This window comes from Oreochromis aureus, linkage group 4, assembly GCF_013358895.1.
Source record: "Oreochromis aureus strain Israel breed Guangdong linkage group 4, ZZ_aureus, whole genome shotgun sequence".
In the NCBI taxonomy this organism is placed as follows: Eukaryota; Metazoa; Chordata; class Actinopteri; order Cichliformes; family Cichlidae; genus Oreochromis; species Oreochromis aureus.
The window spans coordinates 33,676,839-33,747,385 of NC_052945.1; the positions used below are offsets into that span (position 1 = coordinate 33,676,839).

Here is a 70,547-nt window from a genome sequence, read left to right on the forward strand (position 1 = left end):
TCTACTATTAATAATACAAGAAATAGCAATGCAATTATATAAAATTGCGAGATTTGAGGTTGTCTTCCAGCTAGTGCAGTGGACAAACAAACTGGTGTTTAAAGGGTAAAAAATTTAAAAAGTAATAATTATTTTATATTTATGAAAAGAACTGAAGTTACTTAAAAGCTTTATGCAGAAAAAATGGCAAGTAAAACATGAAAATAATAAAAACTACAGACCTAATCTGTTGGTGGCCACTTTTGGCCACGAACAAACTGAAAGGATAGTGATTTTGAACAAGCCCAGATTAAAGAGGTTACTTTATTAAAGAAAAAACACAAAAGCAGTGTGACTCTGCAATCTGCCATCTATAGATATAGACATAAATACACTATCTATAAACAGCAAAAAACAATGCCTCATCTGCCTAATCACAATAAATTACCTAGCCTGAAGTGCAAGCGTCATGGGTCCATTTGATACATCTTGCACATGCAGATGACTCAGCGGATCCCCTTTTATCCTTCATGTAGTTAGAAGAGTATCAGCATGCCAAATAACCCATTAACCATTAAGACAAGAAATGAGTTTCCATGCTTCTAACTGTATTTGCATTCATATATGTACAGTGCGGTGAAAAACAATTTACTTGCTGGCTAAATTACAATAATTGTAAAAAAGAAGAATGGACCAGGATTCCTCCACAGCGATCTGAAAGACCCACTGAAAGTTAAAGAAAGAAAGAAAAAGAAAATATTTAAAGTGGGATAACGTAACAAGGTATAATAGAAACTACAATCTGTAAAAAGAAGGATGAGGGCGCATTCAAATTCATTCATGAAAGAAAATAAGTACCATATTGTATTATAATATATACTATATTATCGTACATATGTTGATGTGTCCAATAATGTACATCTGTTTGACTTACACTATTTCAGTCAGACCTTTAATGCCCACTTGTGCCATATATCAGAAGGAAACCATAGAAGAGCAATGGCATGCTAAACGCATCAATTCTGACAATAAAGAGAGCAAAATTAATTATTAATTAGTCATAAAACTGAGTCAGAAGCTGTCATTCTATCTTTTTTTTGGTCTTTCTCTTGTTTTGTATATATTCCTCTTGACTCTATATATCTTTTTCTGTTTCCTATTTATTCTTTATGCATTTAGTATTCATATTTTTTACTCATGCACAGTTGGCCTGAAGCACCCATAATTTCGTTGTACAATGACCATAAAGGGCTTTTCTATTCTATTCTAAAATGCATCTCTATCGCTATCGTTTCTACACATGTGGTACAATGGATATTAATAATTATTCTTAACTGGTAATCAGACGTGTCAGATGTATTAAGTAAATTGGCGAATCTAAATGGGCTGCAGGTGTGAAAGTGAATGGCTCTCTGTCGCTCTATGTCAGCCAGACCAGGATACTCAATATGGTGAAAACATTTTTCGGTCGAATTCCTGCTAATATTTCATCCATACTAATATTTTTTTGATTGCATGCACTTTTATTCCATCTATTTTCAAGCTGCACCTTCACCAAGGATCAATCAAATAAGAGTAGTCACGATCACGCTGGATCTTACTGATGCTGTTGTAAAGGATTTACCCCTTTCATCGACTAAATAAATAAATAAATAATCAAAAAACAACAATGCAATACATGCAGATACATTTTTCATGACTTATTTAAATACATTTTTACTCTTCAAGCCATTAAATATTATTACTATGAAGTAATACATCAAATTGGTCTACGATCAAATACTACGATTAAACACTGGTAAAGTCAAGAAAAGACAACCTTCATTTCAAAAGTATTATTCAGTTTTATTTCAAGATATCAATAATAATTCAATTTCTGCCAAAATAATTCTGATAATAACATAAAAACATAAAATTTTTTCTTTGTACCTTGAATTTAAGGCTTTCGTCTGATTTCTTGTGCCCTGCGATGAGTTGCAGGCGTGTGCGGCAGCCAGCCAATAATATCATCGGAAAATAAACCCATAACGAACCATTGGCTCGGTGAGTTTAACCACGTGCCAACTGACGTCACCTGCTTTCTACAAATAATCTTCCAGACCAAGCCCACACAAATGAAGTCCTTTAGAGTGCTTATTAATATTCATTATGTTAGACACTTTTAAACTCTGATTAGCCCGGAGAGCAAATAAATACGACATCCACAGGGATGAACTAATTGAAAATAAAAATAAAAGTACAAGAATATATAGTGGCTAAGCAGACCATCTGAAACCAGGACAAATATAGTTTTATTATCACTCTTGCAGACAAAGAAAGCAACATTCATATGTAAAAAAATAATTAGTTTCTCTTTGGCCATATTTCTCTTCATCAAACATGTAACGTCTTTTAAAATCTTTAATTATTATCACAACAGTAATAGACAATATTCTTTGTAACTCTGGCCACAGGATCCTGTGCACTTTATTTACTTTTATCTTTTTTAAGCTCCTGTTGGTTCTAAAATTCATTCACATGTGCAGACTTTCATTAAATTAGATTTCCTGCAGCTGTACCACAGTGCCTTCTTAGTGTCATAAAGCGTAACTGTATTTCCTTTTGGGCTTCAAAGAAGCATTATGAGTGTAACGAGTCAGTTGAAAATCAATACAACAAACTTTTAGTATTACCTTCTGTATTCTTGTAGTGTTGTAATAGAAATTAATTTGGCTTTGTAATATTGTTGATACACACAGTCACACATACACACGAAGTGAAAGGGGGGAAAAAAAAGCACAACTCCTCAAAGAAACCCAAGAGCCACAATCAGTTCTGTGGGACTGAGAACGGACAATGTTGTTCCACCAATTTCTTGCACGTCTTTTGATAATTCAGGTACTGGATAGCTGCCTGGATATTACTTATGATAACAAAACAAGAAATGTCATTTGGCTTGGTAAATGACACTTCTACGTATATATGGGCTATGTTTACTGCCAAATGAATTAAATACTTGTCAAACACAATAGAAAAAAAATGTCGTCACAAAAACACACCTAAGGCAGCCTATTGGCCATCACTTCAGTAACATCCATCCCTTCAGTTTGGCCTTGTAAAAATAGCTTTGGGACTGAAAACATTCTTTTTGGAGAATCAGATTTGTTTTCAGTCATTTCAGTATAGACCATTTGATCTGCTCCTTGGCTGACTGCAAAACCTGGAAAAGTAAAAAAAAAAAAAAAGAAATTATATAATAACAAAACATGAATGACAACTGCTTTGTAAACCAACAGAAAATGCAGCCTTTTTATGCACATATATCGTTAATGTGTTTATTCTAACTTCTGATAGGCTTGGTTTAGGCATCAGAAATAGTTCGTTTTAGGAAAAGACTGGGGTTTAGACTATAGTGACTTAGTTATAACACTGCTCATTCTATTGCTCTCATATATGTGTCACAGCACTCAGGCTGCAGGGTGCTTTGTGTGTTTCATGCAGTATATAATGACTGACTGAACAGCAGTTTTTGAAACCTTAAAACACTCCAGTATTACCCTTTACATTACAATATAAATTTTAAAAAAGTGTCTTACCGTAGAATACAAGTCTGTTTAGTAAACGGTAGAGTGGTTCTAATGCTTTACATAACTGTAAACTTCTGCACAGTAAAGCATGGTGCTACAGTACGTCTGTTTAAACACTAGAGGGCAGGCTGAGCTTATACTCACAACCATGTGATGTCTTGCCACCATGTTAAAGCGCAACAAAATCATAATACAAAGTGCATCTTCGTTCTACTGCCACTAAATAAATACAGTGGGTTTATGTTTTCAAAATCTATATGTTTCAATAGCTTGTTCTTTACTGGTTTATCTTTGAACTGTTTTCAGTCCTTAGAAGAGGTTAAATTACAGCAGTGCGTTCGTCACACTGCCCAGCAGGTGGCGCACTAAGATCAATTTTAAAGGCCCTTGATTCAGTATGGTGTATAAAGTCAGCCTCATGTGCAGCGTGTCTATTGTGTTGATCACGTAAAAACGTTAGTTCTGGGTAATATGAAACAATAAACTTCATAGTCTCGAGGTACCGAGGCACGGGATACTGTATGTGTTTAGTCAGTAGCATTGCATTGGTCAAGACCTACAAGCTGTCAAATTTATATCATCATGCACAGGCAGCATAATTAAAAACTAATGGAAATGAGATGAGAATGTAAACCAAGGGATGAACGTTCATAGGATATAATCTTTTCAAAAATTATTTTAATTTGACTAAATGGTGGAAAACACGAGTGGACATGAAATAATAATAATGCGTGACATAAATAATAAACGTGCATGCCAAATATCCTTGGGCAAAAAACTAACCGCAAGTTGCTCTCCGATGCATCCATCGGCACATGAATGTGTGTGAATGTCAGATATAAAGCACTTCAGTAGAAAAAGCATTAAAATGCTTGTATGAATGGGTGAATGAGGCAAGTTGTAGAAAAGCACTATATAAGAACCAGTTCATTTACCATGTGACTAAAACTTTGGAAATATCTGAAGTCAGACATTGTCTGTTATAGCTCAAAACATAATTGTAATAATAATAATAATAGCTATCCTCCTTTCCTTCATTGTGGTGTGTCAGGTATAGAGCATTAGCTTTTTTGTGGTTGACATTATTAAATGCCTTTATGTCCTTCCAGTGCCTCTAAAACATCTCAAACCCACTGAGGGATTGACTTTACAAGACCCTTGATCACACCTGTATGACCCTAAAACGATAAAGATCCCTCAAAATTTGGTATGTTGTGAGAACAGGAGACCCCACAGGACTTGTTCTGTCAGAGAGGTTTTGTCATCAGATGATGGATCAGATGGATGATAAAGCTCTCTAATCTAACCATATTAAAGTCCTTATCAAAAGTATACTTCACATGTGGTTAAACCGAAAATTTAAATGAGGGGTGACCTGGACTTTGTTTGTAGGCAACTAAAATGACTGTTGTAGTCATAAGCAACAGCAGGCAAACAAGGCATTTTCTGTGTAGAATGGAATAATCTGTAAAAAAAAAAAAAAAAAAGGATGTACAACGCACTTCAATATCCAGGTGAGTGGATTTAAAACACCACTATAGAATACATTTGATTACAGTAGATGCTTTTCTGAAAAATGTTGAAACTAAGCCATCCACAATGACAGTGGAATCATGTTTGTGCTTGTCCTGCTAGATCTCAGTGCAATGTTTAATAGTGTTAACCACAATATTTTACTGCAGATTTGGGAATACACAGTTGGTATTAAAGGAACTGCATTGCAGTAGTTTGAATAATACCTCTCTAATTTACATGTAAAACCTGGTAGTGATTCATATACAGCACTTTTCAGCTCTACCTGAGTTTCCATCCCACTTTCACCAAGTCCTTGGACACGGGGTCGTGGCAATATTGCATCTACTCATTTTGCCTTACAATTAAAACTGCCTTGAAAAGACTGTTGTTGCAAATTTGTGCTATATAAATAAAACTGAACTGAATTGAACTGCATTTGTGTATGCATGTGATGCCTTCATGTTTGTGTGTATAGCTTTGGCAGTGATATTCACAGTCCGTTTGCGTGTGTATTACCTGAGCCACGCTTTGTTCAGTTAATGGGTTCTCATCCGCCTGTAATCCAAATGACATGAAAAAAGTCAAATACTTAATACACACAAACACACACACACACACACACACTAACATTCAGTGCAAAAACAGCACCCTGCAAGCACTATTAGAGCCGTGGAACAAAGAATAGCACACTATAACCCAGTGACATTCAAACAGTGCTAGTTAACAGTTCAATCAGTCACAATTCATAGTGGTGCTTGTAGCCATGCTTGTGGTGTAGCTTCAGGGTAAGCACCGTCTGTTTTGTAGGCAATCATTCACTTTAATTATCTGATGCACACAGTTCCCTGAGAATAACTTCTTTTGACTTGGATGATGTCTTCAGTGTTACTCTAGCGCCACCAGCAGGTCATAGTTATCAAGTATAGAAAAATGACATGTTAGTCCACATGCTCTCCCACCATGCATTTACCTTTTCTGTTTTGCCCATTCCTCCTCCATCCCTTCACTGAGTCTTACTCCTTCTCATCCATTCATTCTTTCTCTCTCACTCACTCTTTCTCTCTCTCCACTTCACTATCTTTCGCATTGGCCTTCTTCCTCTCTCACCCTCGGTCTGTCTGTCTGTCTACAGCAGCTGGCTCCTGTCTGTTTGTGCCTCTACGTTACCGGTGATGTAATCAAAGAGGACGAAGCCATAGGCTGGCTCTGACATTAGCTGATACCAATCAGAAGAAGAGAGAGAGGGAGAAGGACAGGAAGAAAAGTAAAACAGGGAAGAGAAGGCAAGAAGCAAGTCAAAAAAGCTAAAGGGAGCTACAGCAAATCTTGATGTAGCCGTTCTAATCAGACCAAACACCTGCATTGATTTGTATTTCCAGTGGTTTATATTGATACGATAGGTTTTGGGGAATAACTGACAGAAATCTTACCCTGTAATTGACCTTCTGTAGGACCTGCTGTGGATCACTCTCCAGAATCACCCTGGAAACAGGAAAAAACAACCAATAAGGGCAGAGTTCTGTATAAGCAGGACTGGGATTGCTTATGGGATCATGGCATTTTACATACTAAACATTTTTTTAGTTTAATAATAGAAATACCTATCATCATTTTGCCTATAAATATCAGGCAAAATGATCAAAAGGGACTCATATTGACTATTGTAGTTGGATAAACTTTTTTTTTCTCTCACCCCCCATCAATGATTTCATCCACAACAAGAAACACTCCTTCCATGTTTTCCAATAAACACCTCCGCTCCACATTTTTCCTGCAGCATAAATAAAAAAATTATACTCGTCATTAGACACGTTACTTTGGATCCCATATGATCATCATAATTTTAAGTTAAAGTTTTTATTGCTCTAACCTAAGTAACTTAAAGTATTCACACTTCTGGCTTTTTAAAAAACCCATTGTTGCTTTATTTTATTTTTTTTGCCTCACAATAGCTTAATCTCTCTTAAGTCTTAGTTACTCACACACTGCATTACTATTGCATCAGTTCCCATAGTAACCATACCCAGCACAGTTTGAGTAATATTGCAATAAACAGTGAGGGACTCTGATATGAGCTTTAACGGGTTAAAATGACAAAGGAGTACTATTTGTCATTTAGTTTAATTTATTTATTAAATATAATTATTGACATTTCACATTACTTATTATAACTCTTTGATGCTACTGAGGCTACATGGAGGACAAAAGCTCTAATTCAGGGGTGTCGAACTCCAGGCCTCAAGGGCCGGTGTCCTGCAGGTTTTAGAGCTCACCCTGGGCCAACACACCTGAATCAAATTATTAGTTCATTACCAGGCCTCTGGAGAACACCAAGACATGTTTAGGAGGTCATTTAGCCATTTAAATCAGCTGTGTTGGATCAAGGATACATCTAAAATCTGCAGGACACCGGCCCTTGAGGCCTGGAGTTCGACACCTGTGCTCTAATTCATTTGCATGAAGAAAAGTCTGAAAAAGAAGATTGTGAATTTCTCTATTTGGGCTCTGATTACCTCTGTATTGTTCTAAATATCATTACAATATCAATGAAACCACTCACTTATGCAGTTTTTTTTTTTTTTTCTAAACTCAGTAAGACGGTACCTGAGGATGTGACTGAGGGAGTCAAACAGGCAGTTAAGTACTGACATCAGCATGAGCTACCGAGAGAAAAAGAAAAGTCAGTATATGAGATACAAAGATATAAATCAATGCAAATTGATGTTAAAGCAGAATCAATTAGATTTCATGGCCCAAATAAGCTTCAACATATACCAGCTTAGTAAAGCATATAGGTCAGGGGTGTCAAACTCCAGGCCTCGAGGGCCGGTGTCCTGCAGGTTTTAGATATCAATCTGGGTCAGCGCACCTGAATCAAATGATTAGTTCATTACCAGGCTTCTGGAGAACTTCAAGACATGTTGAGGAGGTCATTTAGCCATTTAAATCAGCTGTGTTGGATCAAGGACACATCTAAAACCTGCAGGACACCGGCCATCGAGGCCTGGAGTTCGACGCCTGTGATATAGGTGAATATGCTGCTCATGAGAAGTATCCTTTTATTAATCATTATAGGTTTAAAACTTTTCAACCAAACTGTAACCCAAAATAATCTCCACACACCTGCAACATATAGAACAATCCCTGAAAATAGCTTTAAAAAAATCCATGTCCCACAGGCTATACAAATGAAAGAGACTGTAGCTAACTCAGTGTTTATGGTAAATGTTACTGCCCTGAAGCACCTCAATTTGAAGAGCAATTACTAGACTAATTAAGTAGATTTTAAGGAGTATCTTATTTTTCCTTGAAAATAATCTTTAGCATTTTACAATAGAATTCATTATTATATGAAGGTATCACCAAGTTTTCAATTCTAGTGTATAAACACACAAGTTTTTTCAGGGTTTTTTTCTGTCTTTACTCTTTTTTTGCATTGCACCAAAGAGTATTTATAGAAACATAAAGAGTAAGGCTACATTGTAGACAAAATATATTTATATCTTTGATTCTTGATGCTTTGCACACTATTGTTATTATTTTAACGGCTTAGTCATAATGAAGCAAAGTACCTGGATGAGTAGCTGTTTCCAAAAATGTAACTTTTATTGTACGGTAAAGACCCTACAATAATAGGAAAACAGAGATAATCTCAACAATCATATGACCCTCTATGAGTGAGTACTTTGGCGACAGTGGGGAGGAAAAATTCGAAGAAACTTCGAGCAGAACCAGGCTCAGGGAGCGGCGTCCATCTGCCACGACTGGTTGGAGTGAGAGAAGGACGACAGGACAAAGACATGCTGTGGAGCTCGTGATACGTTTTAGGTTTTTGAAATATTTTATAGTCTTCTAGAAATTTGGGCAATTGACTTCATTTGATTAACTTTAAGGAGTATTTTACTTCTACCACTGAATTATTAAAGTTCAAATAACCCCCAACAACATCCTACACAGAGCAAAGAAAACCCCAGCACTGTCTTTGCTCCTTATATTCCTAAAACCTTCATTCTTACTCTGGCTCAGTATCCACTGGACATGCTAACCTATTCAAGGTTTTTTGTTTTTTGCTTTTTTTTTTGCCTGTTTGCCTTAATGTCAGTGAAACATTAATCTGACTCTGAGAATGCCTCATAAGAAATGCAACCTTTCTATGACACCAGAGCAGGCAACTCAATTTAGAAACAACAAGTAGTTACCCTTCAAATGTCTTGTGTGCCTACAGTTGAAAATTCCATAAAAAATATTGATATGAGCCTAACTCTTGTTAAGAGGTTACTACTGTAACTTATGTGATTTGTGTAAAAAATAATATTGGATGAATTTTATTGTTTAAGAGCTGAGAAGAGACAAGAAACAGTCTGGTGACATGCAACACATAACATTCTGCCTTGAGAATACAAAGCAGAATAAAATAAAATTAAAAAAATAAAATAAAAGCACACTTATGTGAGTAAACATTTGAACAAAAATGACTGAGCTTTTTAAAAAAAATATGCAGATGAACTTGACGCAACATATTCAAAATGAATTTAAATTTTATTACTGCAGATGTACTTTATTGGCAGAGAAAACTTAATTCACCTCATTTTCCTGAGCACTTCCCACAACGTAGAAGAAAAGATCTATACTGCTCTTGTACACGATGGTCATCCCTTCCAGAAAAGCTATTTCATCTACATAGTGAATGAGACGTGACAGGGTTAGCATAAGCATGACTTTATTAATTTGGTTCTCTATAGAAATGTAAAATAAAGTTTATTCAGTGACACAATTGCCAAATATATAGTGACAGGCAAGCAAAGGGGTGAGAGGGAAAGAAAAGCAATTAGACAGAAACTTGATATAAAGAGAGGAAGGGGATGAGTCGGAGAAAAAAATGATACAAATGAATGTTGGGAGGTAGTGGAACTGGTAGATAAAACATAAAAGGGGAGAAGAAAGACAAGACAGAAGTGGAGAAAATAAGGAATGAAGATTAGGACAAAAGGAGAGATAATGGCAAAGTGTTAAAGAGGTCAAGGTAGAGACTCAGGTATCAGTTGTGTGAAACTTGGAATCCTAAAAAAAGCTTATGGTTAGGTTAGGTTTTTCATCCAAATGAATGAAAACCCAAAAGTTTTGCAAGGGTAATACCAGCTACAGCATTCTGCCACAAATAATGGTCTAGCATGGTTTGGTGGGTGGAAACCAGGCCAATGTAAGAAGTGATTTAGGTTACAAGTGACAAGAGTGTGTAACAGTCTGGACACTGGAGACGTCTGTGAACATTCAGCACAATACAAAGGGAGGGAGTGACGGGTGTGGGTGGGGGGGCATGCATCACACACCAGAACGGATCTACATAAAACAGAAGAGAGTGGAACTTACTGTCTGCTTTGTGTGTCTTGTTAAAAACATTCTTTTCAAAGGTTTTCTGCTCCTTCATGGAGGGGTAAAGCTCTGGGTCATAGTACTAAAACAGAAACCTTTATGAGTCATTCAGTTTACTTACATAGTGCGTTGCTAATAAACTCTAAACTTGATAGTTAAACTTTACCAGTTAGTATTTACTGTTACAAACAATGAAATCAACTCAGTCAAATCAAATGCAACCCTAACCCACACAAACATATATGTCGTTCAGCGGCATCCTTTGCACTCACTGATAGTTACTTTAATCAAGTGGAAGCTGAGAAATCTTTTCTCAGGTTATCTACTTCGGCCATAGCCACTTATTATTTCTGACTGTAGGTAGACGACTCAGCTGGTGATAATCAGGGCAGTCATTATTTGTGAATCAGTCATTGAAAACTCAGACTTTGTTTTGTTTGGAAATTTCCAAGCTAGTTGTATCTAAGGTAAGCTAACCGACTGGTTTCATATATACTCTATAGACATCGCTTGTCCTATTTTCTGTCTTCACTTTTCATTCACCCCCCACTCAGTCACAGCAGGTGACAGTCTCTCACTGATCCTGGTCCTGATTGAGGTCCCTTCGCTTTGAAGAAAGGACGTTCTTCTACCCTACTCTCACCAAGTGCTGCTCTTAATCATCAGGGGTCTCTCTCTAATATTGTACAGCAATAATTATTTGGAACAGTTCTGAAATAAACATTGCAGATATAGAAGACAACAATAAGGCTGATCAAGGCACATCTTAACAAATACATTAATGTGTTCCTCAAAATACTGTTTACATTTTCTACAAGAAAAAAAGTACAAAAAATTCACATACAGGGCTCTGAAGTAAATTCAAATTACCCTCAGTAGTAAATGGTTATTGCTTATTGTGCAATGTAAATTTCATGTTAAAGTCATATAAAACTTGTATGTCCCATAATATGACTTATTCATGAAAGTGCTCCCTTTCATATTTTTGTCATACAAAACAAAGTTTATATTAAAGCATTTCCATTTTTTCCCTTGTGTAAAGACCACACTGAACTCACCTTTGACAAAAGTCTGTTGCCATCATTGTCAAGAATAAAAACTGCTTTAACTGTGTAGAGGGACGGTTCCTGCAGCGATAAACAGAAAGAACATCGTAAATATTTTAGCTTCGCTGAGTCACCTTGGGGAAACATTTTGAACATAATGGCATAGCTACAGTCACGGCTGTTCCTCTCATACCTTGATAACACTTAAAAGAGCATTGCAGCAGCAGCCTCTTTTAAATACTCTCTCATCTACTTACACACACGGAAGCTGCCCAGTCCAACCAGTTTCTACACTTTACGCTGCAGTTTATTCAGTGTTTTAATCTTTGTTGTTTATCCTGGTTTGTATTACAGTTTTCCAGTTCTGGGAATGATCACATATTTCTATTTAATACATTTTCCATTCTCCTGCATCCAAATCTAGACAGCTATCTGTCCATGCCTGCGATGATTTTTCAGACCCGGGACAAAGTTCTGTTATGCACTGACTAGCACAGATTCACAGTCAGAGTGTATCACAGAACTTAGACCAAAGTCCAGTATTCCAGGCTCACATAACCAGAGTCCTAAAGCTGTAGATGGCTCAGTCTATCCTTTATTTGATCAAACGTGTTTCTTGCTATTTTGATGCTGACTGAACTTTAAGCGATGAGTAAACATACATGGACATACTCCAACATACTGTAGTTATAGCATATAGCATTTGTAAGTAAACACTACATAACCATATCTGTCATATTTAGGTGTGGATGCCCCATTGACAAGTACTGCAAGTCTTTGGTCATGTAACAAGGTCATTCTTAATACTATTTGTTACTCCTTTCTTTTCCTTTCTCCATACACCCTGGAAACAGGTGAAGATGCAGCAGAAATACCTACTATTAACTACATTCTGATTAGCATTCAATGTAAACTGCACGTGAGGTGTATGCCAACATTTGCAATTCACTGACAGCTGACTGAAGGAAAGCTAGCAGCTAGCTCAAGTCACAAGGCAAGGCCATAAAAAATAAAAAGTATTATTCACTACCAAGTGCAGAAGGATTTATTTTTCCAGGAAACCACAAACTCTTAAGTATAAAAAGAATAAAAGAATATCTTTGATCATGGAGTGTAGGTTATGTCAACCTATAGCCCAATACATATTATATTAAAAAATGTTACATCAAATAGTTTTCATTGGGTCTTTAGAACATGTTTTAGCCAGTAAAGATGCCACTGAATTATAAATTAGTTACTAGGAGACAAATGTACCACTGTCCAATTAAACAAATATGAGTTTCAGGCATGAGAACATTTTCTATATACTTATGTATCTGTTCTTAGTTAGTTTGCTAATGGCTACAAGCACGAGTACATTCAGCAGTCGCCTAGTTAGTTTTATTAAGTGCTCAAGGGTCCAGGTCCAATATGTCAGCCATTATTAAGTATTGTGCAATCTTTAGATAAACGGCAAACTTAGGATACATCTTAGCATGCTAAGTATTTCTCTGTTAATTTCGTTAACAGATATTGAGCTGAAGAATCATATTTTGGAAAGACGCTTGAATACTTAAACTTGTGGTGCAACCTGCCTCTGACCCTGTCTTTCATATCCACATTGCATAACATTATGACCACTGACTGGTGACATGAATAACACTGATCATCTCTTCATCATGGCACCTGTTCCACCAGAGGGTGGGAGCAAGTAAAAATGGGGAAAAAAGAAAAATGGGGAAGCAAAAGGATTTGTGCAAGTCTGGCAAGTCCCAAATTCTGGTGGCTAGATGACTGAGTCAGAGCATCTCCAATACTGCAGCTCTTTCTTGGATGTTCCCAGTCTGTAGTGTTCAATATGTATCAAAAGTGGTCCAAGGAAGGAACAGTGATGAACCAACATCATGGGTGACCAAGGCTCACTGATGCACATGGGGAATGAAGGCTGGTCTGTGTGGTCGGATTCAAGAGACAAGCTGTTGTAGCTCAAACTGCTGAAAAATGTAATGCACATTCCAATATATAGGCTTCAGAATACACAGTTGGAGCTTCATGGCCACAGAACAGTCAGGATGCCCATGCTGACCCCTATTCATCGTGGACAGTGGCAACAGAATTAGACCTTTGAGCGATGGATGAAGGTAGCTTGGTCTGACAAATCATTTAATTTTTTTTCACATCAAGTGGATGGCATGTATGTTACTTACCTGAAGAGTACCTGCAACCAAGATGCACTACGGGAAGAAGACAAGCTGGCAAAGGCAGTGTGATGCTTTGTTCAATGTTCTATTGGGTTCTGACATTCATGTGGATGTTACTTTGACAAATACTGTCTCCCTAAGTATCCGGTCTTTAAGTGATGACGTATGAACCCCGCTTCGGGGTCCAAACTACTCTGCGTTTAATAAGGCTGTTGTGTTTTTAACATTTTTTAATGCTTTGTATCCTGTTCTATTGAATCTGAACAAGCCACTAAAAAAGTCTGTGATCACTGTCAGCCTCTGTTTTTATTATCACTTTTCATTTTAAAGCTCAGTTCATTTTAAAGTTCATTTTAAAGCTCATTTTAAAGCTCAGTTTTTAAAACCTTATGTAACTACAGCATAGCCCATGCAGCAGTATATTAATGACTAACCTCATATTGTGTATGGATTATCTCAGTTGTTTTCCTGACTGAAGTTTGGTCCATTTACAGCATCTTGCCATGCGATTGCATGGCAGGAACACAATTTGCAAAATAAAGGATATTTTTAGCTGATGCTGTAATAAAGGAAATGCTAAATGTGGCTCATTTTAAAGTCAAACATTGATTTTAATAAAAAAAAAAAAAAAGAACTGTACTTTATCAATTATCTCTTTGCTGTTTGTTGATCTATTATGTTTCTTGATATATTGATTATAAATTTTGACCCCTGTGGCTGATACCTTTATTCTCCTCTTAATTGAATTGTTCTGGTACACTGATATAATGTTAGACTTTTGAAAATGTTTTGTGTCTCATCTACATCTTTTGGACTACTTACTGCCAACACAATGTCAGTCTCAGGTCTCTGAGATCAGTTTTGAGCTGCGCTTTGTGTGGAAGCACAGTTAGCATTAGAAAATAAACGAGCTTTAGTGATTTATCATTGTAACAGATTAGTCTCCTCTTGCTAACCTTGGCTAACATGTTGAGAAGATAACATGAGTTATTACTAACTCCTTTAGTACATTAACAAGCAAAGCTCTAATGATGATGGAGATGGAGAAGCAACAGCAGCTCTCACCATGTCTGGACCAGTAAATTGGACTAGATGACCAAGTACAGACTTAGCTGGCACTTTCAAATTAGCATCTATGTGAAATGAATTGGTTGACTGAATATTTCACTTGACTTTTTTTTTTATTAATATTTTTAATCCCCTGTGTAGATATTGACAATTAACCATGTCACACAGTTTTTTAAATGTGCAACTTACAGGTTTTTTTTCTGAAGGATCAGTTGTTTTAAATGACTCCACTTAATAACAGTGATCCAAAAGAAAAGAACCAGAAAAGGCCAGATTAAAAACAGATCATGTAAATGTAACTTTAACTTCACAGACATGCAATAGTAAATAGCTGGTGTAACCCTATTATTAAGATGCAAATGCATGAGAAAGGAGCAAGACAGAGACAAGCAGGAAGGGGGCAGAGATGAAACCAGGGAGGCAGGAAAAAGAAAGAATGAGTCTGAGAAAAATGCATAACCAAAAATCTCAACGGAAGTGAAAGAGCAAGATGGTGGGAAGAAACAACAGAAAATTAAAAGAATTACTCAGATCATTTCCATTAGCCAGATGTAAATCGAGTTATATAGCTGACATTGTAAGAATTATAAAGGTATGCTGATGATGCAGTTCTGAGTATTATTAGAATAATATACTTATATGACTTTATTTAGAATGTCAAGTTAGAATTGTAGTTACAGTTACATTTATCCAAAAGTATTTGGATAAATATCCATCAGTGCATGGATGGGGATGCAGTAGGCCAACATCTATACGAGTAACATTTGGGCAGTAACCAGTGGCATCTGTAGTATTTTAAAGAGTTGCATTTTTACATGAACTACCTTATACATAAGATACATTTTTTTATATTTGACTTTTGGTATTACTTTTCCATTGTTCACTTTTAGTTGTAAATCAGCCGGTTAATTGTAGAAGATTCTTACTTTAAACATCGACAACAATATAAACCATGATCTCTGAACATTTAGCCAGTGGGAAATGGTTGTAACACAACTAAAAACAGTACGCTGATATCAATAAACACATTATCCCTGCTTTCCATCCTATATATGAATGTATTCCTCTTATAAACAAGCAGCAATTTGGTGCTGTGGCTGTTCCAGCCAATTTAGAGCTGAAAGAAAAGAATGGAAAATGTGAATCTTTCACTTAAATTAAATTATTTTGTTGTAGTACACACTTTGATTACTTGAGTAGCAAAGCCACAATGTAAAAATACTCAACACTCACAGACTATTTACACAGAAAGCACTGGGTAGAAAAGTGTATATAGATAACTATATTGAAAGTAACAGCCCTTATATTATATGATATCCATTCATTATCAAGTAGATTTCTCCTATTATAGATATTTGAGTTGGCTCCAGGGATAATAAAGGATTTTGTATGTAAAAAATGCCAAAGTTCTAACAGTAACATGCAGTAAAATGCAAAGTTTCAAAAGTATCCTTAAAATACTTTAGTAAAATTACATAAGAAAGTTACTTTTTGCCTTCGCTGCTTATTGTTTAACAATATATAAGAAAGCAACACAATATGTAGGAGTATCACGAGTTTTGTATGCAAAATGATGCAATTTACGGTCATTTATAAGCAAAACTATGATAAGCAGGCTAAGATCATACTTTTAAGTGCTGAGAAAGAGTAAACCAAGAAGAAAGAATTAGGACAGATAGAGATATTTTGGAGAAGCACGGATGAGAGAGAAAGAGAAACTTACATACACAGAGCGAGAGAGAGAGAGAGAGAGAGAGTGAGAGAGGGACTGAATAAATGGTGCGCAGGGCAAAAGAGGAGCGAGAGAGAGAGAGAGAGAGAGAGAACAGTGGACGTGGCACCTGCTCTGGTCTACACGTCAGTCGACATATGCTCAACACACGCAGGCATTTAAATACGCAGACCGGCTTTAACCATACCGCTTGTTCCATTAAACACTACACTTTACACGCGTGATCCGTGCAGGAACCGAAGCTTTGCTTGATTACCGTGTAGCGCCATCCTGTTGCGCTCCACGCTGGACTCTGTGTGGATAAGTGTGTAACAGCTGTGGCTCAGCCGCTCCACGGTAATGGAATTCACTTAACAACGTAAGAAGTTGTCGCGCTGTCAGCACCATCAGCAATAATATTTGTACATATGACATACATGTAGAAAGAAAAAGTGTGACTTTAGCTTCGTGACAAACAGTGACCAGGCCTCCGTGTCCACAGTCAGCTCCAGTCCGAGTCCACTAGCATTAACTTAGAAATAAAAGCTGTTTCTGCTTTATGGACAATCTGCACCCAAGCAACCCTCCCTGCCTCCCTCCCGCCTGTCTACCACCCCCCTTCTTGCCGAACACCTTAACTGCTATAGTGCAACAAATGTCCCGCACACTGCTAAACAAAATATATAAACCGCCCAGCACATTAATATCCCATCCACCTGGAAATGAAAGGACACCGGTTCACGTTCTAGCTGGTAAAACGGCGGAGAGGCTCACCGGAGACGTGGAATCCATTGCTGCTGCTGCTGCCGTCGCTCCGCTCGCTCGGTGTGTTGACGTGGACAGCTCTGAGCTGTCACGCCGAGATCAGCGCTTTTATTTTTTCTTTCTCTTCTTTACGGAGACGCCCGGGCGCGCTCACGCGCTCGCAGCAACCAACCGGATAGAACCACAGGAGCGAGAGCCACCGGCGAAGCGCGGTCCCGACGCGTTGGTCGCACCCTCCTCCCACTTCTTCTCTATCCGAGCCTTTCACGATAAAAGTCGAGATGCTCTTAAGGAGTCTACTCTGGATAAGAGAAGTTCATGTGGCACATGTAGCCGGGGGCTGTCAAACACACCACCCCACACATGCTAGTTCGATCCACGGTCCACATCTACAGTAAAGTCATTCCTTTATCCAGTGTTTTACAGCAATACTTTTCCTAATCCTAGTGTGGTGATGTAACGAATATTCCACAGGGGGGACATTTGTGGAAAGTATTTTTAGATCTTAACAAGTTAAATGTGGAAACTATTCTTTGTGCATTTCTACTAGAAATATAATGACAGCTGACTTGTGAATTTGGAAAAACAAACAACGTATTTTTACATTGTAAGAAAATCAAAGTCAAGGCTTTACATGTTCCGCTTTCCTCGTAAAATGAGAAAGATCAGAAATAAATACACTGTAAACCTTTTATAGAGGTCATTAGTTATTCTTTTGTGTTTTATTAGAAAAACGTAGTCATTACTAAAATCAAATTATTTGTTTGAATGATTCAGCTGAAATGTGAAGTGCACTGATCATGTTAAGTGGGGGTAAGTGATTATATTAAATACTGTCAAATCTATAAGGTATAGATATATCATGCTATGTACCCAGATCTTACCTGCAGAGACATCTCAACCTTAGGGCCCTGCAGTGCATATAGCCATAGTCACTTCATCTGCATCCCACCAGTCTATACTGAGGCAAGGACTGCCTCACTGTTCACAAGCTCATGCCTTTGTAGTCACCACTGTGTTGTTGTCTCTTCTTTGATCCCCCATACCTTTGCAGATTTGGTCAAATAACCTCATGTAGGTTCTACATTTCTTTTTTTGTCAATGACATAAAAATGCAACAAGTGTTTGTTATTGTGGATTATGTAAGGACTGATTTTTATAGAAATCTGGTACTTTGTAACCTGCTGTATTTATCCATAAAAGTAGCTATTATGTCTAGTAGCTGTGCTAATGTTGCTATGAATACCTCTATTGCAGAGATTCGAGGATTCAGCCTCAAAATGCTCAAAATATGCATGATTTTCATTCCTGACACTTATCTGCACATTCAAGTAAAAATAAATACAGAGCATGAAGAATGAATATCCACACAGATTGTCAGCTGTCCTGATATTGGTTGCTTCTGTGCTTGCTTGGGGGTGGCAGTGTCACTGTGGACAAGATCTGGGTGCTGTCCAGTAAAGGAAATTTTCACTGGCAGAGAGCATGGTGGGGAATGTGACTGTATCTAACTGAAGATGGTGAAGCAGCAACCCTGGGGTGATGAAGGCAGACACATCATTTGAAGTAGTGGTCACACATTCTGCAGCCCTCCAGTGCAACCCCCAGGAGATCCTGAGACAGCTGCAGGGAGCTAAGCAGGATGGACGCAGGACCATAACAGGGTCGCAGAATACTCACAGCAGGATGTAAACTTAGCCCTAAATCGGTCACTGGTGACCTGGTAGATGTGAAGAGGTTAAGCAAGCTGTACAATTAACGGCACCACACAACATACTAAAATAAATAAATTGAAAGTCCAAATTTGACACTGGAAAAACAACCACATTTGATGAACATACAAAACAGAGGAAGAACAACCTGAAGAGCCATTTCAACAGTTATGTCTCAGGTTTTGCACACCACTTTGTCTGTTAAACTGACCATAATTAAGACTGGCTTTGAAGAATTACCAGCTTTTTTCATGATGACTTGCAGCACAATGCTTCCTTCAGAATGCCATGAAAAGAATAAAGATTATGCTCTCCTCCTCTGCATTTATCACTCTTTGTAAAGATATGAATTAGTCCAACCATGTCTTAAAATCAGTTCTGGTGTAGAGTGATCAGTATGTTTGAGGTATGTAAGCTTAATCACAACCACTGTTCTGGTGTTAGCATACTGTTTCATATCCACCTCCCACAGCGGTCTCACTTTGTAAATTTCATAGCTTGTGGTCAGTTTTTCAGCTGCCTCAGCCAGCAAATCTCACCATCAATATGCTGACAAAGGTCTCTCCTGGAAATTTAAAACAACAAAGAATAGAATATCTGTAAAATTGTTGTGGTTAATTTATACTGGATCAAATTTGGTTTGATCCAGTGGGACTATTTATTTGAAAAGGTTTGAAAGAATTAGATGCTGGTAGAGAGATGAAACACTAGTATTAAATTAATTGCAACAGCATTAATGGAAGAGAGAAAATTGTGTTATCAGATTAATGATGAGGCAGAACCATATTATTGTTGATATGTGGAACTATCTAAATCCTCTGTCCAAAAGGTATCATTCAAAGAAATCACAGGACGTATCCAGAGGTTTGTACCTTGAAGTCAAATAATTGTCACTTGTGAGTATTTTGAAGACAACACCTGGAGGGACAGAAACATTTTAGACTTTTATGGTACATTTATTTCATGAGTTCAGTTTTACAAATTAAGATTGAAAACATGAATAGGTAAACCCCAAACCATTCCCTTCTTCTGAATACTCAAAATTATTTTTTATAGTTTCAGTAACTATATAAAATTGAGAAAACAAAATAAAAAATATTAAATAGATTAAATCACAAAGCAACTATGAATTTATTATCAGCAAGCTACGTAACTTGCTGGTAATAATAAACATGTTTCACTACCGCCCAAGAGTCACTGTGACAACTTTATACACACATTCTATGGTGGGTGCCTTTAAAAAACAATTCTGTGCCACGCGTGGACTCTGTGTAATATAATCGATTTTACTGAATATAGTCTAAACTAGGTGCTAATTGATAAAAATGGTAAACGTGGCAATTTAACTAATGTAAAACATTTTAACCTCCAAAAATTTGCTCGACTTATTGTATACTGACTAAAAAACACAACGGGCCACAAGTGAGTGGTAATAAGAGGTATTAGTAAAGATATTTCTGTTTCCAAACTACTGCGTGGACGAGCGCGCATTCTCGCTATTCGGGAACGTGCAGCGTCCAGTTCGGCTCTGGAGCGTTCTTCCCCATTTCTTCCGTCCCCCGTTGCACTCTGGGAAATCTCGTGTATTTATCGCTTAGAAAAGATGGCAGGCGTGCAGCCGCCACCCCTCCGTAGTCTGGATGATTTCCTCCTGTGTGCGGTCCGGTTCGCCACGCCAGATGTGCGTAACTTGGACCGCTGGAATAACCGCATTATTAACAACCTGCTTTACTACCAGAGCAATTATTTCCTGTGCGTGCTTGGCTTCCTGCTCATAGTGGGGTAGGTATTCTGACGTGGTCAGCACCCCCCTCTCACATTCACCAGTCTCTCTCTCATTCTAGTAAACAGCGAAGTTTGTGAATTTTCAGGATTGTGCTGAACTCCTTTTAGTGACTTGCATTTCAGCAACAGCCAGAACGAACAGGCTCCATGATCATGACATCGTCTCTTGACCATAGAGTTTCACACATGAGAGCGAGAGACAGATTTGGAGTAATGAACATCTTAGTCAGATCTGCCAACCTCCATTTCTCTACGTGGGAATGGAAGAAGGCAGCTGATCTCAATGATCTGTTACAGCACGTTAAAGGGAATGCCACACAGTCCAAGAACTAACATATTTCCTTCCAGTTCTATCCTTAAACCCAAAATTTGAGGTTGTGAACCAGGAGTGTTGTAGAGTAGCACATTGGGAACAAACAACAAGTTTTAGAGACCAGACAGTGAGCTCATAGGAAGGATGAAAAGCGTATTAGAAATAAACATCAAACCAAACAACCTCAACATTGGTTCAAGTTTAATTACTTTAATTGTGGACAGACCTCCTGCCTCCATAAAGGTGCATTAGGAGATGGGTCTGCCCTGCAGCAATATGGCGACCACACTGAACCAGAAGATTCAAATGCAAGTTGTAACTTTAAAGACTGGAGCAAATGACTTGGAGGCATATCATCCAGTTTCAATTTGACTAATCAAGATCATCTTCTTATCTGACAAGTAGATAAGGCGATGAAAGAAGTTTGTGTTGCTGTTACCAAAGAATTCTCTTCTGGCACAATATGACATGCTGGTATGCACCACAATTTAGATTATTTACACTAAATGTGAGAACAGCACTGTTTGTGGTTTTTTTCCTCAAGAAACTCGAATTACTTTCTTTAGGACATTAAATGCACACACTGTTCATTTGCTGTAGATAGTTTTTCAGACCCATGTCTTCTACTTTTGTCCTGCACTTGTACATCACTGCTCACATCAAACACAATAAGTTGTTTATATTATAGTTCTTTATGTCCCTGCTGTTATTTGCATTTTTTTAAAACATTTTTATTAACTTAGTAACTGTACAGTGATTTTTTTCATTATGTTGTAAATTGTTATTTGAATCTGCACTGTCTGTCTGCCAGACACTTTGCTGCTGGAACACCATGAGACAATAAAGGATATTTATATTCTGTTCTATTCTGTTTTAAGTAAGCCACCATTTGGGTTTTGTTGAACTTTGAATTTAGTTTCCAACAGGATTGCTAACATATTCAATGGATTCATGTAGAGTTAATTTGGATATTACTCAGTGAACTATATTAAGTCTGTATTTGTCAATAACATAGAGAGTGACACATCAGGACAACGTTCATACAGTTAGTCCAAATAACAAAGGCAGACGACAGATCAGGGGTCTGTACCAGAAAGCAGGATCACTGACCAGTCTCTTATTCTGAGTGAATGAGGTTTAAGCAGCTGATTTCTCAGTGACTGCCAGAACCAACGGAGTATATCTCAGTAATACTTGTTTTTTTTCCTTATTAAGCATTAAGATGCTAGTCTCATTATGTAGATCCATTACTTACAGTTATTCCTCTCTCCTCTCAGGTATTTCCAGCCCTTCCAGCTTTTCACTGGCATGACAGTGGTCACCTTGTTGTTCGCCGGCTTTGTCTGGGCTGCAGAGAACCAAGCTCCTATTCGCCGTTTCCGTAGAAACCACCCAACAGTCTCTATGTTGGCCATTCTTGCAGCTAGCTACCTCTTCATATCAGTGCTGGGAGGAGTAGCTGTATTTCTGTTTGGGATAGCCTTCCCTATATTCAGTAAGACAGAAAAATACACACTAAATCGTACACTGCAAATTTGACCAGATTATGAAAACAAGGTTCGGCTGTTTTGGGAACCTGTGAAGCAGGCATTCTTTTCACAAGTGCATGGGCTTGGTTTTGGTAAATCAACATCTCTAAAGACTTTGTAATCCACTGCCATGTAATACATTGATTTGATTTATTAGCACTGGAGTTAACACTTGTGAGTTAGTCTGACCGATCAGTAAATTTGTCTTCATTGTTGTTTATCAAGTTGCTTTTTAAAAGACATTTCTGGAGTACCCAGGCATTAAAGTCCTGATGCATGATGACCAGCTCTACCTACTGAGCCACAGCTAGGTGGTAGAGCAGATAGCATCATAGCTGGCATAACAGCCCCATCTTTACTTCTGTATGTGGTGTTTGTCGGTCAGTCTTGGTGTTGCAATGTAAACAACATTGATGTTTTGACTCTATGTCTCTTGCTCATATTTAAATTGAGAGAAGTTAGACATATACTGAGTTTTTGTACCTGTGCTTTGATACAAAATAGGGTAAATGAGGAGTTGCAGGTGAGCATTCTGGATAAAAAAAAAGAGAGATGAGACATTAAAAGAACATGTTGTAAATGAACAGTTATTCATTATTGGGTTGTATAATTCTCTCATTGCATTAAAGGGAAGTAGTATGAAGTGAAAAGGCTTCTTGCAGCTTCACGTTTCTGTTGGAATCTCCTGAACCACTTATTGCTTTGTCCTTGGGTTTTCATAGCAATTATAACTCAGGCCATAGGTTTGTTTGTTAGGAAGTTAGTTTAACTTCAAGAATCAAACTTATGAAATTATGCTGTGGGTAGAGCCATCATATTTTTGGTTTGTCACTCTAGAAAAAGACTTAAAATTCTAGGCAGAACCACAAAGTTATCAACTTTTTTTATGCACTTTGAAAAAAAAAGCAGCTTGTTTGGGGAAAACGCAGATAAGGTTCAAACATAAATCAAAGCATGAAAAATTATAAATGTTATTATAAGATAAAGGCCTTTGTTATTAAGTAATGTGTTACAGATAAGAAAATAGCTGCCTGGTCATCCAAAGATAACATCATTGTTTTTTAGTGTCAATATGGACATCTGCTGAATTTGAGCAGAAGCTAGAAGAAGGAAAGCAAATAGTTTGCAGAACTTGTTGAGGACTTATTGTGTGTCTGGAGCCCGTTCTCACTCCCGAGGCGTAACATCCCGACGTTTTGTCACGTCCCGGGACGTTCCTGAGGAACGCGAAAGGTGACCTTCCACGTTGTTATGGTACGCGGCGGGTTCCAGCCCTATATTGCAGCCCTAAACCTAACCTTATCCCTAAGCCTAACCATAACCTTATTTGTAACCTTAACCATAACCTTATGCCTAACCATAACCTTATTCCTAACCTTAACCATAACCGTATCCCTACGCCTAAACCTAACCTTATCCCTAAACCTAACCATAACCTTATTCCTAACCTTAACCAGCACTTTAATCATGTGAAATAGTGTGTTCCCAAGCGATTTTAAGGGGAAAAGCGAAGATGTGTAGATTGAGTCCAAACGGTTCTCACGTGTCCGCAGTTTTCCGATGTCGTCACGTAGGAACGCGTTGGGTGGCCGAAAACGTAATATGTTGACGATTTGTCACCTAGCGTAAAATGTTATGCTTTGGGAGTGAGAACGTGTTGGTGTCTGAATGCAGTGTGTGTGGGTCTAGTTCAAACAAGAACCAGAAAAGTTCTCTGTTGGACAGAAAGTCTTGTCTCTCTTCTTTCCAGTGGTTCTCGTCCATGCATCGGTGAGGCTCCGCAGTCTGAAGAACAAGCTGGAAAACAAACTCGAAAGCATTGGTTTGAAGAGGACTCCAATGGGAATTCTTTTAGAGGCCTTGGGACAGGAGCAGGAGGCAGGATCTTAAACAGAATGAAGAAGATGATGGTGGACAATTGGGGGGAGAAATGAAGGTAAAGATGTAGGTGGGCGATGACGGGGAGAGAAAACGGAGCATTAGCACAGTGAGAGAGGGGGAGTCAGCCAAAAAATGTCCAGTTGTCATTTGGTTTGTTAACTGATCAAAATCAGAAGTAACAACATGACTGACAGGTGACAGTCTCTGAAGTAACAGATATGAAGTCATTTCTGGTGTGTCTTTGCACTTTAAGCACATTGTTTTGCAAAATCTGTCAATGCACTACATGTGAGGTGATGTAACCATAATGTATTTATCTTTCTGTGGATGACATTTCCATAGAGCTTGATAACCTCTAAATATTTCTGGAAATTACTTTAAAAAAACCATATACACTCTCAAAGTGGCTTATTCATATCCATCCAGTGTGTAATATCTAGAAAAATTCTTTTTACATCAAAAATATGTATTTTGAAAAGAAAAGAAAAGAAACAAAACCATGATTTGTGGGTTTCATTCTGTTACGAGATCTGATGCCACAATTTAGTTTTGATCTCTGCATTCTTCAAATCAACTGTCTGAACAAGAACAAAAACTGTGCTGCATCCTGTCTCACACTGAAAACCAAGTAATCCTTTTTATTTCCATATCCTATGTATGACAAAGCTTATTCCTAAAAGCTGTCATATGAGATTATTAGCAGAATTCATGTTAAACCAGCCCAGCCTGTTTACTTTGAATAATGAATCTAACCGCCCAAGTATCAATCCAACCATGTTTTCCTCATACAATTACAAATCAATTGCATAATGTTAACTTCAAAAATGTCTTCAATATATATTTTTCCCTGATATTTAGTGCTCTACTGTTTAAAACTTTTTCAGTTATTTCTTTTTCCCGTTGACATAGTAGTATTAGTACTACTAAAAACTAAAACACCTGGATTGCACAGGCAAAAACCTCAACTTAAGACTTCGCAGTGGAACTTGTGTATTCAATGAGTGACATTAAAGTGGCTACTTCCATATTTTATGTAAATTCTTTGGTAGAGCTGAAGTGTAATGTCCAAATAAATCTGACTGTCCTGCCAATACAGGACATTAGAAGTCAAAATGACAAACTATCTATCAATCTATTTGTAACAAGGCAATAAATGTAGTGTAACCTATAAACATTATAGCATTTAACCTAATACGCTTCTGTCGAAGCAGCAACAGAAGGTGACATTATGAGATGGATATTTTATATTAATACAACAAGCAGAGCCAAAATCTTGATACACCTTTGGTATTGTAGGAACCTGACCTGTATTAACCCAATTTTTTTTTATAAGTCAGGTTCCTGTTTTTGGTGCTAAAAATGTTACAAGAAAATCTTGGTGTGATATGAAGAATGAGGTCAGGATAAATCTGATTGATTGTACAAATCTTTGAGGACCAGTAAGTGCAGAATAGGTGTATGAAAGAAACAAATTAACAATTTAAAAGTAATTATTATATCTATTATCTGAAGAAGTATACAGTTCACTCACATTGCTCCCCATTACATTCCACATGTGCTTTTCACTGGAATGTACCCAGTCTTCCAGTGCTGGCAGCTGGTTAAAGCATTTCAGGAGGAAATCAGTAAACTAGAATTTTCTCAGAATTTCTTAATAAATAAAGTTTTGTTACCATAAATAAAATGATTTGCCTGCTTTAAGAGCCTTTGTGGTAACAGTACACTTTTCTTCTAGCCATTTTTAGCAGTCTGCTGCTTTGGTCCACACTGATGTATCTCAGCACAGACTGTCTGAAAATCTTCTTCACTATTTTTCTGGACTGTAGAGAAAATGTTGATAGACTTTAGTGATCTTGCTTCTGACTGAATATATTATTTGAATCCCGTTCGTGACTTTTCTTCTGTTCATTTCAATGCAAGTTTGCAAATAATGCTTCAAAAAGGTTCCTCCAGTACTATTCTCTTTAAACCAGTCATTATGAAGCAAACGATATAAGATTTTGTTTTATGTATACTTTTTCATGTTTAAAGAGCATGTTACACTATTGTATATGTGCCATTATAGATTTGAAAATCTCTGTTAGTACAGGTAAACACAGGAATCATGATTCTTATAGATCCTGAACATTTCATGCTTCTGCTAATCGTTTTTTAACCATCAGCCAAATCTATTAATGGTTCGTTAAATCTGAGCTTAAATCCGAGCTGCAAGAATGTAAACTGTTTTTTGAATGACCATGAAAATTTAACAAATCCTGAAGTGTTGCCTTCAAATCAGCTTAATGTTTGAATTATGTTTCTTGAACAATGTCCTGGAATGTTTATAGCATTTTTTATAAATAAAAAATAATGTCAAACTGCAGTTTGTGTTGATTTTCTAGTAACGCGAAAAATGGAATAAATTCAACTCAATCAATGTGCAAAAAACACATGATGTAGAGATTTTCAAAGAACCTTTGGTTTGTCAGAATGATGTACCAAGTAAACATCTTACAGTAAAAGTATGACAGAGAAAGCCAGACAGAGGTCACAGTTGGATCTAAACTAGTCGGCAGGTTAGAATACAGAAGAAACCTGCTTAATCAAAATGAGGACAAAATCTGAGCCAGTGGGTGAAAAAAAGTTATATCAATCTAACTTCACCAAATTTTATAAAAAGAGTTACCAGAGGCAGATTTTAACCTAGGTCTGTCCTTACATTGTATCTGTGCCTTTAATGTGCTCGGCTGAGGTAATGTAGAGCTGAGATGACACCCAGGGAAATCACAGTAGCAGTTGTGGTTTTTTTGGCCTCTGAGCAGCATCTATATTTTCTTACTTTTGTAATTCTTATTTATTTGTGCATCTGGTTTAGTGTTTTTCTGCTCTGATTGGTTCATTTCTGGCCACCTTTTCCTATTCCGAGTGAGTGAGCCTTAGCACAACCTGAATGCTCGCTTTCAGGCCTCCTTTTCTTTGCGCTTGTTAACTTTACAACGTTTATTCTAGACAAATATAGTGGAAAATCTTCGGTGTTAGGGATATAGCTATATGATATGCTCTGGTGGTGATCTTCAAAATATCACATTTAGAAATATAATATTAGTAAAATTACTTTTTAGTCCTTTTATTCTTATTTTGATTGCTGGGAGAAAGACACAAATCACGAGGCCGACAGCCTGTTCTTATATTACACATTCACTAATAAATTCTAGTAAACTGTTTGCGACAGACCTAAAGTAACACGTCTTCAAAATCTGCCGTCAGCTTTCTGTGAACGGAGAGGAAACTTCACGGCCTGTATTATTGTTGTAGCAGGCATTACTTGGTGAGTAATCTTTTGTTTATTTCTTTTTTCCCCAGCTTAAGTAGGGAAATGCTGACACACACGCCAGAGATTTTTTTTTTTTTTCCTAGGGAGGGCTTATTACACGTCATCACGAGGGTGCTGCTTTAAAAAGGTCCCACCCTCCAGGGCAGTTCTAGTGAACAGAAACATAAGCTGGGGTAGTGTAGGAGAGATCAACAAACACCCTGAGCACACACTAAACCTGACTGGTAAGACAGCATCTTTTATACCCACACTTATTATCGATATATTATTTGCTTTGATGTGCTTCTGTGTATTATCTTGTGTCTGTATACTTCTGTGTGAGGGTGTGTTTGGGAGTCGCCAGTGGAGTCACAGCAGTATCCCGGTAATGCTGATTATAATGTACGCTACTAAGGTGCTTAGACTGTTAGGCTCCCGTTGTGTTATGTTTCTTTTTGTAGGGTACAAATAAAATACATGTGTATGTATAAACGGCTTCTCCGCGATAAAACACTTATCAGGTGTTCTGGATGATCGGGGATAAAAACACTGTGCAACCTGCTGCTCAGACTCGCTGACTAGATTCCCGTCATATTTATAACCAAGCCTAATTTCAAGAGGCAATGTTACATAATACATGGAAAATGTGATCGTATTTTACAAATTAAGGTTTAAGATTTAACATGACACATATACTGGAGTTGAATAAACTGTGTTCACCAGCCAGACCAGTAAAGATACACATTAATCCACTAGTAGAGCCACATTTTTCTGAATTATGACTACTGGATACTTGGAATAGCCTAATACGCTTAAACTGATTCTTACGGTTATGATCATAAGATAAAACAGACTGATCAGACTGATAAAACTGATCAGATAACATTTCTCAGTTGTAGTTTTTCATGTAATAATGATAGTATTACTTTCTGACATTTACAAAGAAAAATATACAGCAGATAATCAAAAATAAAGATGATGCTTGTTTACAGCCCCCCAAAACCGAAAATAGTCCAGTTAGGTACTGTTAACCCAAAAGTTTGATTCTATTCATCTGGACATAGCGTTTTCAGTGGCTACTGTTACTTTTTCTGCTTATTGCTTTTTACATTACACAAAATTGTTTGATAAACTGAGAAGGGGCTAAAAAAGAGAATAAAGAACCAGACAACTCTTATGATTTAATATTGTTTTACCTGTTCATTTAAAACCCACTCACTTATGACTACAAATCAAAGTTGGCTACTGCTCTTCTGTGTGTGAGAGAGAGTACTGAATTCCTTTTTGCGTTCACACTTTTTTCACAGTTGTGGGAGCTAACAACTTTTCCGTAGGAAACCCTGAGTTTATTAATCATACTTCCCACAATGAGAAGTTTGCAGGACTGTATTAGTTTGCCAGGTACCAAGTACAATGCCAGATGAGTATGGATACAACATAAGGGAACACTTACAAAAAACAATATAGTTTATAATTTTTTTTTTCCATAGGTCTTAAGGTGTTGCTAAAAAGATTTCAGGCTCCTGTCTCAGTGAGTAGTTCTACACCACCCTCTCTAAACAGGTCATCATAGAAGGAAAAGTAAACCTAATTCTTGAATGGAGTACATGGAGAGGGGTTTTCCAGGCAAACATTGGTAGTTACATCATGTGGCTGCAGTGAGTAACACAGGTCTTGTCGGCCAGGCAGGTGGTTACCAAAGACTTTCTAGAACAGGGGTGGGCAATCTCAGTCCACGAGGGCCGGTGTCCCTGCAGGTTTTAGATCTCACCTTGGGTCAACACACCTGAATCACATGATTAGTTCGTTACCAGGCCTCTGGAGAACTTCAGGACATGTTGAGGAGCTAATTTAGCCATTTAAATCAGCTGTGTTGGTTCGAGGACACATCTAAAACCTGCAGGGACACCGGCCCTCGTGGACTGAGATTGCCCACCCCTGTTCTAGAAGTAGGTCAAAGTTACTGAGAGCAGTGATACAGGCCAGCCCTGCCCTGTGCCTGCCTTATCTCCTCATACTAACTGTCAGAGCTCAACTGCTCTAAGGCAGGCTACACTGACAGTAGAAGATTAGACTTGATAGCTGGAGTTAATATCAACGTCATAATGGTGGGAGGTGTAGTACTAGCATCAATTATAGGCTAATTGAAGGGCAATTCTAGTGGTTAAAGAGCATAGCAGTAAGAAAGTTCTAACTTTGTTACAGCTGTTAAAAGGAATCAGACTTTGTTAAGTTGTAAGTGGGACAGAAACTGTCTGGGCAGCACAGTTTTGCAGGGCTTTGCACTCAAATTAAGAAAGTTCATGTCTTGAACTTCCTAGTCAGCTGGGGCTTTTCTGTACTCTGGGAGTACTTCAGCTTTCACCCACAATGCAGGCATGTTAGTTTATTTGATGATAGTAAAATGGCAGTAAGTCTTGATGCGTGTGTAGGACTTATTAGAAAAACAAATTTTCATATAGAAGGGACTAAAATATTTTTAATATACTTAATTGCAGTGATTAAATAAGAAACAACATCTAACATTTGCCAGATTGCCTTTTTCAGATTAGGCCCTGATCAATGGAGAATTGGTGTATTTTCCTATCTTTTTTACTTTCCCACAGAGCCACAATATATAGCACAAAACCTATAAGAGCTCCTTTTTGCTTCTTGCAGAAGAACTACCCAAAAGAAGAGACACCACAGTGGGGGTGACCAACATCAAGCTTTATAGTCTGCTTTCTAAAACTACTGTCATCTGCCAAAACAATGCTGCACCTCAAGAAATACTTTACTGAGGGCCTTATCCAGATGGCCATCCTGCTGAGTCTCTGTGGCGTGAGGGTGGACGTGGAACTGGAGCCCTACCTGCCTTCCTCTTTGCATGAAATGATCCTGGGTCCAACCTCAGCGCTCACCGAAACACAGTTCCACAACCTCCGTAATCACCTGGAGGAAGGCTTGCACCCCAAAAGTGTAGAACTAGATGGGTTCTCCACAGCACAAAGGCTGCTGGGCTGGGTGCGCTCTTTGGACAGACTACACGTAAAAAAAAGATTTGGTTTTTTTAGTCATTATCTCTTTAGGCATCGATACATTGAATTTCAATTAAAAGTTATTGTAATTTTAAGGATTAAAAGAACAGTTTACAAGTTACAGCCGGCAGCAGATTTCACTGACTTAGCATAAAAACCTGAAATATTTACCTCTTAAAATCCACCAGGTCACCTCAGGAGTAGGCTTAAGTGTATTTTTAGCCACATGTTAAACAAGCATAGTTTCAGAAACTACAAGATCAGATCAGAACAGAGTGTTTTACACACATCTGATCTTCTATTGTAAGATTTCTGTTTGGGCATGCTATATAAAAAATTCTACATAAAGGAGTAGCTGTGCACCTAATTCTAATCCTATACAGCTTATTGTAGGACAGCAAAATGAATGTTTTTGGTAAGACTCCTGTGATCTTGTGAGAAAAGTTCATATAATTTTGAACCTTTCTCCACAGGTTCCACATGCAGAACTAGAGACATGGCTGGTCCAGCGGGAGCCAGAACCCCTCCCCATAAGATCTCCAGACCAGGCATCCTTGCTGGAAAGAATTCCTGCTGAAATAGAGAGAGAGTTGACTGCCCTGCCTGTGGAGCCACAAGCTGAACTTGAGGATGAAGAGGAGAAAGAGGATACAGAGGTACAGTAGTTTTATACGGAGTGATTTGCAACATTCAAATATAGATTTTTTTCTGTTTATTTTCATGTTCTTGTGCAATGCTCCTCTAAAACCATTTTGACTTATGTTTGAACTAGGTTAAGTGCAAGTGTGTGCAAAGGTTTATTACATATTCTATGATAAAATTATCAATAAACAGTCCCATAAGAAAACAGACAGCCTTTATACAGGGATGTGTATGCTGTAATAGTTAACACTAGGCCAAAGAGAATTAAGTTACAAGGGTTGACCTTTATCCTTGAGATAACAATGTGTTATCTAGGGGATAAAATCCTGTTCACATGCAGCTTTTACAGCTGTTTGTGAAATTGTTTCTTGCCAATTGGCTCTGTCTATTTAAAGTCTTTTCTAATTGTCATATTGGCACTCATAGGGCTGGGAGTAGGGATTAATAGATGTGAACTGAGTGGAGATGATGAGTCAATAATTTTTTCTTGTGAAGAAAGACAGCAGATCAAGAGAACATCTGTGTATAACACCTGCCAAACTGCTGTGTCAAACGGCCCTGAAAGTTCCATTTTTGGTTCATGAAAGTGAAAGGATACCATATGCCCGATAACCACTGTCTTACACTCAATATGCACTGAGGCAGAGGAAGAATGGAATGAGTGTGCTTATATGCCCAATCCATTGAATAGATTGATTTAAAACCACAAATGTACTACAGGAAAAAGTCAGGGTACCACCAGATCATTAGGACACACTGTAAATATAAAAATATAAAATAAATAAATAAATGAAAAATATCAACAAATATTTACAAGTCTGTAGATCCACCCATATCGTCACTGAAGTAGCAGTGTAGATATGTTGGAATGAATAGAAACCGCTGGCCTTTATTTACATATATGCTATATGAACGGACTAAAGTGCTGTTTTTGTTTGTTGACTGTCACCCAAACTGAGCTTGATGTCATGTGAGAGAATGAGTCAGAGATCGATGAGTCACTAGGAAACCTCACCTCACCGCACATGACCTCACTAGGAAGCTGAAGCAATAAAATCAGTACAGTTGAAACACATTAAAGAGTAAAAGAAAGAGCCTGCTGAAGAGAAAATGTCTGTTAGCTCAACATTCATTCAGCTGTAGCGTTTCTTCTTATCTTGTAGTGCACTGTTTTGGTCGTGCAGCCAACAAGCTTGAGTCTTTGGGGTCACGCACACTGCTTACTACTCTTTTAATGTCCACTAACTGCTTCACCTAATGGTAGTAGATACTGAGTAACTGCAAGTTGGACACTTTGAGTTTTATTTATATTGTAATCTTGATTTATTCTGATATTTTCAGATATTTAAACACACACATAACCTGTCTTAGTATCCGAGTACTGTAACAGTAAAAGGACAACCACATCTCTCTCAGCTTACTGTGTTGAGGGTTTCTTGAAAGATACATAGAAAGATCACCATGAGTGTATGCTCAGAAAGGTGCATTTTACATTATTTAATCATCACGGGGTTACACATACTAAATTATGACTAAACAAAACACTGTGACCGATGCCAACAAACAGAATGTACAGTATAAAAATAGCCCACATGCTGGCCGGCATGTCCAGTCAGGACAGACACACACACACACACACACACACACACACACACACACACACGCTATCCCCTCTTCATCAAAATGAAAACAAATATAATGATGTTTTAAATTCCCCATCAGCTATCAGAATCAATTAGCAAGCGTACACACAAACACAGTCACACTCATACAGAATGAAAGCCTTATTAGTGTCCTTCAGCCTTGTGACTGTCTGGCTTGTTTTGAAACCTGATCACTAACTTATTGCTTACTGACACACATCGGCATTCCTCCGTTTTGCAATCCCTCCTGTTTACAGCAGCAGTTCAGACATTCACAAGCAATGAGCCATCATGCAAACGAACGCATACTATTGCATAAGGTTTTAACTTGCACTTGTGGTAGGAAGTAAACAGGAGTACCGAGCAGTGATGAAACTGATCATATAAATAAGTAAATAAATCAGTTACATTGCTATAGTCACAACTACAACAGTTTAGCAATTATGATGAATGGAATGATGAGGGCTTAAAATCAGACACTAAGCTGAACTCCTGTCATGCAGCAGCAATTTAGCTTTGATCTATATTCTGTATGTTGAAAGCCACATATTTGCTGACCAGCTGCTGGGGGTCTTGGGTTTGTCTCGAAAGTCCCCAACCAGGTCAGGATAAGGTTGAAGATATTTTGAGCCAGTCTGTCTGTTTGTTGCCTGGTAAAACAGAAAATGCACCTGACAGATTTCAATATGGAAATTACCCAATATAACTGGCACACGTGTGAAGCCTTTGGTGAGCAGTAGTTGCTGGATTTGTAATTCTAATTAAATAATTTATCTTTTATTAAATGTTACGGTTTGGTTTTTGTGGTAAATTCTTAAAAAATATTTACCATCTTTGGAAATGAAGTAGGAAAAGTAGGAAACCAGGGAGATGGATATTTGTTTAATGCAGGGGTGGGGAACTTCAGGCCTCAAGGGCCAGTGTCCTGCAGGTTTTAGATGTGTCCTTGATTCAGCACAGCTGATTTAAATGGCTAAATTACCTTCTCAACATGTCTTGAAGTTCTCCAGAGGCCTGGTGATGTACTAATCATTTGATTCAGGTGTGTTGACCCAGGGTGAGATCTAAAACCTGGAAGACATGGGCCCTTGAGGCCTGGAGTGCCCCACCTCTGGTTTAATGTGACATTGTTTGCTAAACTGTTAATGGAAAAGTAACAAAAAAGAAAGAGTCACCATTTATAACAGATAAACCACTGGGTATACATTTGGACATTAAAATATTTTTTCCTAATATTCCAGCAGGTGTGACTGATAAAATAAATCCTGTTTTATATATTTCCCCCCAGTTCTGACTGCCTTTCCTCTCTTCGTTACCATTTGAATGATATTCCAATGTCACTGTTGTATATCAGTGAATCAATGTCTTGTTTGCTCTTGGCATACAGATTAATGTCATCCATGTAGAGGAGGCTGCTGACAATTGCTCCATTCTGTTCTCCACACTTGATCTCACTGAGAGGGTCAGTGAGGATCTTGTAATCAATCCATAAAGTGCACAATCTCTTGCTAACCATGATTAATAAACTAGAGACACCACTATCCAGAGCACCCCTGAAGGTCTGCTAAAATAAGCACCCATGTTATTATTTTTATTAGTCCTTTATTTATCCAGGTAAAATCTCATTGAGATTAAAAATCTCATTTCCAAGAGAGACCTGGCATCATGGCAACAAAAGTCAAAATACATGTACCACATAAGTATATAACATTAAAACAAATACTATATCCTGTACGAACATGTGAAAAATATACAATAACAGATCAAATTAAGAGCGATATTAAAAACAATCACATTGAGTAAGAGTTATTCTCTCGTTCCTTTAAGATGGACTTAAACTCCCCCAAGGTAACCAATTCTGATAATTTCAGTTCCTTCTGCAGATTATTCCAGGAAGCAGGGGCAGCGTATTTAAAAGCCTTTTTCCCCAATTCTGCTCTGATTTTTGGGACAATCAATTGTATGATATTGTGAGAACGAAGGCTGTATTGGTTGTGGTTTGTACACATATAAACACATAAATAAGAGGGAATCAGCCCAAGGAGAGATTTATAGATCAAGATGTATCTGGTTTCTTAGTCATCCAGCAAAAAATGATAGGTTAAACTCAGTTTTCTTTTTCCTTTCTTCAGACTTCCCTTCAGGAGTGTTTCAGGTTATTGGAGGAGACCTTCCCCTCCACAGAGGAACAATGGGTAGGTTGCCACCATAGTCTGTTCTCTTCTCATTTGTTTTTAATCTTTTCCTTATGCTTAACAGTGCTCAGAATTTCTTTTGGTTGCTTTGACCTCAGTTAAATGATGCTGGTGGTGGAGTGGAGGACCTGGAGAGTCAGCCCTCAGACAGAGACCCCCTACTGTTCTCCACTGATAATCCCTCCATGGACTTTGAGCTCCATTGGCAGGATTTGCTAAATATCATGGAACCTGAGGTGACTAGGAGAATAAAAATAAATGAAAATATATTTGCTAAATAGAGTGAGATAAAAATATGGGATAAAATGTAAAAATCAAGATACAGTAAATTTAGAGACATTTCTCATCTCTGCCCTCCAGAACACAGACATGGACATGGCATCATCAGGCCACAATCTAAATTCAAGACCATCTGGAACCTTTCGAGGAAATGTGTCTGGAACATTGTCTAACTGCTGTGACAATCCTGCTACAGAGGCTGATCAGGAGACCCTTTTGATGGAGACTCATTTACAACATGGTAATTAATTTCATAATAAACTATAGCTCTTTATGTTATGTCTATGTTTCCATAGTTTTTAAAAATACCTTGTGACCTTTTTCTGTAGATGCTTAGACGTAGTTAGTAGAGATGTAGTTGAAGAGCTCCAGAAAAAAATAATTAGGACACTGAGCTCAACTTAAAAAAATTTGTCTGGGTTTTTAAAAATAATACAAAACACTGATCACTTTCATAGTCAAGATTACAGATAGGAATTGGAAAGTTCTAATAACTTTGAAAAACCCTTAGAAAACTCCTGTATAAGATCCAGACATTTTCTAAATATATGACATAATTTGGTTTTCTTGTTTACAGAAAATTCTGTGAATGTTTGTTCCAAACCCACAACCTGTTGTAAATAATATATGTATATTTTTGCCCACACCATCTTTCCAGGTTTATTAGAGCCTCTAACTGAGTCTGAGACAGTCCTGCTTCCATTAACCCCTACCGCAGAATTGGATGACCACAACTCAGCATTGAACACACAGGACACTTTGAATAACATTGATGGACATCCCTTGAATAGTCCTCCAGATCAAACAGATCTGCTTGCAGAAGAACCTTTAGAAGACTTCAGCATGGAACTAATGGAAGAAGATAACATTATCACTTTTTTATCACAAGTTTATGTGGGTAGGATGGAACCAGAACATCTTTCTGGCATTGATGTTAACTTTCAATCTTCCAATTCCACCATACCTTTAGAAGGAAATGTTATGACCCAAGACCTTGCGGGATCTCCTCCCAGTCACCTTTTGGGGTATGAAGACAATGAAGATGATCTTCCTATTCCACTTAGTGATCTTTTAGAGGATGCTACCATTTTGGATGAAATTAGATTGTTGGACCAGGCTCTGGAGGAAGGATTCAGTCCTGAGATGGCAGCCAGATTGGAAGATGAAAGCTACTTCAACCATGAACTAGCAGAACAGGAAATTTCCAATGATGATGACCACTTAGGCTCTAAGATTGCAGTCAGAGAAAATCATGGTCGACCATCAACACATCATCATGGCAATTCCACAGGTAGGCAATACCATAACTATTTTATTTACAAAATCTGTAACCGTTACAGTTCAGCACAGTTCTTTGAAGAGCATGATAAATAAAAAAATGCACATAATGAAACCGTGAAACTTACTTTGAACCTTAATCTTCCTAGATTGTGAGGATGAGCTAGATTCAGACTCTGGTCTGTCCTTGGACTTCAGCCACAGCCCTGCTTCTCCATGTACTTCTGAGGCCTCCTCTTGTTCCTCTTCGTCAACGTCCTCTTCATTTTATGTCTCAGCTACGGGAAGTTTCTTCTCCAAAGATGATGAAGAGGATTCTGAGGAAGGCTTAGCTGGTTCAGATATGGAAGCAGTAATGATGATAAAGCAGGAAGAGCTTGAAGAGGAAGAGATGGGGGCAGTTGGAGGAGAGAATCATGAAAATAAGCTTGTTCCTGTCGACTATTCTGATCATAGTCTGTTTCATGGGTTTTCCTGGCTGGAGCATATTGGCCATGATCACACGTATAACATGCCCTGGTCCTCCGCCTGTTCTATCCCCCTTGGCAAGATGCCTACCAAACATGCTAAATCGGCTCGACAACACGATAGTGTCAAACCTTACCCACAGTCCTTTTCTAGATCCATCTCAGAGAACAAAATTTGGAGTCGGGATGAGCGCCGTGCACAAACCCTGAAGATCCCTTTCTCCAGTGAGGTAATTGTTAATCTGCCAGTGGAGGACTTTAATAGCCTACTGTCCAATTACCAGCTCAGTGAGGAGCAACTTACCCTTATCAAGGACATACGACGTCGTGGTAAGAACAAGATAGCTGCCCAGAACTGCAGGAAGAGGAAACAAGATGTGCTGTTGGGCCTGGAGGATGATGTGTCCTCTTTAAGGCGGCACCGTTCACGTCTACTAAGAGAAAAACGGGAAACCCTAAGGCATCTGCAGGAAATAAGACACCATATGGAAATGCTATACAAGCAAGTATTTTCCAGGTTGACAAGTGAGGAAGGGAGTCCCATGGATGCTACAGAGTACATGCTTCATTTTAAACCTAATGGAAGAAACAGTAAGAAACAGAGCCAAAAGGACAAGGAGAAATGAAGCGATATCAAAAATGTAAAGAGGTTCTTTAAAAGGAAGTGTGACCACACAAATGAAGGTGGTAGGTTGGTGAGGAAGGAACCCAGGAATTGTTTATCTTTTTTAAACAAATAGTCCTGAGTGTCCAAAACCTCAAAGAACCAAGCATGTTTCCCTAAGGGTGCTTACTTGTTGGCATGATTGATGGATCAGGAAAATGGAAGTTGAGCAGGAAATGGAAAAGACTTGATTTTGGCTTGTGTTAAGCTTCAGGGCAATTTGAGATTTTATTTAAGTGGGTAGCAACCAGGGACCAGCGTTCTAGAATGCTAATTTAATGCCTAAGAATTTCTTATGTTCAACAGCCAGCGTATAGAAAACGGATAGAAGGCCAGATCCTTGCTGTCAGCTCATGGACCCCAAAAGTCGTTGACACTACACTGACTACGAGCCAGAGTACACGAGTTGTTGATAGGTACACAGGAAACCTGCACGGGGAAGACTTGGATTCATGGAGCTCAAACCTGGGTATATTTAGTTCCTAGACTGCACTGTACCCACACAGTACCCTCAGGACGACAAAGTTAATTCCCCAAAACTTGAAGACATAGGGTAGAATATTCAGATGTATATTTTCAGATCTAGGCATGTTGGAAGTTTTGTGGTATTGCATATACCTTTTTTTTTTTTTTTTTTGTTAAATAAGCTATATCAGTAGGTTGTAGCATTTCATAGGACATATCCAACAAAAAAAAAGATTAAATATTAGCAGCATCATGTGTCATGATTTAGAATTATGTGAGAACAAATTGTGGTAGCAGAACTGTATATTGTTAATGTTTCAGGACTGATGGTTCATAATGTGTCTCAATTCAGATGGACTACTTTGTAAACAACCAGGAAAATGAACAGAGATTTGCTCAGACGTTAACACAACCAGATGGACATGCTGGCTGACACTATTGTCTAAAACACTGGGAAATACAACTATCATGGCGGGCATTCAGTGCTTCACACAATGGAAAGAATAATTGTCTGTGATCCCTGTAAGTCAAAGAAATGCAGTAAGACAACTATATAATCAGAATCCTGTTTTTCAAATTGATTTTTTTTTTTTTTTTTTTAAGTGAAATTTCCAACCTGCATACAACCCTTGTTTGTATTCTGTTAATTCCCAATGTGCTTGCTGGTATTTAAGGACATGGGAACTTAACTTTTTGTAATATAAAAAACATGAAAAAATAAAAATAAAAGTTTTACTTTGCGCTTAGCAGCGTTGTTTCTGGTCATTGATGGTGAAATATTGAATTTGGAAAATATAACCTGTATACATTTCATTCAACAACTGTTCTACAGAGTCTTTTTTTCTGCTGTTACAGTTATGTATGTCAGGCAACTATTAAGGAAAAATATATTGTTGACAGGATGCAATCTTGCAGAGAACAAAAGCATTACAGTCAGTGTACTGCAAAATTCAACACTTAAAATGGAAGAATAATGCAATGATGCTGAGGATGGCTGACATTATGCTAGCAATATTAATAAACACCATTTCATCGAAAACTCTTAGTGGAAACTATCTTTTAAATTCTGCAGAACAATGCAATGTCATGTTATCACTACTGAATTTTATCCAAGGAGACTAAAGTGTCTGTGCAGTCATAGAGATGGCATCATCTGCTGTTATAATTTGTCTTTCTACATTTTTCAAGTCCTGAGTTTAACGTTCTCTGAGTGAGAGACTCTCTCCACTCTGTACATATGGAATATGTAATGGAGTGAAGAGACAGTCTTGATATGATAGAGACCATGGAAACTCCACACAGAAAGGCTCCAGATCACCACACCGTTCAAACCAAACTTTCTTGCTGATAAACAGTTGTCAAGTCAAATCAATTTATTTATGAGCACATTTGAAAACAACACAGGTTGACTAAACTGCTGTACAAACTAAAAAAAAGAGAGCAAAACTATAAATGAATATAGAAAAATAGAAAACAAGACTCAAAAGCCAAACAGGACAGTCACAATTAACAGCTAGGGAGTAAACATGTTTCTTCTGTGGTTTTAAAAATGTAGAGTGTTAGAGCTGTCATAATTTGAAAAGGCAGACAGTTGACCACTGCTAAATTTACACAAATTGCGTCAAATGAATATACAGGAAGTGGACTAATTTATTGGTTATGCTGAAAATATAGCCTTTGCCAGATGTATGGTTTTTGGTTCTAGTATATTAACAGTATAGTCACAATAATATGTAACAATAAGGATAGAGTTTGTAACAAGTGTGTATTGACCCTAACCAATTAGAAGCACAAAGGTATAGAACAGGTTTTATTCCAAATGCAAACTTAGAAATACAGTGTAAAATCTAACTACTACATGATATCCTGAGGTTTTCCATCAGTAAGCAGTGGCAATCCTTAGTGAAACTTTCTTTGAAGTGGATCTAACGTTGCTGGGCTTAGACACTGTGAATGGGTGAATGTAAACTGTTTATCAAAGAAACAGAACACTTGAGCTTCAAGCCAATCAGTGTACATGTACTGTTACATAAGAACAAAAAACAGAGTGACTCCACAAAGTTTTTTTTCCTGATTTAAATAAAAAGTATCTTTAAGCGTAGTGGAATTAATTTTTAAAGAATTTTTTATCCCAACAGTAAAATGTTGTTCCTTTAGTCACAAAGCATTCAGTAAATGTCTGGTATAATTTTAATCTGTCTGCTCTTTGTTCCATGCATTTCTAATGTGACCTCTAAGACGTTATAAATGGATGATAAAATTCTGATGATCTAATGTCATTCATCTCCATTATTTCAGCAACAAGCGTGAAAAACAAGCTTTACAAGACAGTAATGAAACTTGCTATAAGGTATCATTTGGTGCCGGTCAAAATAACAAAGAACTGGAGAGTCTATGCTAAGATTTTCATTGTTAGATACCCGGATGGACAGGATTAGAATTGAGTATGTCAGAGGGTTGAGTGGCTTGGACACATGTAGAAGAGGAATAGTGAATATATTCAACAAATTATGTTGAATATGAAGCTGCCAGACAGAAGACAAAGAGGAAAACCACACAGAAGATTTAATGGATGTAGTGAAGGAGAGCATGCAGAGGGGGTTGGTGTGATAGAGGATGGAGGTAGAAGATAGAATAGAATGCCTTTATTGTCACTATACAGTTGTACAATGAGATAGGGGTTGCTACAACGGATCTTCTGTGAGTATTAGGCCATTAGAAGTATTTCAACAAATGCTTTTGGGGCTTTAGTTATACTACAGTGCGGTTACAAAACCTATAAATTTATATTTGATTTTACCTCAGATCTTGAGATGCATGGATATTAAGTTAATGCTTTCAGAAATACCGTTTTCTGTTCCTTTGTGGTTGGTTAAACTCTGTATTTAAGCGTGAAGGCTAGGTGATAAGCTGTTGCTTTGGCCTACACCCTGCTTGAAAGGCTTTTTTTTTTTACCTTTTTGTTATGGCAGAAAGAAATCATCTTAGATTATACATAATCTAGAATCTTAATCTACACTTAACAACTCAGGATGTTTATTCTGCATCTGCTAATACTGAGAAAAGTGGCTACCCCATAAACGAACCATAAAGAACACATTTTAAGTGTCTTGGTTGGTAACTGCATTGAGATTCTACTTTTGCAGTTTTTCTGGTCAGACTAATACATCTTTGTGTGCACCTTTAAAATAAAAATAATTGACAGTCCAAAGCCCAAATTAATTAGAAAACAAAAACCTTTTATTGTTCAAAACAGTTAAAAGTAGATCAGCCATGATGCCAACATAGCAAAGGAAAATAAACATGCAACAAGACAACACAAGCTAATCCACTAAAAACAAACAAAAACACAACAACAAAAGTTTGAGACAAGATGAGAAAACCTAAGTAGCAGACCTGGGTGCAGATAGTTCAGTTCCTTCCAGTCAGTGGTGAAGTAGTCAGGATGCAGGACGTGTCAGGACTTCACAGTAAAAACTTAAACCAGACTAGTTTAGCCTCTTGTGTTTGATTTAAAAGGCAAGAAACTGTTGCGACCTTTACCCAGTCTGTGTATGCATGAAGTACTCTTGTACGTCTTCCATACGTGACAGTCAGGGCTAAGGCTAATAAAAGGAGCGAAAAACAAAACAGAGGCACAGCAAAACACCACCTAAGGTATGAACCGTTTTGAACCACCTTACCCAGATATGCCAGCTACTGTTCTAACTTTAATACAGTATACATACATGTACACATCCGGGCTACATTCAACACAGACCACTTGACAAGTATTTTTAAACTGATTCTGATCAGCATGCTAAAGTTTTAAAGATGCATCCTATTTTACTCACCAAAATAAGTGTCAAGCAAAGAATGTGAAAGAATACTGTGTGTTAAGTGTTGCCCGGGCAGTGCAAGCTCAAATAATACAGCCTACAGAACACAGGTAAATGTGTGTGAAGGTTTAAAAACAAGGGAGTGGAAATGAAGATCATTTGACAAACTTTCAGCCATCTGCTACATCAGCAGTGAAAGCCACTTGTTTGTTATTGAGCCAGGAGACACTGCCACCTACCAGCCAAAGTGGCAGCAAACTTAACAAGCTGCCTTTATAGTTCAGCAGTTCATGTGGCTGTTTTCTTGTTCTTTCCAAGACTACAGTAGCAGCTGACCTTCAGTGGACTTCGTTCGCTTAAATGTTTGCCCAATCAGAACAGCTTCTTAGGACAGCTCAAGATGTCAAGTGGGAGTTTTTTCAACTTAGGCCCCTTCCAGACATGCACTTTTTTCCTGAAAAAATCCTATCCATTACCAGACTGAGACTAACAGGGCACAGGTCTGAAGGTCACATGAATAGATGGGACCAAAAAGACTGCCCCCGAGTGTCTCAGCCACTTTCGCCTTTTACAATTCAGAAAACCTATCTGACTCACCAAGTGTGCGCAGCAGAGGTTACACGTTCCACCCCTGCCAGCACTTCAAGTCTATGCACATTGTCAAAAAACATGAAGTCTTAGCATACAAGACACAAGGCTCTTGGACACTGTACGTATGAGCATGTAACAGTGACCCATGTTTTAGTAATAATTTAACAACTTTGATAGAATGTTGACAATCTTACATATACTATATCTGAAAGGGGCTTTCGTGTCATTAAAATAGTTTAGAGTACAGACAGATTGGAGAGAGTAACTTTCAGGAAACACTGCATACAATGTCCACAAGCAGCTCGTTTAAAATAACAAAAAACTCACAACAGAGTTCAATGATGAAAACCTGCAGATCCTGAAGTAACTTAACCAGAGATGGAAATTATAATACACTAGATGTGCCTCTTGCTTTAGCTATAAAGGCGTGCACACCCCACCAGACAGTACTAGGTAACCAAACCACCAAGTATAAAATGGTAATACTGGCTTGAGTTTGGGACTCGAAACCAGCGACTAACAGCAGGTAACATACTCCACTCTCCACATTAACACAACCTTTACCACTTGAAATATCTGTAAACTAGCGGCTAATAAGAGCCTGTTTATCCCAACAGATAGCTTATAATATGAAGCTACTGTCATAGTAGTTGAGTGTCAAAATGTTCAACCATACTGCATTTTTTTTGGTGGAAATGCATTGACTGGTATTAAATCCACATCTCAGAGTACTGGAATTTCTCTGGTCCACTTGTACTGTGACATCCCTAGCTGCCACGCTGGCTGGTAGAACGAGTAAGGGAGTAATGAGATTAAAATGACCACATCAACAATAATGAGAAAATGGGTGGCACAAAGAACAGATACTGAAAGGACAAATTGTTTCTGTTCATTCTTTCACTCCTCACTTCATCCCCATTCAAAAGAATTTCCCACCTTTGTATCCTGACAAAACAGGAAGTAAACTTTGTCCTGTCTGTCACAATTTGCGATCTTCTTTTACAACCTTTTCTGTATTTTTCCTCTTCTTTTTCCCCTCCTTCCCCCTCTTCAAACATAGGGGTCTAACATAATGAACAGTGACTGGAGGAGGAAAACTTACAAACCACAGCCAAACTTTGAGCTTGCTTCTCCCACAAATGCAAAGGCAAAGAGGTAAGTTGACAGCGAGCTGCCACTGTGTGACATTTTTCACTAAGCGTAGAAGAAAATTTCATAATTTCCACTGTTTTCAGTTGAATATTGTTAAACATAGTGGGGGTTTAAGGGAGGAAGTTAAGTATCAGCATACTTGTTTAAAAAAGAAAAAAAAAGATGGTAAAAATAAATAATTAAAAACTTTTCGGCCAAGATACAGGTGGGACCATCTTTTGAGAAATCCTTGCAGGGCAGGAAAACAATTCTTATTCCCCCTCTGTCAGCCACATTGGCAGATATTTTTTTCACTGCTTTTGCTGCCAAAGTTGCTGCTAGAGTTGACCAACCTGGATGATGCTTCACCAGGGCACAGTTGATTTCCTGCCCTGCACCTCCCTTTTTTCTTTGCACCCCCTCTAAAAATCTAGTCTTTTTTGTCTTCCTCTTTCTTCTCCTCCTCTTCTGTGGGGTAGGAGTGCCATGTGAGGCGTTCCTCATAGAAAGAGATGACCACCTGTGGACATTTGACGTTTGCTTCCTTAGCTGGGACGAGGTCAGCCTCATCTGAGTTTTTCCTGTTGAGTTTTATTGAAGAGAGAAATCTCATTAATGTCAATAACCAAACTTTCTATTTTGAAGCCATAGCCAATGGACTCACTGGCTTTTTATTAGGCCCACCTGTTTAGCTATATTCTGACAGCTGGTGCATACATGCGTGCTGTGCTGAAAATACATTGTATATTATTCTGTAGATGTCGTTACACTACAGACACTTCTTAAATATTGACAAAAAATGCCAGATCTATTCTTGTAAATGTCCATATCCATGCAAAACAAAAATATTTTATTTGGCTGTCAAATCTCAGGAACAACTCAGTCTAACCAGGCACAGATAACCTAGATGGGATATTGTCACTTAAAATCCTTCTCTTAATCTAAAATTCTAAACAGTCCTGAATGATCAGGACCCATTATATCTTAGACCTCACAACACTTCCCTCTCAGTCTGCAGGCTTATTTGTAGGGCTGCACGATTTTGCATAAAATGAGAATCACGACTGTTTTGCTTAGAATTGAGATCACGATTCTCTCACGATTTTCTTTTCCAATATAAATATTTATTGCACTTATTAACTGCACATCAACTTCGTAACAGTTGAAACTGAACATAAAAACAAATTCCTCACATTTTGTGGTTGCCGCAAAATGTTGTACTGCTTGAAATTCCGTCTCCACCGTTGCTGGACACTGCATGTATAGAGCAGGTAGTGCAACAATAGAAAAATAGTTGTGGGACGTCACGGTGTAGCGTTTGTCTAGGGTGTTGATCATTTTCCTAAATCCCTCGTTTTGCACAGTGTTGATATATCTTTGGTCAGGTGATGAGTAATAGCCTCCGTAATTTCTTTGTGCCTGCGGGAGTTCGACGTGTATCCGGTTGTTCAGTGATGACGTGACGAATCCTACTTCCGGGCCTAAAGTAGTCGTTTAATATGGCTTTTGTGTTGTTAACATGTTTAATGTTTTGTATTTTCTTCTATTTAATCTCAAAAAGCTCATAAAACAGTCAGTGATCACTGTTGACCTCCCTCGGCTTTTATTACCGCTAATCATTTATTTAAGCTCAGTTTTTAAAACCTTGCATGTAACTACAGCCCAGCCCATGCAGCAGTATATGAATGACTAACCTCGTATTGTGGATGGATTATCTCACTTGTTCTCCTGGCTGAAGTTTAGTCCTTTTACAGCATCCTGCCATGCGATTACATTTGTTCCTGACCACCGAGAACACTCACGTTAACTTTTATCGAGTGGAAAAAAAGTTAGCTTGTTTATATTATGCTAACATAGCTGTGTCGCTAGCGGTCACGTAGCACATCATTATATATCAGCTAGCCAAACTTCAGTAACCCTACAAACGTCACTGCTGTTTAGTTTTCTGTCTTCATTTATGTTGGAAGTGATAGCAGAGCTGTACGTTTTAATTTGTTTCCAAAACCCCGCAGCCAGGACATGCTATATTGTATTTAGATAGAAGCTAGCGAGCTAACTTCCTGCTAACTTCTAACGCCGTTAAATGTCATAAATTCCATTTTTCATGGATGCCTGGATGTTAAACTCAATTGTTACACCTGGTAGAGCAGAACACTGATCATTTTATTAAAGATGAAAGACTTTAGACAGTTTTTCAACTCTCAGTAATGCCATGGTGATCATTAGATATATGGACCTGCAGTGGAGTTTAAGCCCAGACACGGCCAGTGACGTCAGACTGAACAACCGGATAGGGAAGCGCTGTATAAGGTTCCCGTTATTGATGTTTGGGTGGTTGACCGGGACGGATTTTCTCCTGTCACTTTCTCGTCATCCCTGACGTGTTCTCCGTTGTTTTTTCCTGCCAATTTGAGCATCACGGCACAGCTTCTGTATCACAAGGCTCCGCCCTTGTCATTTGTTGAGCAGGAAGAGTGAGCGCTTGTTTTCATGCAGATTACGTCCCGGATCAAAATGCGGTACAATCGTCGTCGTCGTCTTTTTTTTTTTTTTTTTTTAAATCGTTGTCATTTGGAAATGAGATCGCACATAAGTATGAATCGAGATCGCGATTTTCTAACGATTAATCGTGCAGCCCTACTTATTTGCACTTCCTGGAATTTCCAAACAAATAATCACTTTTCTAATCATTAACAAAAATGTAATATGAATAAACTTAAGGAACAAATAACCCATAAAAGAGCTTTACCAAAAGCTCTGAGTTAAATTGATTAAAATCCACCATTTTCCTAATAAAGTGCTCAGTTACACAGTACAATAAACTCTGGATTCCAGAGTGAGAGGAAAAAAAATAACTTACATCTATGAATTTATAAGACCTTTTGCTGAATTTGGATAACTTCTAACTTCCAAATGACAGAGCTGAGAAATAACTGGGATTCATTATGATACATTTGTGACAATGAAAACTTACCACTTCATAAGGAACATCAGCTCTCCACTCGAGTCTGTCGCTCCAATAATCCTCTCAGGCTGCAGTCCTCTGCCAAAACCTCTGGCCTTCTCACCCTAGACACAGGAAATCATTTGACAAAAGGTAAGGAAAACAAGCAGGCAGGGGACATCACTCCATAGAAATTAAAGCAACCAGGAGGTTTCCCAGGAACAGCAATGATGTTTGGGGCATTTTTACTTATCAAAAAGTCTCAGAAACCCAAAAATTCCCAATAAACATTGATTATATCTCACTATTAACTCCATTACTAACCATTTCAATCAATATTTGGTGTAATGGTGTATACCCCTCACAGATCATGGTTCAATGAGGATAATTCACTTGTTTTTCATAAAAAAAAAAATGCATTTCAAAACTTAATGTATGTTGGAAAGACCATATAAAACACAATAGTTTTATATGAGATTAATTATTTTAAAATGTTATTTTACAATTTATATTTTTCTCCTTTTTATGCAGTGATGCAGATAAAGTAACATGTGACATCTTCTTGACTCGCTGATTTAAAATCAAGACTAATGACTCGAGAGGATTTGTAGTGAAAGTAAACTTTATTTAAGCACTGTTTCTGATCTAGAAAGGAACAAAATAAGAGATTAGCAATATGAACAGTGTGTGTGTCTGACTCTCCACAGTACACTAGTGACATGCCGTCACATGTTGTGACAGTAACACTATGCAATGTTTAGAAATTAATAGGTGGAACTGAATCAGGTGCATGTGTCTACACAGCACATGAGGGACATGTCATCACAGAGTGTTTTGTGCAAATGAATTTTGCACTTTTTCCACAGGTCATGCTTGTCTTCACATCACCAGATGGCTTGCAGACCTGGCATCTCTGCCTCTTCCCCCAGGGAGCAATCTAGAAAGAAGAGGATGATGATTACTGTGTTTTTTGCTGATCACAAGACACACACAACATACTCTCACACAGACACTTACCTCACGCACTGGTGTACTGGGCGAAGCCCTCTCCCTCACTTTAGCTGCAGCAGGTGGGGTCCGTGGCATGTGCTGCCTCTGTTGTATATGCGGTACCACAAGCGCCTTCCCCAGCTCCTCAAGAATGATGCACCTCTTGTACAGCTTTGACACATCCCACTCAGGAAAGATCTCCGTCCAAATGCATGGTTGGCGGATACATCGATCATGTTGTAAAAGATGACCAGTGGCCAGCGTGCAGTCATTCGCTTGGTGTTGTAGGACACTGTGACTTTGTCCAAGTTGTCCAACCCCCCTTAGGTGGCACTGCAGTCTTTCTCTTTAGAAACTCCTGACCCAAGTTGTAGCTTGTAAAAAAATTGTCACAACTGTTATGCCGTGCTCCCTGAGACCTTGTGCCCCGATTCTTCTCTGGGGCTCCTACACCCAGCTTTCCAGCATGCATGTTCAATGCATAGTTGGTGTTTGCATCACATGCTGCCCAGATTTTTATGCCATATTTGGCTGGTTTGGGAGGCATATGTTGCCTAAATGGGCAGCGACCTCTGAATGCCACTAGCCTTTCATCCACTGTGACATTAGGGCCTAATGGGCATTAGGGGTGCACATACATAAATGAACCATTTTATTTTATTTGTTGATTACCCTCATTTAGCCAAGCACAAGAAGTTTCATACTCAAAAAACCCTTTTAACAATTTTTTTTTTTTATGTTATTTTAAAAAAAATGGGTCAATTTGACCTGCAACATAACAGGAGGGTTAAAGCAACTGTGGAGAGATTTACAACACACGAACAACTTTTGTGGGGAGTCTGACTGCTCAGGTTCTTTACTGAGGTTCTCACCTCCTCCTTCTTTCTTTTGCTTCCTCGCTCTTCTCCGTCTCCCGAGGTTTCACTGGCTGCTTTCCGTTTGCTCTCCTTCTTTTTCTCTTCCTTCTCTTTGTGTTTCTGCATGTACTCAGCAATAAGATCAGGGCAGTCCAAGTTTTCCTCTGGCTCCCATGTATTGTCCTCACTAGATAACATGAGTGCAGATGGAAAGATGTGATTTGCAGATATTCTAGTTCAAAATAAATCATCTTTAATCTAAAATTCCTAATTTTATTCCCTGGTTCTTTTACATTTTTCAGTCCATTGCCTTGTTCTCCCAATGAGCACATTACCATGACAAATATAAAAGCTACAAAAAAAGCTGAAATTTTGTTAAGCTAAAAGAACAAAAAAAAAAAAACCCAACCCCTCAGACATGTAATTTAAAAAGTTAAGTTTTGTAAAGTTCACTTTGCAATTGAGCACAGTTAAACAAAACTAGTCACTACATTTGATAAAGATGTGTCAGAATAAAGAATCTAAAATGTGAAAGACACATTTGCACTCACTCTGAGAAGCCTTTCCATTTTAGCAGAAACTCCACTTTGCCCTTCACCACTCGGCGGTCCAAAACCTTTTCCACCACATACTCCTCTTCTTCCTCCTCCTCAGCTGCTCCTGCTACAGGGGCTGCTGCTGCTCCTGCTGCTGCTGGTGGAGCTGCTGCAGGCTGCTCCTCCTCCTCTGCCTTCTTGGGCTTCTTTGCTGCTTGGGTCGCCAGCTTGACGTCTGATAAGATAACCTCTGGAGATCCCAGGAGGAAAAGTGCACAGGTTATAATGAACTGGTTAGAAAGTTAAAGTATGATTGCAATTAAAAGACATCAAAATATTACTGTGGTCTGGATTATCTCCTTGGTCAAAAACTATGAAATGTTGACAGCTCATATCTGATCAGCAGCAATAGGTCTGTAGGTGACAAAGGTGGGTCTATGTGTTTAGCAGAGACTGAACATTTAGAATTTGCGTGAGAGGGCTGTCTCCAGGTAAAACCAACATAAAACATGTTCATACAGATGCTTCTCAGTCAACTCGTTCTACAGGTCAATAGATTAGACTTATGTGTTGTATACTGTCCTGATGCATGTTCAATCATCCAGGTAAGGAAATCCCATAAAGTTGATTTTGCAGGTTTCCTCTACGTAAACAATTTGCAGATTAACGATCATAAAACTGACCAGTCAGTGGTGCTAGTTTCATTCATTATTCAAATGTACTGTTTAAAAGGTTGGGGTTATCTACATCTAAGGCTACGTCCATACTAATGCGTTTTCGTTTGAATACGCATCGTTTTCTCTCCGTTTTGACCTCCCGTCCACACTGAGACGGCGTTTTCCTCAAGGAAAAACGCAGCGTTTCGGAAACGCTCTCGAAAACGCATACATTTCAAAACTGAGCTGTTCCGTCGCAGTGTGGATGCTCGAAATCGCAGACTTTCTAAAATGATGACGCATTTTAGTCATGTGATGCAGTCATGTGACCAATTAAACAAAGATAGTGCATTGTACAGCAGTTGTCTTGATTGCTCTCAATTTTGACAGCCCTAAAAAAAGATTAATATCAGTTTGTACATGCTCCAGATAGCTTTTCTTCAAATTCTTTAATTCTCACTCGCTTTTGCACATGCGCAGGACTGGAACGTAAGCGTTTTAGATCGTTTCAATGTGGACGCACAACTCAGTGAAAACGACTGAAAACGCTAGTGTGGACGCGGAGCGTTTTCAGACGAAAACGCCGTTTTCAAATCTATCCGGGCTAGTGTGGACGTAGCCTAAGTGTCTTATCTAAAGGACATTTAGATCATTCTCCTTTAAATCTTACTGATGGTAAAGGAAAAAAAATAGTCAAGGTCTCTTTCAGCCAGTTTGCTTCACAGGTGAACTCAAATGGTGGAAACAGTCTTTGTTAGGAATGTGATCCCCTCTCTTTTCTTTTCTTTTCTTCTCATCCCAGCTCCCAGTCCCCCCTCCCTCCCTCAAAAAAAAAAATTCCTCCAAGCACCCAGGTCATTAAAACATGACCAGACGACACGCTCCTCCAGCTACACTACTTTTCAGAATTGGTCCATTTCCAAACTGCAGGACCCGCAGACCTTCAGTCAGTCTGTTCTTTTCTACATTGACAGCATTCTCAGACAGTACCATGAGCTGGAACACTACTGCATGGAAACCTGCAGATGCAGTTAGCTTTTCAAATGTTACTTAGCCCTATTTCGGCATTGACATGTTTCTGTTTGAAGTATAGCTTCCCTAAACCCTAGTTCATGATCACTTAAGGATTGTTCTGCTCTGAATGCATCCTAACATTGAAGCAAAAAACAAACAAAAACCCCCAAAACAAAATAAAACTAAAAACTGTGATCTCAGAACTTTGCCAGTATTCTTGCTTCCACAATGTACACACAGAAAGTGGGGGATAGTAAGAATTATGCAAATTATGAAAACGGTTTAAGGTTTGGGGAGTGTTTGTTGGCTAACTTCGTGGAACCAGCACGGGCAAATAGGAGAATACTAAATACTAAATAGGAGAATACAGTAAATACTAGCCAGGAAGAGAAGACTGTGCTGATGATTTAATGTCTTGACCGAATCACTGTTTAATGGTGTGCAGAGGGTTCCAAGTGAGGCAACAAATGGTTGTTTGCCTATAATGCAGGCTAAACTTCCCCTGCGATTTCGAGCATCAAAGATGAATGCACCGAGGCGGTAAAACGCCGCTGACCACACTGGCTACATACGTGTCAACTAATAGGTTTTCCCTATTCACTCTTTAAAAGACTAATGATATGAGATGAGCCTCAGTCGGCAGCAAATTTCTAGCGCGAAATCCTTAATGATACGCCGTTTAAATTTCTCGTGTCTGGTGGTTTGGTAGCGAAGAAAAGCGCCCGCCTCCATGTTGCCTGTATCACCATGAATGCAGTTTGCAGCCTGCCACCACCTGCAAACGCAAACTGGGACAACCTGTACATACAAATTCAATGAAGAATTTGTAATCATACATACAACAAAGCTAATGTTTCCGATCTATTTTCAAGCGCCAAAGATAACCAGTATGGTTCACAGTTTGTCCCTTATGCATGCACATGACGTGAGCCCCTTGCGCTGCACTAGCTTAAGAATGGACGAATGCTAATATCATCTCCAGACTAGTTTTGGGTTTACTTGAACTGGACTCGCCAGAAATGTAAAGTTGACAACATGCGCACGGAGACTAGCCAGGCGATCTGCCTCCTGCAGGTAAAGGGCAGGAGGCAGATCGCTGCTGCGTTTTGCCTCAAAATGCTAACGAACACGAGTCTTACCTTTGAAGAGAAAGCTTCGCGGCGCTTGTATGGGTTAATGGCAGGCCCGAGGGAGAACACTGATTTAGCCGTGTCCTACAGGCGAGTAAAGAAACTGGATGCACGGCAGTGGCGACACAAGAATATGAGCTGGCTTAGCAGCGTGCTCGAGAACGATGTTTGCAACGTGCTTTCTTAATGAGTCACACAATAGCCTCTGCCCCGTTGCTAACAATCCGCACGACCACCTTCTGCCCGCCAACAGCACCACCGGATGTTACGTCAGTAGGTAACGTTACAGGCAAGGCACGGGAGTTGAAATAACAGCTTGTCCTTCTTTTAAACCGTTTGTTCAGAACAGTACGACAGTGGATTAAGTAAAATTATGATGGAGCCTAAACTATCGATAACCACAGGTGTCAAACAAGTGGTAACCCTCAGGAGATAAAAATGAATGTAATGTGGTGCTAAAAGCTGCAGTTCCTCTCATGTCCGCTTCAGACGAGCTTCAAAAATGAGCCAATGCCCTTAGACTTAAAAAAGCCAAACTTTGTTGCAGAGCGATACAAAAACGTTTTGGCTTATATGGATAGCTTCCCCGTTTATAACACGTGTAGTTGGATGTTGACTGGTTTTCCTTTGCAGAGTAAGCGGTGAGACAGAAAAGTTATTTATTACAGAGATGTGAAGAAAACATATATACGACACCAACTGTCTGCCATCTATAATCCAGTTTTGAGTTCCCTCCCCAGACGCCTTAACGCCCACTCACATCCTGGGCCATCTGACCTCAGGAATTCACATGACAAGGTGGGGCCAGGTTTCACAATGAGCTCACCCGAAACCCTGGCTGATTAGGTCCCACACCCGCTTTCACACCTTGGCGCATGTGATTAGAGGATCACCAGGGGGTCCTTTGTCCCTCCTTGGGGGGATACTCCCACTGGGTTTAAATCTGGGACTCTCGGCCATTTGACCTTAGAACTGAAGAAGCTTCTCGGATGAGAGGTGAAACGTCTTCAAGCAACTTAAAGAAGTCCAGACGCTTTTCTTTGCAAACTCCTTTGACTGCATAGAAGATACACTCAGCATACTCACTCACTTTAAATCAAGCTACAGTGGAGTTCTCTTAAGAAAAAAATCTCTGGATTCATGGGTCATTCCCATGCTACAAATGGTGGACCATGCAAGTTCATCTAAAGTCAATGAAGCAATAAAACGCGTGAGCCCTGAGCCTATCAGGGCCATAATGTTTGTTTAGTTAAAAAAAAATTTGAAATCGAAAATATGTAAACTGAAAGCAAAAGTCACATTTTTAGAGTGAACTTTGAAAAAGAAAGAGTTGGATTTAAAATTTTCAGATTCAGATCTTTTAAATTAATGTACAAAAAAAAAAATTCTTCAGGTTCGGATTTTTCTCTCAGCTTCAATTTTTTTTTTCACTTTCAAAAAAAAATTCTTCAGGTTCGGATTTTCTCTCAGCTTCAATTTTTTTTTTTCACTTTCAGATCTCTATTTTTCAGTTACAGACTTTTGGCCCTGTTTTGGCGTGGTGGGCGTGGCTACACACAGAGGGGCGGGGAATCATGAGTGACAGCAGACCGCTGCAGGCTCAAGATGGTCCATTTTTCATGTTGCCTTCAGGAAACCTGGGAATGAACATAATTTATCAAACACCTCCTGCACTGTATTATTTGATAATGTTTAGAAAACATGTCATGCATAACTGCTCAAACTCAGTTACTAAAGCTCTTTCAAGCAGTAATGTGTACAAATTACGCCGTAACTGATCAATTATGAGACGTTTTCCCAGCCACTACGTGAGAAGTGGTCATTTCCCATGCTCTCAAAGTAGCGCGCATTGTATCGGCTGGGGGCTGCTGTTAACTTGTCCCTCAGTGAACGATGGCGTCGTCTTCCGACAACACTGCTGGCGCGAACAATCAGGTGAGTGTTTAAGTTTGGAACAATTACACTGCAGTCTGTGAATACTACGAATTTAAGAAGTGGCTATTGTTATGGTTAATTAAAAAAAAAAAAAATAATATATGAGTTTGTCATGTCATATATATCAGTATTGCCTCAAATGAAAAAAATACTGTGATATGAAAAAAATCTTATTTCACCCAGCTCTAAATGAATGTTTTACATCGGATAATTCATAACTTTCTTCTCTCAATAGAAATGGTCGCCGGAATCGAGACTCGTTTCTTTGAAGGACCACCACACCAAAAAAGTCCACGCTATTCCCTTACTGACTTTGACAGTGGACTCTTCAGGCATGTTTATTTTAAAGAAGGGGAAAACTGTCATGTTTTATACTATAAGCAATACACTCATGCTGTTTGTATAAGTAGGACTGTTGGTGAGATTCTGGCCGTCGGTTTGGCACAAGGAGGTCCTGCCCCTACATTTTTCAGCCAGTGGGCTTACAGTTACCTCTGCAATGGGCAGATCAACCCAACACAGCTGGATAAAAATACAGTGGCAGATTCACAGTTGCGGTTACTGATTGACCAGGTGCTGTATAACTAGTAAAAATATTGCCTTAGTACACATTGCAGCTATATAATTTCATCTGTTAAATTACTTTTAGGTGGAATCTTCAACTGAGCAGTCACTTCAGGGCCTTACTGATGAGATTTTAAACTGTGGATTCACTGGAGCCATCTCGGTTCAAAACAAGGAACGGATTGTCCGGTATGCTGTGACATGTTTTCGTTTTTCTATATGAATGTAAGAAAAATAGCATCTGAAGATGTTGTTTAATCTCTTTTTTGTACCCACAGAGCCATTACACTCCATGCTGTGCTTAGATTGCAGCCAATGTTGGAACAACTCAAGGAGGGTTTGCAGCTGTATGGCCTCCACCTGCTGATTAAGCAATACCCAGAAATCTGCCAGCCTCTCTTCGTCCTTGGGGGAGATGTGAAAGTGAGTACAAACGTATTTTCAGTTTTACATGTATGTATTACATACATTTACACATTTTGTTACATTACAGACACAAATATGAATCTATTTTATTTGAACTCTAAATGAAACACCTACACAAAGTGGTGTACATTAGAGAAGTGGAACAAAAATCATACATGATGCCAAATATTTATTACAAATAAATAACTGAAAAGTGTGGTGTGTGTAATTATTCAGCCCCCTTTGGTCTCAGTGTAGTCAGTTGCCCATAGACATTTCCTGATGATTGCTAAACATACAGTAAAGGCAGGGCAACAATAGAAAAACAAAACATTTCCATGTGTTAGAACGGCCCAGTCAATGTCCAGATCTAAATCCAATCCAGAATCTGTGGCAAGATCTGAAAACTGCTGTTCACAAACACTGTCTATCTAATCTGACTGAGCTGGAGCAGTTTGGCAAAGAAGAATGAGCTAGAATGTCAGTCTGTAGATGTGCAAAGCTGGTAGAAAAATACCCTAAAAGACTGGGAGCTGTAACTGCAGCAGAAGGTGTTTCTAAAAAGTATTGACTGAGGGGGCTGAATAATTACACACACCACACTTTTCAGTTATTTATTTGTAAAAAAAATGTTTGGAATCATGGATGAATTTTGTTACAATTCTCAAATGTTTACCACTTTTATTGGTCTTTTATGTTGAATTCAATAAAATATATTCATGTTTGTGGCTATAATGTGACAAACTGTGGAAAAGTTCTAGGGCCCAAATACTGCAGCCCTGAAGTAATCAAGCCGTTGGGTTGCTTTGCTTTCTAATATCGTCATAGATTAATGCCGAGTTTGTCATGGCGTCCATTCACCCTCAGCTGAGTGAGAAGGGAACCTCCAAGCATCAGGTTGAGCTGGACCTGGTTAACTTCATTCAGGACTTGCTTTATGAGTCAGAAGGTAAATGGTTATTTTTGTCTAGTTTATAGTTGTCACATTCCAAAATTATATTCTAAGGTTTTTGTGACAAAAGTTACACTTGTATCGAATTCAAATATTTAGATATTTTCTTTGTCCAAAAGGCCAGGGTTCTTCAAAACGTCTTAAAATTCACTCTTATCCTAACAGAAGGTCAAGAACATGTAGCTGACAAAGATGGCCCAAGATCTATCACACCTGCCAGGTTTCTGCAATGGATCACCGGTCAAGGCCATGTTCCTCTCCTCCCCTCAGAAAAGAAGGACTTTGCTGTGGTGGTAAAATTTAATCACAATTGTGAAGCTGACTTTGGAAATCACAGCATCTGCTATCCTGTTGTGTCATCCTGTGCTAAGACCATTGTCCTGCCTGTGAAACATATGAAGTCCTATAGTCAATTCAGAATGGTTCTGCTGGAGGCTTTTCATCTTGGCCAGGAATTTAACAATGTGTAAAGCATAGCATTGTCTATCAATAGTTTTGAGGTGTAACTCAAAATGCTGCTCCTTCCATTTAATGTTCAGGAAGCACATTTCAAAGTTGGAGATTGACAGCCAGAGTTCTTTAATGAGTGGCATGAAGCACACAAAAAACATACAGGTTTACTGTTGAAAAATGTGCCAGAGACAAAAAAAAAATAGTTTGTAATGTGATGTTTGAGTGTTCACATAAAAATTTCCTGGCAGGTTCATTTTACATGTATATCACATCAAATAAAAGTCTGAGCTATTCATGAACCTTCTCTGGGTTGAAAATTCAAAATAAAAATGTTGCCACCTAGGAACGGTGAGTTAGTACAAAGTTAAGTACATCCAAATAAATGTCTCGGCCATGTGACTGAGAGGGCCTTGTTACATTGACAGTGTCTCTTAGTCTTGCCATGTCCTCCTCAGATAGAGGACATTCAACAGATGGAAGAATTACTCCAGGATTGCTCCCATCCAGCTCACCAATAGAGTTGACATCCAAGTACGCATCCTCGATTTCCTGTGATGATTTAAAAAAAAAAAAAAAAGATAAGATATTTCAAATGACAATTCAAAAACAGTGTTGGGAAATTCAAGACAAACAGTCAGCTCCATAAATATTGGAACATGGGAATTCTACTTTTGGCTCTATATGCCACGCAATGGATTTGAAATGGAACTAACACGATTGGCTATAACTGCAGAGGTATTTGAACTGTTTTCATATGTGCCTTCCACTTAAGGGACCAAAAGTAATGGAACAATTGGCTTCTCTGATGTTCCATGGCCAGGGATGTGATATTCTTGTATTTAGTGAAGCAACTCCTGACAAAAACAGCAGGATAAATTTTGAAGTGTTTTGGGCAATATATCTGCTCATATTCAGCCAAATGCTTCGAAACTCATGAGGCAGCACTTGATGGTCCAGATGGACAATCACTTAAAGCATTCTGCAGAAAAAAAACAAATAGTTAAAAGAAGTGGAATGTTATGCAGTGGCCACGTCAATCACTTGACCTGAATCTGACGGAGCAGTGTTTCATTGCTGAAGACAAAATTGAAGGGCAAATGCCTCAATAATAGCTGGAAGTGAAGACAGTTGCAGTAGAGGCCTGACAGAGCATCAGCAGGTATGAAGCCCAACATCTGCTGAAGTCTCTGCGATCCAGTTTCAGTTATGATTAATGTTCTGTCTCATTACTTTTGGTAACTTAACAAGTGGGGGGTACACATGCAGACTGTTGTAACTCCTACAACTTTTAACTGATTTGGATGCAAATACCCTCAACTTAAAGCTGATAGTCTGCAGTGACAGCACACCGTGTTTTTTCAACATCTCCAAGTGCACTTTTGAAACTTGATTAAAGAGGGATTGTATAATTTAGATTTGTTTTAGTACCTCCACTGTGTCTGGAGTATCAACTGGATTCTGGTGGAGTCCCAGTGTCCACAGTTGTTGTGGGGACAGATTCCTCTCTGTCCTTAGAGGGTGGTTATCCCAACCCTGTCTAAAGACATCCAGATCCCTCTGCAGACGTGGAAGAAATGTATGTTGGGCACAAAACATGTGGACACCATCAGTTGGATCCAGAAGGCCTTCATCCTCGAGGTTGTGAAGGGTTTCATAGTGCACGCTTGAAACAGCCATCCACACATCTCGCCACAAGCGCTCTATTCTGTTCAACATCAAAATATGGCAACGTTTTCATAATTTTACCCAGAAATTCACTGAATTGAAAAATATATAAGAACATTTTTCTTATTTCCATGGGACATTTATACAAATACCACACATACCTTTGGTTGTGAACACTCTTGCCTGACAGAAAGCTTCCTCTTCCACAGCCCCGGATGGTGAACATGCATCTTGCTATTCCAACATTTTCCACCCCTTGATCCCCTCGAACTCTGAAACAAAATTAAACATCGACAGTACAATTTGTTTTAAATCTAAAAAAAACATGTCACGCTTAAAATTTATTGCAGCCTTTGTGTTTTTAATATAATTTTACTTTAGACTGGTTATTAGAAGTTTATTGTTTTGGTCATTCAACAGTGTGCAGCTCTGTATAAGCACACCTTTCAAGAATTCTAAATGTTTGAACCATTTAAACAACTGTATGGGGATGTATAAACAACTGATCATATAGGCTACAGTTTACATATTGCATGTCAAAATAATTACACTGCTAATCAAGGGGGATCATATTTACACATTTGCACAATCATTGTGAAAATTAATTTTGTGTAGATTTTACCTCAATGGAAAGCCATACTTTTGTACAGCCTCCAAGAAGAAAGCAAGTGCAGTTGATGCTCTGTTGTTGGCAGCAGCACCCAGGTACATGATCTAGAGATGTAAATATCATTAAGTGGAAACTTGGTCAAGTCAAGTTACTATAATTAAAGATAGAAACATGTTTATCAGGTATTGTAGCTTGGTACATTTATTTTATATTTATAAGTACAAGAAAAAAATAATTCCCAAGGTAGCAAGCTGCCATGAGATGTAGCAGTACTTGTAATCAACTATTCACCCAAATGCAAAGGGTAAAAAAAAAAAATCCTTTTAGCAACTTGAAGAATTAGTTTACCAAGCATTTATAGTCACCAAATACTGACAAACATAAACAGATTAGGAACATTTTGTTCTACAGAAGGATCTCTAGATTACAGTATATGGTAAGTTTTATGGTAGACCAAAACACAAGTATTTCACTTTTCAATTAACATCTCATTCAGCTCAATTTTGAAAGTGAAAAATCACCTTTCTTGAGTACCCATCTATCCCTCCGAATATCACCAGGCCAAATCTGTAAAAAGAACAACAAAAAACAACAACTAGGGCATTAACAGGTATAAAACATAATTCAGTATTTAGCAGTATTGTCAGACTTCATCCTACCTTATTAGTTTATGGTTTGTGTCTATATGCATCAAGTAAAGAGGACCTTGCACTGAATATGTCCTTCGGACCACAAATCCCAGCCTTGTCATTCTTGAGAAAATACCAGCAGAGTCCACACGGTGCATGGACGAGTACACTCTCTTCCACTGTACATGGTGGCCCATGGCTTGAAGCATCCCTTTCATCATCCTGTATCCAACATGAGGTGTTCTTGTCTTTATAGATCTTACTAAATTGTCCAGCTCTTCATCACTTGTTGTACTGTAGCACTGCTTTATGGAAATGCCATATTCATGCAAACGACGTTTCACCGTCCTCACAGATATTCCAAGAAGTTTTGCAATTTGGGTGATTGATAAGAACATTTCTGTCAGTATCTGGAGCTGTACAGGCGATACATTGTAATTTGGACGTCCCAGCTTTCCTTCTGACACTGACACCTGAGAGGGGGTTTGTTCATTGACGTCCTCCATACTGAGCACAGTTGACAGCTCTATCAGAGCATTTATAATACTTTGAGGCAGCGGTCCTCAACCTTTTTTGCGCCACGGACCGGTTTATGGCCGACAATATTTTCACGGACCGGCAATAAGGTGTCGCGGATAAATACAACAAAATAAAACTAGTGCCGGTACCGAAAAAAATAAGATTTATTCATAACACACGTGAAAAGACCCAGGAAAACTGAGTTAACGATAAAAACGATAACAAAATAACGCTGAAAACCGATAAAAACCCTGAAAACCATACATTTCACACCTGAGCCTCAACTCTCGCGGCCCGGTACCAAACGACTCACGGACCGGTACCGGTAAGAGGGCCGGGGGTTGGGGACCGCTGCTTTGAGGGATCTCAACCTGATCGGACAAAGATCTTAAAAGGACCATCTCATGGTCGATAACAAACTGCAAATAGTCCACATCGAGGGGTTGTCTGTGCATGACCTGGGAAACTTTATGCAGTAGTCGCTGAAGCATCTCTCTTTTTAGCTGCTCCTAAATTAAATACAAAGAATTTTACGTTACTTCACTAACTTTGTTGTTCTCCAAGCTTACAGATCAACTAGGACGTAAGTTTCAGCCGAAAATGATAGCGAGGCGTTTCTGTTGAGCTAGCATTTCAGCAAAAAACGTTATATAAAAAAAAAAACAGAATAGCCGAAAAATTAACCGTAACAATAGCCACTTCTTAAATTCGTAGTATTCACAGACTGCAGTGTAATTGTTCCAAACTTAAACACTCACCTGATTGTTCGCGCCAGCAGTGTTGTCGGAAGACGACGCCATCGTTCACTGAGGGACAAGTTAACAGCAGCCCCCAGCCGATACAATGCGCGCTACTTTGAGAGCATGGGAAATGACCTCTTCTCACGTAGTGGCTGGGAAAACGTCTCATAATTGATCAGTTACGGCGTAATTTGTACACATTACTGCTTGAAAGAGCTTTAGTAACTGAGTTTGAGCAGTTATGCATGACATGTTTTCTAAACATTATCAAATAATACAGTGCAGGAGGTGTTTGATAAATTATGTTCATTCCCAGGTTTCCTGAAGGCAACATGAAAAATGGACCATCTTGAGCCTGCAGCGGTCTGCTGTCACTCATGATTCCCCGCCCCTCTGTGTGTAGCCACGCCCACCACGCCAAAACAGGGCCAAAAGTCTGTAACTGAAAAATAGAGATCTGAAAGTGAAAAAAAAAAAATTGAAGCTGAGAGAAAAATCCGAACCTGAAGAATTTTTTTTTGAAAGTGAAGCGAGATCGGTCAACTGTAGACCAGACAACAAACGACGGAGGCCCAGAAAAGTGCAATCAAACGATGAGTTTATTGACAACGGAGAACAACCATCAGCATATGGCCTGTTTTGCTCTGACAAAAATACACTGAGTTCTGGTTTTATAGCATAGAGGATCACACCCCCACATACACGTCAATACAGGTCAAAAATACATTATGTCCAGTCATTGTTTACAGACAAGGGTACATCTTGTACATCTCTAATAACTATAAACAGACATATAACTTCTCTCTTTGATAACACCTTCCTTTTAAGGTAATAACTTCAAGCTTCAGGGCCTCTAAGGGCTAATAATGGACCCTCGTCCTCAATCACTAAGTAGACTGAATTGGCGCAGGTCTCAAATAAGAAGCAGAAGACACTTGGGCCTTCGCTCAGGCCTGCTACTAGATTTATGTGTATTGTAAGCATGCATGCAATTAACCTGCTATGTTCTCATCTTCCCTCAACATGTATCACCTGGACACTCTCACCAGTGAAGCTTAAAACCCTCTTGGATAGAACATCAACTCTAAACAAGCACAGTTATGCATTGTGTATAGAATGAACTCAACCTGTGAATAGAATGAATGTGATGACAAACATATTCAATGCAATATGAACCCTGTAAACAATATTACTGATAAAATAATACTGTAGAACATGTTATTAATGCATTTATCATAAGGCAGAGTATATGGCAGCAATAAAAGAATCTCTAAATCCCAACAAAAGTGAAAAAAAAAAATTTGAAGCTGAGAGAAAAATCCGAACCTGAAGAATTTTTTTTTGTACATTAATTTAAAAGATCTGAATCTGAAAATTTTAAATCCAACTCTTTCTTTTTCAAAGTTCACTCTAAAAATGTGACTTTTGCTTTCAGTTTACATATTTTCGATTTCAAATTTTTTTTTAACTAAACAAACATTATGGCCCTGATTTAACTCCATACCAGAGCACATTTTGAACAACACCATGGGAATTTCGGATTTTACACAGGTGGGTGGATGTTACACTCTGGAAATGGAATGAAGGTGAGTGTTATTAACCCTCTGTGGTCCACGGACACGCTGCACCTCCAAATCACATGACTTATTTACGCTGACGCAGCAACAAGCTGCAGCCACGCCGAGTCTCTATTTCAGCCATTATTGAAAGTTCGGACTTCAAAGTTTTTAAATTTTAATTACAGGCCAGTAAATCCACAGTTATGATAATATATATAAGCCATGCTTTTTTCTAAATACTGTCATCACGTTTTTGTTTTTTGTTTTGTGTGTGTGTGTGTGTGCAGGGGCGGATCTAGAGAAATTTTCTTAGGGTGGTATGAGGGTGGCAAAGAAATCAAATGGGGTGGCAAAATCAAAGCCTTTTTTTTTTTTTTTCAAACACATATGCAGGTGGTTACATATGGTTAAAATGATTCAAATGCAGTAAGTATACACGTTTTTCTTATAAATAGTCTATAACTTAATTATTGTCTGTAGCCCACATAATTACACACTTTAGTTACATAAAACATGTGAATGTTAATCTTATGTACTGTATAGCCTGTATAATAAATAAATATGTAGCCCAATAAGTATAAAATCCAGAAAGCTACACAACATGGAGCAGTTCATTTATAAACACAAGTCTAACTTAAGTTTCACACTGTTTTTTCTTAGAAAACAATCACATTGTTACATGCTTAAATTACAGAAAACGTCAGAAACCTGCGCTGTCATGAACAAAAATTTAAACCCAGTATTTTATGATTTGTTGGATTAACCCTCCGAGGGCCAAGATATAACCGGCCATTTTTGACTCCTTTTGAGTTTACATTTGTATTTCACCCTCAAATTGTTTCATTTTAGTTTTTCCCCTTGCCTTGTTTGGGATCATTCTTTTCAGCTCAACTGAATGTAGTTGTTTTTTACTGACATACAGCATTAGTATTACTGATCTGAAATCACACAAAGAACTTAAAATCCTAGTAGTTTTTTTTTTTAAAAAACTGCAAAAAAAAAAAAAAAAAAAAAACTAAATGAGAGAACAATCAGGTGTTGCCATAAGATGCCCCACAAATTAGGTGTGCCAGTAAAAACATTGTTGGTCCACCAAAAGACAGAGGAGAACACTATAATAAACCTGCAGGCCTGACAACAGGAGGTGTATCACTCCGCTGGTTATCTACTTCGTGACAGTGTTTCTATTGCAAATGTGCCTTTGTGACATTCATTAGTGCCCTCACTGACACACAAAACAAAACAACGACTACACAACAGAACAACTACACGAGACAACACAACACACTAACTATACACTCCACACTAAACGTCACAAATCTCCCACATCTAAAAACTCACGCTCTCTCTCTCTCTCTCACTCGCTCTGTCTCGCTGCCGTCACTCCCAAAACTTTTCCTAAACAACCAAATCCCACGTGTCAACTTTTTTTTTTTTAATTGGTCGACATGCTACATTTTTCCACCAATAGGAAAGAGGCGGCTTTTTCTTTCTTTACTGTTTTCACGCTGTCCTTAGAAAACGCTTAAAAAGAAAACACACACACACACTGTGGCGTGTCCAGCGGGGTGGCCTGGGGGGGCACAGGCCACCCCCCCAACCAGACTGGCCACCCCAGGTGCCACCCCGAAGCCAAAACAATAAAATCCAATGAAATATCAAATGTACGATTATGTTTTCACAGTGAAGCTCAGATATCCGAGTGTAAGTGAATGCAGCATCGGTTTCTGCGCTATGAGCATTATGTTAGCAAAGGTAGGAGAGCCAAGCACGAAAGACAGCATCACAGAAAACAGTTTTTCGGCGAAAGATTAACAGTTTAACATAGCTGGACTGGCCATCGAGCGTGGCGGAGCTTCCACGGCGGCTAGCAGGTGGATGAGGGAAGGGTAGGCAGGAGGAGGAGAGAGCCGAGGCAGCCGCCAGTCCGAGTGTCAGGTGAACTGAACTTCAGGTAAGAAGTTATGACCTGCAGTCTATCTGGGTCAGATATAAACCAAGTTTAGGTGGAGTTTATTTTCGTTGTGCTGACTTTTTACAGTCAGTTACAATAACTCGTACTGCGTGCTAGCTAGCATGATGGAGTTTCTATACAGCTGGGCGGGTGCTGTGATGTTACTGATGGTGAACTTTATTTTATTCATAAGGTTAGTTAGTAGAGTTGCCAACGGCTCCTTAAAAATGGAATGGTCCCTCATTCAGAGAAAATATTACACGTTTCGTATTGAGCTGAGAAGAGACGCAGTTTGTCCCGGACTTCAGCTAGAATGAAAAAAAGACACAAAGCTGGAGTTATTCTGTGTCTTTGCTGCACAGCTGCCTCTTCTTCTCTCATTCTCCCCCCCTCTCTCTCCTGTTGCTACTTCAATCATGAAACTGATCAATGATCAGCTGATCGGCTTTTCTCTCTTGTTTGTTTATCGCCCACTTTGCGCCAGAAAGAGGAAGCCAGCAGATGTCGCGCTAAACAACAGCAGCACGTTTAAGCTTGATCAGCTGTTGTTAGAATTTATTTAATAATAATTTCTAGTATCAGCTGATGTTTGCTGGAGCCACAGCTGTAAAAGCTGCTGGTCATGATATCGGTTTGGATATGTGGTGAGAGGGAAACATGCAGATGAAACCAGGAGATGTCCTTACTGAATCATCAGAGGTGAACAGGTGATGGAGAAACAGGTTTACCTTTTAGGTGACATGAATGAGTTGAAGGGAAGTTATGAACTGTTTCTGAGAGACCAATAACACCAGGATCCTTTTCTACGTAGCTGACAGCTGGTAACTGTGCAGGGGCGGATCTAGCAAAGTTATGCCAGGAGGCCAGGTAGGGCATTAACAGGGAAAGGGGGGCACAAAGAAATACTTTTCTTACTTATTCTCATTTAAAATATCTAGCTTTTATTAAATAATTATCTGAATCTTGCGAACAAAGTTTTTATCTGACGTAAAATTTATAGAAATCATACATATACCAACAAGACAGCGTACATCACTGTCACAACAGCGTTTGTTTTCATTCAAAGGCTTTATGGCTTTAATACCTGGTGGGCCGGTCTGTAGTCAAAATGCCCAATTTTTTGTACCAGTCCAGCCCTGCAGGTTAATACTGGCAGTGTCACCATGCCAGCTGACTGTATTTCATCATCAGCCAGTGTTGTTCTTTATACATCAATATTACCAAAGTTTACCATAAGGCAGCATAGAAAGTATTTACTTGCTTTCAGGTTTCGTTCAAATGTTAGTCTTTTCATTTGTTTCCCACTTTTTCCTGTTTCAAAATCAAACACTAGTTTGTAAGAAGATTATCTTCTTTTTTAATAGGCAGATTAAGTTTTGCATTGGCTAATTTGGCAATTGTATGTTAAAAATGTTTGTATTTTAATATTCAAAAATGTTTTTGCCCAAAACATATGTGCACTATATGTCCGTAAAAATACTATGCAAATATTGCTGTCCTTGAATGCTGAGTAAACACTGACAAAGCACTGATTGTATCTCTTGTACTTTATCAATGCAGTATCTAAAAACTTTGCACCGTAGTGGTTAAAACCTCATTCTAATAAGAGTCAAAAGCAAATTCAGTTATTAGGTTTACAGGGTTATTGAATGATGGTTAACGGTTGGTAGATTTTTTTTTTTAACATTATCTGCCAATTACATCTGCCACCCTTCTCCAAATCTGTGCCCCTACCTGGCCCCCCCAACAAAAATTTTCTAGACACGCCACTGCCAGGTTCATAATGGATATAAGGAAGTTTTTTCAAAAGAAGGAGCCACATTCAGGTAAAAGTGTAAGATCAAATGATCCATCAATAAAAGATAATGTTGGATCAGTGTTTCAATATTTATATCTTTTATTAGATGTTCATGTGGTTAGGTTATTTGCCTTTTGGTTGAAAGTACACTGAGAGAGGACTTTTTGTTAGTGATCTTAATAGTATTTTTTCATTTTAATGTAATTTTTCATCTAATTGAATACAGTCTATTTGTGTATGATTGTCAGTCTAAAGAGGGAGAGAGGAAAGAGGGGAATGTGAGGAGAAAGTACAAGGTCAGGAAGAACCAGGTAAGAAAACAGACAGGGAATAGTGACAGGCAAAACAGAAACTGTTAAACTGACAAAGAAAAAACCTGATTTTACTCATACAATCTGGAAGTTGTGTCTCCCTATATTAAAGCTGCAATACAGAATCTGCTAAACAAACTGGGTTGAAACATTTTTGACCCTCTTTAACAACATTCCAACATAACATTATCATTGCTTGGGGAGATTAAAATTAATGATATATTTTTATGTGGTTCAGCCACAACTCTACTAAAACCTCAGCCAGTAATACGTAGGCCAACTTTTGGACCGTCCAGTTGTCTGTATGACTGCCGCAGTACGTACATCACATTTGCACACTATCAGAAAGTGCCAAACAGAGCCCTGGTGGAGTGAGGAGCTGTAAAGAGAAGCAGAGTGCTCTGTTTATATTCTAAAAATGTTTTAAGCTAGCTTGTTTCAAAGATTCTGTACTGCAGCTTTAAATGTTTTCCAAAAGCACACATACACTTCTCTAAAAGTTGATTCTGTTCATCTGGACGTAGCGTTTTGTGGGAGAAACGTTTCATCACTCATCCAAGTGACTTCTTCAGTCTCAGCTGACTGCAGGTTTCCCCAATCTTATAAACAGGACATTTGCATAATGACTGAAACCAGCCCACTGAAGGAACAATGGGCTGGGAGGTCAGTTCCTTAATCTTAATCACACATACACTTATCAGTGTTTCTCAAACTTTTTACAGTATGTACCACCTGAGAAAAATGTCAAGCTCTCCCAAGTACCACTATGAAAGCATGAAACTCATAAATCTTACAACACAAAATTAGTATTATTAAATTAGTATCTGCAGTAAAGATTTTTTCATACATTGTATACATTCTACCACAGGCAAAGTTGCCTCCATTTTTATAGCTTTTTATTAATATTTTGTAATAATTTATTCTGTTTTGGGAGTGTTTTTTATGTATCTGTATTATATTATACATACACATTAAAAGTGAATCTCTGTCCAAAACATGCACTCAGTTTACTTCTTACTCACTATGAGCATCATTTAAATAACCTTTATCAGATTTGATGGTTTTGTTACAGACTTTTCAAAAAAGTGTTTTGCTTTTCTTTCAAGGATGTGGGGGTTGTGTTAAAATGTACAAAACAGTGATGTCATGTTTTGTGACGAGGAACAGGCACAGAGAGACTTGATGAATTTAAGAATCTTATGATTTAATAAAGAAATTTGCAGACTTGCACAGAGATGGTAAAATTATGATGACTGATAACGGAGATGAAGACAAAAGACGACGAGGACAGGGACGAACAGGGGTTCCCTTTCAGTCGATTCACTCGGTACAACACATAAGTATGGGATATCACGCCCTCGCGTGTCCTGGCTGAAGAAACCTTTATTCACGCCTTTAAGGCAGGTGATGTGTGATGACATGTGCACGGCCCTGCCTGCACATGTAGCCGCTGTCATCACAGTCATCCCTCAGTTCTTACGCTCTTTACCTCGCTGAGAACACCTCTGCTGGGTTGGGCTAGCTAGCTGCTGCTAGTTAGCTCCGTTGTCTGCTGACTTGAACTTAGCTTAACTGCCCCTGTTGGTGTTAGCCCCCACCGCACAGTTGGTGCGTAGGCTGCCCGCGGAGCGCTAATTTCAAGTTTTCCTGTGCAGCGTTTCGCTTTGCGTTTTGGAATGGACTCCAAACCGAAGCGAGCAAAGCAGAAATCTTCTGTTCGCCCCTGTCCTCAGGGATGCGGTTTCTCTTTGCATGACAGCAACCAACACGACGCCTGCCCTGTCTGCCTGGGGATCGTCCATGCTAGGAGAGCGTTGATGGAGCCCGAAGCCTGTGTGTTTTGTCGCCAGCTCCGGCGCTCGACCCTGGAAAGACGGGTGACGTTTGTGGAAAAAGTGCTGGGACTCTCGGCTGTCGCATGGCATGACCCTCTCCTTTCCGAGTCTGGAGCCCCGGCTTCGTCCGAGTCCGAAGACGAGGATTTTCCGGCCCGCCAGCGCTCCCCAGGAAGATGATGACGTGCTGGACATCGGCCTGGACATCCATGGTTTGTCGGAGGATGAGCAGGAGAGCTCATTGTCGGGCCAATGTGCCGCCGCTGCTGCGCCGGTCGGCCACGTTGACACCTCTCTTTTCTCCCTGTTTCGCCGTGCTGCTGAGAAGCTGCAGGTGGACTGGCCCTCTCCTCCGCCAGCTCAGAAGCTGTCGCGGTTCGCGAGTTTTTTCCTCCCACCGGAGCCCGCAACGGCCAAAAACTGCCTTCCCATGTTCCCAGACTTTCTCTGTGAGCTAACAGCATCATGGGACAAACCTTTGTCTACCCGCGTCACTGTGCCCGGCTATGGACAGTACATGGAATTGGACGGCGCCGAGGGGGCTGGCTTAGCTAACCCACCCCCTATGGAGCCGTCTCTCGCTGCTTATCTGGCCCTGCCCCATAAACATGGTGTCGGCGGCCCCGCAACTCTGCTGTCCAACCACTGCAGATTCTCTGCTTCGCAGCTTGAGAAGATTTATCGGGCTCAGGCCGGCACTGCTCGCGCCATGAGCTCCGTCACCATGCTCCAGACGTACCAGGCAATGTGCCTGGTGGAGCTCGGATCGCTGGTTCCTGATGACAGCCCGCTGGCACCTCTTCTTAACGAGGTCAGAGTCGCCACAGATTACATCCTCCGTGCGTCCCGCTGTGCAGCGCTCTCCCTGGGCAGAGGGATGGCTTCGACAGTAGTGGCGCAGAGGCACCTGTGGCTGACCCTCTCTGACGTCCCGGATAGGGACAGAGCTGTATATCTGGACGCACCAGTGTCTGCGGCTGGGTTATTCGGACATTCACTTGAAGCCATTCAGACTAGATTCGATCTGAGGAAGAAGCAGACGGAAGCTCTGCGCGACATCATCCCTAGACGTCAGCCCAAGCCCACAGCTAGCTCTCACAGGCTCGCTGTTCCTCTGCCGACTGGCAAGACACTGGCGCCCACTGTTGAAGTGGGTGTGCCGCCAGCGAGAGCACATCCTCTGGCCCGAGCTCCACGGCAGTCGGCCTGGAGCAAAGACCCACCCTCGGACCCCCGGCGGGACCCAACGCCCAGGAGGAAGAAGCCTCAGCCCTCCTAGCTGTAGCTCCCGTCAGGCACCACGCGGACAAGTTCTTGTTTACAGATGATTTATTCAATGTTCGGCGACAAGATCACTCAGCGTCGTCATCATCATCATCATCATCATCGTGAGAACTACCCAAACAAAACAATTACAATAAGCCACATGTTTACAATAACACTGTTATTACAGTAAATCCAAACAAAGGTATAGACACATAAATGCCTTCTTATGGCACTTTCACTGCACTTTCATTGAAACTCAAATTAACAGAGGCACCCTGAACACACCTCATTGCCTGCTGTAGCCAAACGGGAGAAAGTCCGTTCTTCGCGCGAGCCGCTACTCCTCTCCACGGTAAGTCCACAATTGGGTTTAATTTAACTCAACTTATGTGTTCTTTAAAACTTAGTCCAGTTTAAAGCAGTAGGATGATGCAGCAGAACTCACAGAGCGCCATGCTTCTCTGCTCTTGTGTCACCACAAACTCAGTCCGTGCTGCACGTTACTTCCGCTACCGCCAATTACAAAACAAAGTTCCACAATTAAAGGAAACTTACAAATATAAACACAAGTAAAAACATTGGAACACTTCACTGTTAGTTACACTAGCTGTGGTTTCGAGTGGAGAAGGGGTCCAGCAGCAGGGAGACACCACTTTTACCCCTCTGTTGCCGCCCGAGAGGTGCCGCTTAGGTTCTATTCAGGTTGTCAGCCCCAGAAGGCGCTGCACTTTCCTAACACTGTCTCCCAAGCACAAAACCCCTGCACACAAAATGCCTCAGGTAACTCCCTGTTCAGGTGTGTTAAATGTTCAGGTGACCACATCGAGTGTTCCCGCTGTTTTTCATTGTTGTGGCCCAGAAAAGGTGCCTCCAACAAAATGTATGAATGTACATGTTCCCATGTTACAATCAATAAAGAGTGTTGTTCATTCTCAAACAATCACAAATGCTCAGCCTGCAGGCAGAATGAGCCAGGTCAGGCAGGTGATGCAGTCCCCTGTAGACACACTGGGGGGGGCGACAACGCCCCACCGACGGTGCTGCAGGTCAGCCGGCTGGCTGCTCACTTCCCTCAGTGGCGCGCTTGCGCCCCCTCTCCGTGGGTGCTGCGAACCGTTGCCATGGGTTACCGGTTGCAGTTCTGGGTCAAGCCGCCTCGTTTCCAAAGAGTCGTAAACACGACTGTCAACACTGAGGCAGCCATGATACTCAGAGAGGAAATAAAGGCACTATTGCAGAAAAGAGCAATACGAGTGGTCCCCGCTTCGGAGACCGACAAAGGTTGGTACAGCCGTTATTTTGTTGTTCCGAAAAAAGGGG

At 39.2% G+C, this 70,547-nt stretch overlaps 6 protein-coding genes across 9 annotated transcripts; 3 read left to right on the forward strand and 3 right to left on the reverse strand.

The window, feature by feature from the left end:
• Positions 1–1,803: 1,803 nt before the first annotated feature.
• copz2 (COPI coat complex subunit zeta 2) lies at positions 1,804–17,356 on the reverse strand. Of its 3 annotated transcripts, XR_005612814.1 has the most exons (10): positions 17,213–17,356; positions 11,492–11,560; positions 10,431–10,515; positions 9,645–9,736; positions 7,665–7,720; positions 6,754–6,831; positions 6,491–6,542; positions 6,168–6,276; positions 5,577–5,615; positions 1,804–3,178 (listed from the first exon to the last, which is right to left on the reverse strand). XR_005612814.1 is itself a non-coding variant. In XM_031739732.2 (9 exons), the coding sequence occupies exons 1-9, from the start codon at positions 17,228–17,230 to the stop codon at positions 3,131–3,133; spliced, it is 537 nt and encodes a 178-aa protein (XP_031595592.1). In that variant the 5' UTR covers positions 17,231–17,353; the 3' UTR covers positions 1,804–3,130. The 3 variants fall into 3 exon arrangements, 2 of the variants coding, with proteins under 2 accessions (XP_031595592.1, XP_039467048.1); XM_031739732.2 differs by lacking the exon at positions 6,168–6,276 and having other exon boundaries at positions 17,213–17,353; XM_039611114.1 differs by lacking the exons at positions 1,804–3,178; positions 6,168–6,276 and adding an exon at positions 3,187–5,010.
• Positions 17,357–20,492: 3,136 nt separating this feature from the next.
• Positions 20,493–26,785, forward strand: praf2 (PRA1 domain family, member 2). Its single transcript, XM_031739744.2, has 3 exons — positions 20,493–20,697; positions 22,291–22,508; positions 24,293–26,785. Exons 1-3 carry the CDS (start codon positions 20,519–20,521, stop codon positions 24,430–24,432), a joined length of 537 nt encoding a protein of 178 aa, XP_031595604.2. The 5' UTR covers positions 20,493–20,518; the 3' UTR covers positions 24,433–26,785.
• A 1,087-nt stretch (positions 26,786–27,872) lies between these two features.
• nfe2l1a (nuclear factor, erythroid 2-like 1a) lies at positions 27,873–39,295 on the forward strand. Of its 2 annotated transcripts, none has more exons than XM_039611133.1 (8): positions 27,873–27,960; positions 30,374–30,718; positions 31,206–31,388; positions 35,150–35,212; positions 35,311–35,448; positions 35,573–35,732; positions 36,150–36,782; positions 36,919–39,295. In XM_039611133.1, exons 2-8 carry the CDS (start codon positions 30,467–30,469, stop codon positions 37,860–37,862), a joined length of 2,373 nt encoding a protein of 790 aa, XP_039467067.1. In that variant the 5' UTR covers positions 27,873–27,960; positions 30,374–30,466; the 3' UTR covers positions 37,863–39,295. The 2 variants fall into 2 exon arrangements, with proteins under 2 accessions (XP_039467067.1, XP_031595605.2); XM_031739745.2 differs by having other exon boundaries at positions 30,374–30,742; positions 36,919–39,291.
• A 2,288-nt stretch (positions 39,296–41,583) lies between these two features.
• cbx1a (chromobox homolog 1a (HP1 beta homolog Drosophila)) lies at positions 41,584–52,317 on the reverse strand. Its single transcript, XM_039611088.1, has 5 exons — positions 52,042–52,317; positions 49,248–49,482; positions 48,712–48,883; positions 46,880–46,974; positions 41,584–44,486 (listed from the first exon to the last, which is right to left on the reverse strand). The coding sequence occupies exons 3-5, from the start codon at positions 48,820–48,822 to the stop codon at positions 44,336–44,338; spliced, it is 357 nt and encodes a 118-aa protein (XP_039467022.1). The 5' UTR covers positions 48,823–48,883; positions 49,248–49,482; positions 52,042–52,317; the 3' UTR covers positions 41,584–44,335.
• A 1,200-nt stretch (positions 52,318–53,517) lies between these two features.
• Positions 53,518–56,640, forward strand: LOC120440081 (G2/M phase-specific E3 ubiquitin-protein ligase-like). Its single transcript, XM_039611715.1, has 7 exons — positions 53,518–53,967; positions 54,203–54,299; positions 54,378–54,540; positions 54,617–54,720; positions 54,810–54,954; positions 55,765–55,885; positions 56,054–56,640. The coding sequence occupies exons 1-7, from the start codon at positions 53,817–53,819 to the stop codon at positions 56,356–56,358; spliced, it is 1,086 nt and encodes a 361-aa protein (XP_039467649.1). The 5' UTR covers positions 53,518–53,816; the 3' UTR covers positions 56,359–56,640.
• LOC120440080 lies at positions 56,451–59,798 on the reverse strand. Its single transcript, XM_039611714.1, has 6 exons — positions 59,276–59,798; positions 59,138–59,183; positions 58,629–58,720; positions 58,168–58,278; positions 57,770–58,046; positions 56,451–56,890 (listed from the first exon to the last, which is right to left on the reverse strand). The coding sequence occupies exons 1-6, from the start codon at positions 59,749–59,751 to the stop codon at positions 56,681–56,683; spliced, it is 1,212 nt and encodes a 403-aa protein (XP_039467648.1). The 5' UTR covers positions 59,752–59,798; the 3' UTR covers positions 56,451–56,680.
• Between the last annotated feature and the right edge of the window lie 10,749 nt (positions 59,799–70,547).

Bases quoted from the DNA above. Each gene is read 5' to 3' on its own strand.
- copz2 (XM_039611114.1), bottom strand. The intron at 7,721-9,644 runs GTGAATTAAGTT...TTCTCTCGGTAG, and splicing joins GAAGTGCTCAGGAAAATGAG to CTCATGCTGATGTCAGTACT. The intron at 5,616-6,490 runs GTAAGATTTCTG...TTTGGATTACAG, and splicing joins TACAGAAGGTCAATTACAGG to GCGGATGAGAACCCATTAAC.
- praf2 (XM_031739744.2), top strand. From the start codon at position 20,519: ATGGCAGGCGTGCAGCCGCCACCCCTCCGTAGTCTGGATGATTTCCTC. The intron at 20,698-22,290 runs GTAGGTATTCTG...CTCTCCTCTCAG, and splicing joins GGCTTCCTGCTCATAGTGGG to GTATTTCCAGCCCTTCCAGC. The intron at 22,509-24,292 runs GTAAGACAGAAA...TCTTCTTTCCAG, and splicing joins GATAGCCTTCCCTATATTCA to TGGTTCTCGTCCATGCATCG.
- nfe2l1a (XM_031739745.2), top strand. From the start codon at position 30,467: ATGCTGCACCTCAAGAAATACTTTACTGAGGGCCTTATCCAGATGGCC. The intron at 35,733-36,149 runs GTAATTAATTTC...CCATCTTTCCAG, and splicing joins GGAGACTCATTTACAACATG to GTTTATTAGAGCCTCTAACT. The intron at 36,783-36,918 runs GTAGGCAATACC...TAATCTTCCTAG, and splicing joins TCATCATGGCAATTCCACAG to ATTGTGAGGATGAGCTAGAT.
- cbx1a (XM_039611088.1), bottom strand. From the start codon at position 48,822: ATGCAGAAACACAAAGAGAAGGAAGAGAAAAAGAAGGAGAGCAAACGG. The intron at 46,975-48,711 runs GTGAGAACCTCA...TCCTGTGTCTAG, and splicing joins GCAAAAGAAAGAAGGAGGAG to GGTGAGAAGGCCAGAGGTTT. The intron at 44,487-46,879 runs GTAAGTTTTCAT...AAAACTCAACAG, and splicing joins CTGATGTTCCTTATGAAGTG to GAAAAACTCAGATGAGGCTG.
- LOC120440081 (XM_039611715.1), top strand. From the start codon at position 53,817: ATGAGACGTTTTCCCAGCCACTACGTGAGAAGTGGTCATTTCCCATGC. The intron at 54,541-54,616 runs GTGCTGTATAAC...AATTACTTTTAG, and splicing joins TGCGGTTACTGATTGACCAG to GTGGAATCTTCAACTGAGCA. The intron at 54,721-54,809 runs GTATGCTGTGAC...TTGTACCCACAG, and splicing joins AACAAGGAACGGATTGTCCG to AGCCATTACACTCCATGCTG.
- LOC120440080 (XM_039611714.1), bottom strand. From the start codon at position 59,751: ATGGAGGACGTCAATGAACAAACCCCCTCTCAGGTGTCAGTGTCAGAA. The intron at 59,184-59,275 runs GTAGGATGAAGT...TTCTTTTTACAG, and splicing joins ACAAACCATAAACTAATAAG to ATTTGGCCTGGTGATATTCG. The intron at 58,721-59,137 runs GTGATTTTTCAC...TTACATCTCTAG, and splicing joins TAGATGGGTACTCAAGAAAG to ATCATGTACCTGGGTGCTGC.